At 46.3% G+C, this 68,608-nt stretch overlaps 14 protein-coding genes across 14 annotated transcripts; 8 read left to right on the top strand and 6 right to left on the bottom strand.

The window, feature by feature from the left end:
* Window positions 1–3,751: 3,751 nt before the first annotated feature.
* On the top strand, window positions 3,752–5,062 carry BJY04DRAFT_202833 (uncharacterized protein). The gene is made up of 2 exons (XM_073713268.1): window positions 3,752–4,473; window positions 4,596–5,062. The coding sequence occupies exons 1-2, from the start codon at window positions 3,757–3,759 to the stop codon at window positions 5,049–5,051; spliced, it is 1,173 nt and encodes a 390-aa protein (XP_073564833.1). The 5' UTR covers window positions 3,752–3,756; the 3' UTR covers window positions 5,052–5,062.
* A 13,749-nt stretch (window positions 5,063–18,811) lies between these two features.
* On the top strand, window positions 18,812–19,905 carry BJY04DRAFT_233123 (carbon-nitrogen hydrolase family protein; the record flags this gene model as incomplete). Its single annotated transcript, XM_073719893.1, has 3 exons — window positions 18,812–18,981; window positions 19,050–19,227; window positions 19,291–19,905. 3 exons carry the CDS (start codon window positions 18,812–18,814, stop codon window positions 19,903–19,905), a joined length of 963 nt encoding a protein of 320 aa, XP_073564832.1.
* A 53-nt stretch (window positions 19,906–19,958) lies between these two features.
* On the bottom strand, window positions 19,959–22,220 carry BJY04DRAFT_233122 (transcription factor domain-containing protein; the record flags this gene model as incomplete). Its single annotated transcript, XM_073719892.1, has 8 exons — window positions 19,959–20,363; window positions 20,416–20,563; window positions 20,612–20,767; window positions 20,813–21,022; window positions 21,073–21,205; window positions 21,251–21,957; window positions 22,014–22,096; window positions 22,152–22,220. 8 exons carry the CDS (start codon window positions 22,218–22,220, stop codon window positions 19,959–19,961), a joined length of 1,911 nt encoding a protein of 636 aa, XP_073564831.1.
* A 154-nt stretch (window positions 22,221–22,374) lies between these two features.
* On the bottom strand, window positions 22,375–23,921 carry BJY04DRAFT_233120 (general substrate transporter; the record flags this gene model as incomplete). Its single annotated transcript, XM_073719891.1, has 2 exons — window positions 22,375–23,843; window positions 23,892–23,921. The coding sequence occupies 2 exons, from the start codon at window positions 23,919–23,921 to the stop codon at window positions 22,404–22,406; spliced, it is 1,470 nt and encodes a 489-aa protein (XP_073564830.1). The 3' UTR covers window positions 22,375–22,403.
* Window positions 23,922–24,421: 500 nt separating this feature from the next.
* BJY04DRAFT_202827 (major facilitator superfamily domain-containing protein) lies at window positions 24,422–27,014 on the top strand. The gene is made up of 6 exons (XM_073713267.1): window positions 24,422–25,281; window positions 25,338–25,556; window positions 25,605–25,860; window positions 25,928–26,191; window positions 26,256–26,588; window positions 26,653–27,014. The coding sequence occupies exons 1-6, from the start codon at window positions 25,148–25,150 to the stop codon at window positions 26,923–26,925; spliced, it is 1,479 nt and encodes a 492-aa protein (XP_073564829.1). The 5' UTR covers window positions 24,422–25,147; the 3' UTR covers window positions 26,926–27,014.
* A 2,850-nt stretch (window positions 27,015–29,864) lies between these two features.
* On the bottom strand, window positions 29,865–31,804 carry BJY04DRAFT_233118 (major facilitator superfamily domain-containing protein; the record flags this gene model as incomplete). The annotated part of the gene is made up of 6 exons (XM_073719890.1): window positions 29,865–30,543; window positions 30,609–30,989; window positions 31,055–31,261; window positions 31,326–31,449; window positions 31,507–31,640; window positions 31,707–31,804. The coding sequence occupies 6 exons, from the start codon at window positions 31,802–31,804 to the stop codon at window positions 29,865–29,867; spliced, it is 1,623 nt and encodes a 540-aa protein (XP_073564828.1).
* A 429-nt stretch (window positions 31,805–32,233) lies between these two features.
* Window positions 32,234–33,745, bottom strand: BJY04DRAFT_172038 (serine hydrolase FSH). The gene is made up of 5 exons (XM_073709250.1): window positions 33,291–33,745; window positions 33,206–33,233; window positions 33,131–33,149; window positions 33,000–33,071; window positions 32,234–32,941 (listed from the first exon to the last, which is right to left on the bottom strand). Exons 1-5 carry the CDS (start codon window positions 33,302–33,304, stop codon window positions 32,430–32,432), a joined length of 645 nt encoding a protein of 214 aa, XP_073564827.1. The 5' UTR covers window positions 33,305–33,745; the 3' UTR covers window positions 32,234–32,429.
* A 375-nt stretch (window positions 33,746–34,120) lies between these two features.
* On the top strand, window positions 34,121–42,963 carry BJY04DRAFT_233116 (type I polyketide synthase). The gene is made up of 14 exons (XM_073719889.1): window positions 34,121–34,737; window positions 34,802–35,150; window positions 35,217–35,301; window positions 35,361–35,517; window positions 35,577–36,080; window positions 36,139–36,259; window positions 36,319–37,508; window positions 37,577–38,902; window positions 38,972–39,304; window positions 39,375–39,436; window positions 39,499–39,581; window positions 39,639–41,383; window positions 41,436–41,756; window positions 41,811–42,963. Exons 1-14 carry the CDS (start codon window positions 34,126–34,128, stop codon window positions 42,648–42,650), a joined length of 7,728 nt encoding a protein of 2,575 aa, XP_073564826.1. The 5' UTR covers window positions 34,121–34,125; the 3' UTR covers window positions 42,651–42,963.
* A 1,817-nt stretch (window positions 42,964–44,780) lies between these two features.
* On the top strand, window positions 44,781–47,580 carry BJY04DRAFT_211628 (uncharacterized protein; the record flags this gene model as incomplete). The annotated part of the gene is made up of 5 exons (XM_073714434.1): window positions 44,781–44,876; window positions 44,958–45,448; window positions 45,502–46,503; window positions 46,758–46,986; window positions 47,035–47,580. 5 exons carry the CDS (start codon window positions 44,781–44,783, stop codon window positions 47,578–47,580), a joined length of 2,364 nt encoding a protein of 787 aa, XP_073564825.1.
* A 1,879-nt stretch (window positions 47,581–49,459) lies between these two features.
* Window positions 49,460–50,043, bottom strand: BJY04DRAFT_233112 (uncharacterized protein; the record flags this gene model as incomplete). Its single annotated transcript, XM_073719888.1, has 1 exon — window positions 49,460–50,043. Exon 1 carries the CDS (start codon window positions 49,982–49,984, stop codon window positions 49,460–49,462), a length of 525 nt encoding a protein of 174 aa, XP_073564824.1. The 5' UTR covers window positions 49,985–50,043.
* Window positions 50,044–53,107: 3,064 nt separating this feature from the next.
* Window positions 53,108–56,680, top strand: BJY04DRAFT_224450 (ankyrin repeat-containing domain protein; the record flags this gene model as incomplete). Its single annotated transcript, XM_073717973.1, has 4 exons — window positions 53,108–53,223; window positions 53,272–53,507; window positions 53,575–53,742; window positions 53,793–56,680. 4 exons carry the CDS (start codon window positions 53,108–53,110, stop codon window positions 56,678–56,680), a joined length of 3,408 nt encoding a protein of 1,135 aa, XP_073564823.1.
* Window positions 56,681–58,034: 1,354 nt separating this feature from the next.
* Window positions 58,035–62,063, top strand: BJY04DRAFT_233110 (uncharacterized protein; the record flags this gene model as incomplete). Its single annotated transcript, XM_073719887.1, has 8 exons — window positions 58,035–58,947; window positions 59,010–59,183; window positions 59,259–60,093; window positions 60,151–61,143; window positions 61,258–61,405; window positions 61,493–61,631; window positions 61,691–61,764; window positions 61,977–62,063. 8 exons carry the CDS (start codon window positions 58,035–58,037, stop codon window positions 62,061–62,063), a joined length of 3,363 nt encoding a protein of 1,120 aa, XP_073564822.1.
* A 2,456-nt stretch (window positions 62,064–64,519) lies between these two features.
* Window positions 64,520–67,194, bottom strand: BJY04DRAFT_224448 (fungal specific transcription factor domain-containing protein; the record flags this gene model as incomplete). Its single annotated transcript, XM_073717972.1, has 6 exons — window positions 64,520–64,579; window positions 64,633–64,670; window positions 65,318–65,821; window positions 65,881–66,167; window positions 66,231–67,046; window positions 67,097–67,194. 6 exons carry the CDS (start codon window positions 67,192–67,194, stop codon window positions 64,520–64,522), a joined length of 1,803 nt encoding a protein of 600 aa, XP_073564821.1.
* Window positions 67,195–67,422: 228 nt separating this feature from the next.
* On the top strand, window positions 67,423–68,338 carry BJY04DRAFT_233109 (putative short-chain dehydrogenases/reductase; the record flags this gene model as incomplete). The annotated part of the gene is made up of 2 exons (XM_073719886.1): window positions 67,423–67,858; window positions 67,923–68,338. The coding sequence occupies 2 exons, from the start codon at window positions 67,423–67,425 to the stop codon at window positions 68,336–68,338; spliced, it is 852 nt and encodes a 283-aa protein (XP_073564820.1).
* Window positions 68,339–68,608: the final 270 nt, after the last annotated feature.

The raw sequence follows: 68,608 nt of genomic DNA, 5'->3' as shown, positions 1-68,608 counted from the left end.
AAGTATATAATCCTTGCCATTTTTTTTCTATTATACTAATAGCCGGTAATCAGACTAAATATTTCTATTCTACTACTCTTTAACCAACCTAGGACTAACCCAGGCATTATAGTAACTCCATATTCTTTCTTAACCTTATATTAGATATGGGCTAAAGATATACTATATTTCCATAGCTTGGTGTCTATATAATTATATGGCTCAGGATCATTATCAAACTCGGATTCAGACTCGGATTCAGACTCAGATTCAGACTTAGATTTAGACTCGGATTCAGACTTAGATTTAAACTCGGATTCAGACTCGGATTTAGACTCGGACCCAGACTCGGATTTAGACTCGGATTCAGACTCGGATTCAGACTTAGATTCAGACTCGGATTCAGACTTGGATTCAGACTTAGATTTAGACTTAGATTCAGACTCGGATTTAGACTCGGATTCAGACTCGGATTCAGACTTAGATTCAGACTCGGATTTAGACTCGGATTCAGACTCGGATTTAGACTTAGATTTAGACTCGGATTTAGACTCAGATTTAGACTCAGATTCAGACGCGGATTCAGACGCGGATTTAGATTTAGTCTCTAGTCCAGACCCAGTTCCAAGGCCTTGCTGAACCCCCTCTAAACTTTAATAGTACTTAATAAATTGTTTAGAATTAATATTCCAAGAATCTGGCCAGTTAAATCTTTTAACTAAACGTCTAAGTACAGCTTGTACTTGCTAAAAGGGCTATAAGGTCTTGGAGGTATTATAAGAAGTAACAGCATTTTAAATCTAAAGACAGAATAAAAAAAGCAACTCCAAGTTAATCAACCCGTCTGCATAGTATTTGTTATTAAGAATATTCTTATTCTTAATCTGCTTATTCAATGTTCTGAGCTGTTTAATAATTAAACGGGTTTGATCTTCTGTTATGCTCTATAAAAGTAATACAATTAATAGAGTTGCCGCATTATATTACTTAGTATATAGAGATATTTTACTATAATATATACATACTAACTTACATTGCCTGGCCCTTAAGCTTTATAAGGATCTTGCTTTTATCTTAACTGGGCCACTACTAAAATCACCTTTATAGAATCCGCTTTTTGGAAAATGCCAGACAGGATAAACTAAACATAGACTACAGGTTTCAAATACAGTGATTCTCGAAATCGGTCTGACCTCTCAACACTTGTCAATTGTTTGTTGGCCCCACCGCCAAGAACTTAGCGTAATTTCTTTCATTGAGCGGATCGCCTTAAAATGAGGGCGGCCGTAATATTCTTTGTATGAAGAACATATGAAGAACTTAAAAACTTATGTGGTATTTTAATTTTATGTCCATCTACTCGAATTTTTGATTGATCCTAGTATGAATACAAGATGCCGAACAACTTGCTCCAAAGACTCGTGCGATGATCCACACTTGCAGGTGGCAGACTGACAGAAGTAAGAACTATATCCATCCTTGCGTAGTCAACGAGCTTCACTGTCCCGAACAATAATCAATATACCTTCCTCGTGGATTATCTCACATGTTGAACTCAGCCTTCGGATTAATGACGGACCATGCTTAGAGCCGCGTTCCATCTCGAGGTCACCTCGCTCCAAAAACCATCAAATCAAGAGTAGGTTAGTCCAACATTGGCCCGCCAGGACCTGACTTCTGATTCTGTTCAACTGGGATCGAGCATCAGCTTGGTGATGAGGTGTCAGTCGTATTGTTAGTGATAGAAGACGACAGATATCCAACGATAGTTCCCCTTCCCCGCCTTTACCCCGCATTCCAAGGACAAGACCCATGTCGTGTCTTTTCACCAGACTCAACTCTCTGAATTCAACCTCAGAATTCCTCCATTCTCCTTCACTACCACATCTCCTACCGGCTTTGAAAACTATCTTTTTTTGTATATAGAAAAACTTCCACCCACGATGCATAGAGCTCCAAAGAGGCTCAATAGTGTCAAATGCCTTACTTGCGGATCGATTGTGCACGATTCAACCGATTGCCCATGGAAAGGCAAAGAGCATTTGAGATGTTTTAAATGTCATTTCATACTCTTACTGTAAAGCAATAATGCTAAAATTGACAGGCAACCAATACGGTCATTGGAGTGAAAATTGCAAACGACCAAGGGGTTGCTTTGAATGTATGGAGATCATCTGAGTCGAGATCGTTTTTATGCCTTAATAACCTGATATACAGGCGGTAGCTTCGGACATTGGATAGGAAGATGCAGGTACCCTCAAGGGTGCTACAACTGTAAGTAAAATTGAAACATTAAAAGGCAGGCAACAAATAATCAATAACCTTTTAGGCGGCCAATATGACCATTTCAGTCCAGATTGTCCCTGGCATTTCGAATACGAAGATGATCATAGTCCCTATCCGAATATCATGCCAGACGCCGTCTTTCCTGGATTGGGACATCAGAAGCAATCCAGCCCGGTAGCGCCTGCCAACCGGGCCGGTATGAGGGACGACACAATCAATTCAGATTCTGGGAAGAGGATGATAGAATTGCGACTTGGCCGAGAAGAAGAGCGTACTGGTCAAAAGGTCATGTCTCATGGCTTTCATGATGAGGCGCAAAGAACAACAGTTGACCTAATAGGTGACTATTCGGATTCCTATAAAAACAAAGTCTGGCAAGATTCAACCGCGGCATTATCCGCGAAGTTGGGTAAGCAAATGATGGCACAAATTCCCGAGGACCAGAAAGACATGCCAGTAGTGAACGCACTCAGAAATTCCTCAGCTCGCCATGAAAATATGCCTCAAACTCGACAAGCTGAAAGGGCCCTTGAAAGCCGTGCTCAACGAAATAAGCTGGAATTGAATTGGCGGCACTCGATTGTTGACCTTCTCATCTTACTCGACGTGGATCCAGGAATCAAAATACGCTCTAGATTAGCGGAACTCCTCAACGTCGATGGCCCAGCGGATTCCGCCCAGCACAATATTTCTCTTCACCGGGCAGTCCTTCAGGAATTGGCACGGAACAACGGAGACCTATCAACGGGAACGAGAAGTGAACTAGCTAGCCTTGAGAAATTGCCAAGTAAAAAAGAAATATACAGCGACGGGAGCGAGAGCGAAGTTGAAAGCATCTTCTCAGATGACTCAATAGCTTCTTCGCAGTCCTCTTCCAGCCAGACCGCAAACCCCGCTCTGGAGTTGACACATCTACTCCTCAAAAACGATACTTTGAGTCCGCTTCTCGAAATTGCGCTAGCGAAGTACAATATCAGGAAAATAAAGAAAAAGCTTGTTAAGTTACTTTCTGAATATGGGCGTGGTCTAGAGCGGGAAGCATCCGTGGACGCCCAAAGGGTTGTCGCGGAATTTGTTCAACAAGCGGCTCGACAAATCACGATACTACTGGCTAGGGCAATGGCTTCAGAATCAAAGAACACTTTTGTCTCAAATCGCAAAGAGCTAAGTAAGCTCCTTGAGACACGGTCAAACCATCGAGAAACAATGTCTGTTTCGGTGTCAAACAACGCCAATAGCCCAGAAGAGCAATTGTCCGACAGTGAGGAAGACCAATCAGAAGAATCAGAGTCTCAGAGCGAACTTTCGCTAGAGATGCTCCGGAGGGTTGAACATTTCATGGTCGAATCCGAGGCGTTTACCACTTTAGTAGCCAACATACGAAAATGGCTAGGACTCTGTGACAAGGATATCAATGACATCACGCGGAACAAACAGGATATAATTTCTCTAGAATCTTCCGAGGCAAGCATATATTTACCGGTCGCGGAGATGTCACCGCAGCATCCGAGGCTTGACGCGGCACAAAAGGAGGCACACTCAAGCTTTGTGCGTCGTGTTTTATATAACCTTACCGTGTTTGAACCCATATTCTGGCCCAGGGCTCCCGAAGGATTTACACGCATCACATGGAAGAGTCCTCTCGGAAAGCTTCTACATATTGACGTCCGAGAACGCGAGGAGGGTGCAGCAAAGCGATTGCAGGCAAAATTCAGGGCATCTGCTCGACAGAGGACATTAGGTCCCTCTTCTTCTTCTGTTTCTTCTTCTTCTTCGTCCTCTAGGGCTTTGCAGACCATCTCAAACAGCGCATTTGCTACGACCCCACGAGCACCTCCAGCTGCCCATCTCATGGTCGGTTCATCTAAACAGTCTACTGTCCCTTTCTACACCAGTAGAGGACACAGTCTGTCTAACTCAACCTTGTCACCACCCGTACCGCACAATATCCGTCAAGCAGAACAAAAATATCTACTTATCTGTTTCAGTACCAGTAAATCGGAGATTTTTAGGCAGATTAATGTGACGGCATTCGGGAATGATCAAATACTTTTCGCCGAACTTCACCTCGCCTATCAAGATATCAGAAGAGAGGAGTCGTGGCTCATCAACATACCGCTGTTACGATCTCAGAAAGCGCCTTCTTGGCTGTCCTGGTGCTTGGGTGACTTGCATCTTTACAAACCGAAAAAGATAAACTTTGTGTCTGTAAGTAACATGATTCTCCTGCCAGGTGACAGCTCCCATCATATGCGTTAGATTTCTTGCCCATTTGAGTTTTGGGACGCCGTAACACACCGAAGGCGACTACTCTGATGCTTCTCTTCCAGTTCCATCTAATGCCGCTTGGTCGAATTCCTACACCGCTCAACATAAAAGCCCCATCTATACCGCCAGAGCAAGAAGTTCACATGAAGAATTGGCACTATTCTCCGTGTCCCAGTGAGATCGAGGAGTGGAATATAAGCGAAGCCTTTGCGACAAAGCTTCTTGAACCAGGACACGCTTTCCTAGACGCAGTGTGGTTGGAACTCTTTCCCAAAAAATTGCATTCATCTGTTATCTACGGGCCTGGTAAAAATTCCACTTTATGGGGTATTCACATCGTCGAGGGCCTGAATAAGGCTGCGGTCGTGTGGATTGCTATCTTGGTGACGCTCTCAAGCGGCTCGGTAGGGCTGATATATTCAGTTGCTTCACATGACGTTTCCGCAGCCTTCGCAATAGCAGCGTGGCTTGCAACTTCTGCCGCTCTTTTTGTTTCCTATTTTCAATTAAAAGGATGATTTGGAGAATTACTGGTATGTCAAGTCGTTCGCGTCGCTCTTCTTGCGCTGGAGCTATTGCGGAGTTGAATCTGCGTGTTTGTCTTGAAATTTCAGTCCAGCGACCTTCATCTACATTATTTTTGAATCACATGGCTCTAAGAGGTCAACTACCCAATCAAAGGCAGCACAATGCCGCCTTCAACAAGATATTCTTCACGGTGATACCTTAGCTCCCCTCGAGGAACCAGCCCTATATCAGAATATCCAAGCTTGGCAAGGAGCCTTCCCCTCTCCCGGCTCAACAAACTCTAGCCGGCAGGTCTTCATAGATCATTCTCCGTGCACACAGGTAGCCTTCTGTGAAGCTTGTGTTACTACTGCACTCGGTGCGAAATAGGGGCGACGGCTTGGCGTGGTTTGAGAATAGATCAACAAATATCTTCTGGAGGCATGCAGTTTGGAACAGGGTAGGCTTGGCGTAGCGATGCGTTCTTGGTGGCGGTGCTGCTGGAAACCGGAGAGATGATTTGAATTTCGCTGCCTACTGGGCTTCATCGCGTCATTGGTCATCTGGGCAGTTCGTCGACCATATGACAGTACACAGTTTCACAAAATAATAAAATTTGCATACGGAGTACTTACAGGGCAATAAAGTAAATGCTGAAAATAGCTTAATAAACTACTCATGCCAAGCTCTTGGTGGTGGGGCCGGCAAAACAATCAACATGTGTTTAGGGGTCAGACCGATTTCGAGAATCACTGTAGAATCTTGGAAAATTGAACTTCTTGTGATAGAACATAACTAGCTATAATACCTTTTGTAATTTCTGCATGGCTGTGGCTATGAAACGGATCTGTTTCTCAGCGTTCACGAGTAAGTTCCGAAGCTATCTTGATTTCTTCCTTTAAAATTAAACAGCCTTTAATAACTACTTATTTTTATCCTAGAGGCAATTATATAACTACTAAAGCTGTTTAAGTTTAGCTTAAAGACGTATAATATCAGCTCTAATCTCGCGAGTATTATTTTTAAGAGCCGGTTTATAACTAACAGCCTAGACCTGCTTGTCACCAAGCGTATTACAGATCTTAATATAATTATTTATAAAAAGGTTATTAAGATTCTTTTAAAATAAAGTACTGAGCTTATTATTAAAATTCCACCTATATAGGTCGCTGGCGTTAGGAATCAATCGCACCTCAGAAGGAGGTATAATAAGTAAGAGGGTGTTCTCTTTACAGGGTTTTTTAGTAAAAGGTATGGGCGCTATACCTTGAAAACAGTACTTACTTAGATACTTAGATAATAATAGGCAACAAGTAGCACGTTCTGCCGCCCGTTTCTTATTAGCGGGAGTTAATATTTGGGGATTTAGAGCGTGGTTGTCTATAGCAAGAAAAAAATCATATATATAGCTTAAGATCCTAGTTAAGAAAGCGGATTTTATTCGGACGTAAATGTGAACCACCCAAAATGCAGCTTTTGGAGCTTAAAAAATAGTACTTACGGGCGGGTAGACAAGCCCTAATACCCTTTCTTTATTTCTGGTCGCTACTCACTGCTGTAGGAAAATATTTTAATCGAAAAAAAGGGAAAAAAATATTACCAAAAATATTATGGCTGAAGATATATAACTAGACAGTTCCTACGGGATCCGGGTAAGTATAAAGCTAGTTTTCACTTTGATTCCTACTACTCGAAAGGTTTTAAAACATAGATAGACTATTTCTTTCTCTAGCTATAATAAAGTCAAGACAGGGAAATAATAAGAGAAATATCCTATTTCCCTTTTAAGGATAACTTAAATCCCCAAGACAGCAGAGCTATTCTAGGCCCAAAGCATATATCTAAAAAACACTCTACTACTTCTAGTTAGCGCTTAGCCTAGTTACTATTAGACTATACTTATAAAATCTAAATATTTTAATAAATAACAGCAATTTAGCCTTAATAAAAATAATATTTACAGTTATAATAGGTTGCCTCGCCTGTAGCACGGCAGTAATATATCTAGTCCTGATATAGTAGTAGAAATTAAACTCGAGCCCTTTAATAAGAGAGCGAACAGGATAGCATATACCCCTTTTTATATAAAAAATAACTTTAGTTATCCTGTGGCTAACTCTATTCGGGATTTTTAGAAAAAACTATATTAGAGTAAAGCTAGAAGCTAATAAAAATAAGTTTAAATAGATAAAGAGGGCAGTATAGGTTATTTTTGTAAATCTCTTACTCTAGCTTTTAACTAGGCTGTGGAAGGGACTAAGGTTTCGACAGATTAGAAAAGCTACTATAATAGAGCAAGTATAAGTTAATTATCTGCTGTCGCACTGTTCTATTATATATTATTATCGTGCATTCGTTCTTAAATAAGTAGACTATGAGAAAGGGGTTTCTTATAGGCTTGGTTGAATTAGCGTATTCAAGACTCGGGAACCTAATAAGGAAATAAGGGCTGTTTTTAAGGATTGTAGAAATAGTGTAGATTAATACTAAGGTTCAGAATCTTGCTCCACGAGGATTCTAAAATTAATATATACTTAGTTAGCCCGCGGCTAAGTTAGTACTAGCAGGACATTCGCGTGTCCTTATAATTACCCTTCCCCCTTGCAGGCCTTAGTCCCTAAGGCTAGGGGTTTTTATTATCTAATCTAGATATATACTTAGCAAGTGCTAGTAAAAACCCTATATAACTAGCAAAATCTCTTCGCGGAGGGAAAAGCTACTACAGAAAAAGAAAAGGCCTTCTCGCGGGTAACTTACTACTATATAATAGTATATAAAGTTATTTTTTTAATACTCTCCTATCTCTCGCGGATAGTATAATTATATAAATATTCCTCGCGAGCAGCCTTTATAACTAGTATAGCTCTGCGAAGTATTTATAAAATAAAATAAGTAAAATCTATATAGGATTAGTAGCTCCTAACTAGTAGAACTTTATTTTAAGTAAGAGTCTTATTAAATATTTAAGTAAAGCGCGAAGTAAGTACTTAGGTGAAGTACTACTTTATAAAGTACTTAAAAAAGTATTACTTTCTTTAAGCACTTTTAATAGGCAACCGCGTGGGTAAAATTAAAATTTACCTTACTTTTAGAAGAAATAATACTTATATAAGACCTTTTCCTCTCCTAACTTATCTCTTCTCTTCTTTCTTTCTCTATCCCCGCGTACTATACTAATAGTAGGTACACGGTTCTATAGTTTACTAATCTATTATTAATTCCTTGCTTTATATTACTTATTTTCTTTTACAAGTATTATTTCTATTACTCACGAGTAATACCTTACTTGTTTCCTAGTAATTACCTTACTTCTGCGATTACCTTGCCTATTTCTTAGTAATTACCTTGCTTCTGCGATCACCTCGCCTGTTTCTCAGCGATCACCTTGCCTATTTCTCCGCGATCACCTCGCCTGTTTCTTAGCAATCACCTCGCCTGTTTCTCAGCGATCACCTCGCCTGTTTCTCAGTAATCACCTCGCCTGTTTCTTAGCGATCACCTCGCCTGTTTCTTAGCAATCACCTCGCTTCTGCGATCACCTCGCTTCTGCGATCACCTTGCTTATTTCTTACTTTATAAAGGTATTAGCTAACCTTAAGTAGTCCACGAATATAATAATAGCTGCTCCTACTCTCGCCTTCCCTATTTTTAATATCTTCCCTACTATTTAACAAGGGCTAAATATTTTAAATAGCTTATTAACTCTTAAGCGTGGCTATTTAATAATATAGCTGCGGGCTAATATTATTAACTACCTTCTTCCCTAGATTATAACACGCGGGATGCTTATAATTATTATAATAAATATTTATTACTAGCCCGTAGTTTAAGTAAGTACTTTATTAGGTTTTATAAAGCTTTATAAAAAGATTTTTAATAAGTAAAGCTAATTTTTAACTAGCTACTTGCTAATTTTTTTATTATAATTTTTTCTAGCCCCGCGGGCCTATTTCTAAGAGCTGCCTAGGACACGCTATTTTTAGTAGCTATGTTTATTAATAACTAGGCTATAACTTAGCTTATTAATTATCCTAGTATATAAAATAACTAGTTATAAGTTATATTACCTAGTTTAATACTTGCTACTATAATTATATTACTAGGTCTAGCTTCTTAGATAGGACTTAAGCCCTTATCTTTTTAGGAGCGCGCGTGGATCTTTACCCTAGTATATTAATATATCTGCTTTTATAATAAATTATTTATTAACTAGCTTATTAAATAGTATTAAACTTATAAGGCTATTTTTATTACCTGTACTAGCCGTAAACCATTACTTAGAAATAAGTATATAAAATATGTTTTGTTATTCGCGGGTATTATAAGGCATAAGCCTGTATTCGCGGAATATATTTCTAGTAAGATTAGGTAGAAGTATAATAACTACCTTTATTATAGTATTCCCTACTTACTTATATAATCAGAACTAGGTATTAGTCTAACTTTACCTAAGTATTATATAAGCTTATTAGTATATTTTTAATTAAGAATAGTTTAATAAAAAAAGCCTTACTTTTATAGATAAAGCTTTATTATTAGATTCGGGTACCTTATATACTATGCCTCTTACTAAAATATATAACAGGCTTATAATACTTCCTAAGCTTATAATAATACTAGCCGCTAACCTGCTAGCATAATTATATATTATAATAATATCTTGCCCTACTTATACTTTTTATTTTTAGGTATTTATTTATAGAGTTTATTTTAAGCTAGGTATATATATATCCTTAGTAGCCTAGTTTTTATTCTTCTATAATATTATTACTATTAAATTTAAAGGTTTTTCTACTACTTTAACTTCTTTTATAAATCTCTTAAATATTTATAAATATTTTAAGTAGCTTATAAGCTCTTATATAATATTATTCTTACCTAGCTTATACTTTTTTTATTTAACTTAGTATAGCTATCTATAACTATTCTTATTTCTTTCCCTTATAAGGATAGCTTTAAATATATAGCAACTACTATTTACCTTTATAAAATATATAGGAAACTATTTTATAAAATTAACTCTTTCTATTTCCTAATACTCGCAAAGTATTAAAATATAAAAGATATTATAAATATCTAGCCTTACAGGCAAGTCTAAATAGTATATATTTTATCTAACACATTTAATAACTTATTAAGCTTTATAAAATAATATATTTAGCTTGCGAGATAATTACGCTAAAAACTAGTTCTTTGTACTAACCTATATATACTCGCTAATCTTAAAGGTCTTAGTAATATACTTCTTATTATAGTATTTCTTTTAATACTCGCGGGTTTTTTCTAAAGCCTTAATAATATCTTCGCGGATCCCTTATAACTAAGCTATATAATTTATAATACCTTTTTTTATAATATCCTAGATATCTAGTTAGGTATCTAGCGTAAGTACACGAGAGTACTTACTTATTTTTATATAAAATAAAGTAATACCTATTAATACCTGCTTTAAATTATTATATATAAACTCCGCGAGTAGCAAGAAATTAACCTAGTTATCCTAGTTAAAGTTAATATAACTTTACAGGTACTATTCTAAGATATTATTTAAGTATTCTATCTAGTTATTTATTTACAGATAGTACGTGGTATTTAATAACTACTTAATCTTAAAATAATATATTAAGTTAAACTAGAACCCTAGTATAAAGACTAATCCGCGGTTTATTATAATATTTATAAGTATTTTATATAAGTAAATTACCTTATAGAGTATTATCTCTGCGAGCTATACTTCCTTAATTATCTTATAAATAAGGATAAAATAAGCTATCTTACTTAAATAATTAATAATAATAAAAATCGCGTTATATAACTACTAGTTAGGATCCGTGATCCCTATACTAGCTAGTAGATTAGTAATAAAATCTATACTAATCTATTCTTATATCTTTATAAGAACTAGTAAGGGTTATAGTAAGCCCTACTACTTACTATACTTAATCCTCGTGCCTAAGTATACCGCGTAATTCTAATAATATTTCTTAATAAACTTATATATATATAACTACTAGAATTACTAATAAATAAGCTCTTAGGTTTTTTTTAAGATAAAATATCCTACTAAAAAATTATTATAAAGCTTTGCGAGTATTTTAAGGCGTAAGAAATACTAGTCTAGAATATATATCTTTCTTTTATAATAAAATATATTACCCTTATCTAACTAGAGGCTTAGCTCTAATCTACTCTTTTTAAATATAATATACTTAGTATTAGGATTTGCTAGGCCTTTACAGAAATCTTATATAATAAAATTATTTTTTAGTAGTATTAGAAGCTTCTTAAGTAACTTAATAAAAGAATCCTCGCGAAATAGTTTTTTACTATATAAGATATACTAGGCTATTACCTGCGTAGTCTAATACTACCTAATATTAGATTTATTAACTATTATAATCCTTGCGACTAGTCCCTCGCCTAATTTTTATAATATAAGTATTTATTTTAAAGCTAGTACTATAACTATAGCTTACTTTATAAATAAGCTAAGCTAATTTTATAGCTTACTAAGGGCACGCTTTTAGTACTTTAGCTTATCCTTATAATAAGTAAATTTTATATAATCTACCCTATATAACAGGCTATCTGCTAGGTTAAGCTTACCCGCGTGATAGACTATTCTAAATCTAAATCCTACTAAGAACTAGGACTAATAAATTTATATTCACGAGAGAGCTTTAGTCCGCGACTAAAAGTTCTATAATATTTTATAATTTATAATAACTTTTATTTCCTTATAACTACTCTCTAGATAGTACTACTATTCGCGGAATAATTTTATAATAGCTAGAAGTTCTTGCTTGCTAATATTATAATTATACTTAGTAATAATTATTTTTTTAAAAAAAAATATTACTAGGTATTATATATTATTTTTTTATAGCTAGGTTAATATACTATAAACTACCCGGCTAGAAATATTACTTTTTAACTATATAAGAAGGAACTTATTCTAATAAGTTAGCTTTACTATCTTATAAAAAGCTTTCTTAATCTTCTAAAATAATTCGCGAGCTTTATTTATTATAATATCCTTAGGACTCTTAATAAACCACGGGGTATTTTACTTACTAAGCTTTTTTAACAAGTTTATAAGTAAAGCTATAAAATAAGAATACTTTTTTATAAAATAGTAGTACTAATTTGCGAAGCTAATAAATATAAAAATATTACAAGCAGTCCTAGGTATAAGCTATTTTATAATAATACTTACCTACAAGGGTTCTATCTTAATACTCTCTAACGTGATCACGTACCTAAGAAAGTTAATCTTAATTATTATAAAGTTATATTTACTTTACTTATAGTATAGACTTACTTTATATAATTTATTAAGGACTTTTTTTACTTATTAATAATATTCCTCTAGCATCTGCAAGAATATAATTATATTATCTAGATATATAATAATATACATGTCTAGGATATTACAGAATACCTAGTTTATAAATTCTTAAAATACTATAAAAGTATTTGTTAAACTAAATAATATTATATAATATTTATATAACTTATATTTTATCTAGAAAGCTATCTTCTACTTATACCTATAAGTAATATAAATCTAATTAAATATATGATAAAGATTAAATTAACTAAACTATTTAGCCCTGCTAAGTTTCCTAATTATTTTATTTATTAATAGTAATAGATACTAGTTCTTAATAATAATAATATTTAGCTTATAATAGTCCGCGTATATATAAATATTATTATTTTTCTTTAGCACGTAAAGTAATAGTACTTTTGCAGGTAACTTAGATAATTAGATCTACCCCTTCGCGAGTATTATTAAAATATACTCGCAAATAGCTAGTACTTTATAAGGGGAGTAATTATATAAGGGCTAAATAATAATTTCTTACTTTTTTCTAGTTTAATCTATAAGTTAACTCCTTTATAATATAAAGGTAATTCCTCTAATTTGTGGTCTAAAAAAATATCTACAAATTTATAATATTACTTAAGAATATTTTTTACTAATAATTTATTTATTTAGATTATATTAACCTAGAGAACTTATATCTATAATAGATTATAAGTAGTACCTATTTCTTTTATAGTAATTATAAAGATATTTAAGAGAGAATTATTATAAAAGTTTAGGATCCTATCCGCCTAGCAGGTCTCTAGGTTATAGAGTTTTATTTAAATAATACTTAAAAAAGGCTCTAAGATATCTAGTAAAAATATAGCTAGCTTATAAAAAACTTTCTAGACTTTATAAAAATTTTTAAGCTTTATCTTAGCCTTTACTACTTTTTTATTTTAGAGTTCCTAGTTATTTACTATTAATATATAAACTTATTATAGTAATATTTTCTAGCCTGCTTACTTTACTAGTATTACAGGTATAATATTTATTATACTACTATTATTTACTAATACTCGCGTAATATAAATAATATTATTACTAAGCTTAACTAAGGCAGGAAGCTACTTCTACTCCGCAAATAGCTTAGTACTAGTAGGTAAGATCTTAAGTTTCCTTACTAAGATATTAACCGCGGCTATTTCTAGCAAAGGAGCTTAGCAAAAATACTTAGTAAAAAAAATATTAAAATATTTTTATAAAGAACTAATTACGGCTACCTCTAGTAAAGGAGCTTAGTAAAAGTACTTACTTAAGGCCTTCTTAGACCCTTAGTTTTTTATATAAGTATAGATAGTAAGGTCTTCTTATATAAAAAATTAATTTTCTTTCTATACAAGGTAATCCCTTGCCTAGTACCTACTCTTATAGTACTTATAGCAGGTATTTTAATTCTTAAACCTTTTTTTACGGGATCTTACCTAGTTAGCAAGTAGTTTAAAATATTTATTTTATAAACCTTAGTTCCTAGCAAGATTACTAGGTAACCCTTATAAATACCCTCCTAGAAAGTAGGAACTATTATATTTATAGCTATTATTTTATCCCCTTGCAGGGCTAGGGCTACTATTATTTAATTTTCGCGAGCTATTATTAATACTAGCACAAATTAGAGGTCAAAACTTAATAGCTATATTTATAAAATTTTATTATTTATATAATATCTCTAGCTATTTATAGAGTTGCTATCAAGTCTTATAAGATAATAATTTATAAAATATATAAAGCTAAATTAGCTTAGGGTCTTTCGCGTCCTTATTTAATTCGCTAATTATTTTATTAAACTACTTAAGATACGCGAATTTAGTTTTTTTATTAAGCTTTATACAAGCGCGGAGAATAATAAATTATAATTCTTAAAGTTTATTTTATAGGTTTTCTAGTTACTCCTTAAAAAAGTTATACAAACTATCTTAACCTTTTTTATAATATTCGCGCGAGCTTTTATCTCCTTATAAAATAATAAGTATACTATCTAGATAAAGTACTATATAGTCTACCTTATCTTCTTTATTAAACTAGTTTATTTTTATAAGTATATTTATCTAGTCGCGGAATATCTAGTAATTAATATAATTAGTAATTAAGTAAAATATATTTTTTAATAATAGGTAGACTCTAGGTAAATATTTTTTTATAAGGCTCTTATAAATTATTTTAGATAATTAACAGGTATATTTATAAGACTTAAGTATATTAAGCTTAGTAAGCTATTTATAAGTAACAAGCTTATACTTAAGTATTATAATATATTATTTCTTAATAGTTAGTAGTTCCTTGCTAGTTATTCGTAACTTAAAAATAAGAGTCTTGCTAGGTATAGGCCCCTTTACTAGAGAAATACTCGCGGTAAAACTATTCTACTTTACAAGGGGTACTTAACTTATTCCCTCGGGAGTCTAAGCTAACTATAAGAATCTTCTTAATTTTTCTAATATTATGAATAGGCTAATTCGCGGGGGTTAAGCGTTAAAATTATAAAAAAAGAGTTTCTTATAGGCTTGGTTAAATTAGCATATTTAAGACTTAGGAACCTAATAAAGAAATAAGAGCTATTTTTAAGGATTGCGGAAATAGTATAAATTAATACTAAGGTTTAGAATCTCGCTCTACAAGGATTCTAAAGTTAGTATATACTTAGTTAGCCCGCGGCTGAGTCAGCACTGGCAGGACATTCGCGTGTCCTTACATAGACTAGATAAGTACGAAGTCGAGTAGCTCGGATATTAAAATATCCTAAATAGCCCTTACTACTAGTGGTACTCCGTACAGTATAGTATCCCACCAGCAACCTGCCCCAGACCAAGCAAGGAGGTTCCATTTTTATTATTTTTAATAACTTGGATTACCAAAAAGGTTAGCAGAGTAGTCTTACCTTGCACGAGAAGAACACAAGCTATACTACGCTAATAAATAATTTTAGGCCTAGGGGCGAGGAGCCTTATCGCGCTGCCTGTTTAAGTACTCCGGGACACGTGATATCACAATCAATTATTAAAGCCTACTAAGATAAAGGATTTAAGATAATAAGTTTTAAGAGAGTAACTAGACTAGCGTAATCTACCTATAACCTTTTATACTACTACACAGCTATTAATTATTCTACTTTTTTCCTTAAGCTTTATTATTCTAGCTCTCTTTTTTTTCCCCGAGGGGACCTGAAGTAGTGGATATCTTCAAGATAAAATAGTAGCTCCTTTATTAACTCGTACTTTTCCGCACACGCTAAGTAGCAATAATAAAAATTATTAGATAATTCCTAGTAACACAAGTAGGATTAAATATAGTTATACTATCTTGCTATCTCTAGATATTACTCCATACAGCAGGTTAGCGTCAAACTTTAATCGCCTAGATAAAATAGGTAATATCCGGGTTTAACTAGGCAATTCCGAAATATAATAGGATCACAACAAAGTAACTGACTAGGACTGGTAAGATGATTTATATAATATTAAATCTATTTACTTAACACGTTAAACTATTCTCTGTATTTAAAACAAAACTCTGCAAAACCATTATTACCATATTAGGAGAGATTCTTTTGAATACAACAATAGAAGTACAGCCACTAATAATAGGGATAAAGTCTAATAAATTAGTATTAATCCTGTTACTCGCGTTGATATTTACCTACTTAGTAATTAGTATATTACATAGATACTTATTATTAAGTAACTATAATTACGGGCGAAACGCAACTTGCTAATATTAAGTATAGATTATTTTAAGAGCCTAAATAACCTGGCAGCCAGTTTAACTGCGCAAGGATATTTTTATTAGTAAGAAGCAGGCCAGAATATCCCTCTCCAGCATAGCACGTCGGCGGTAATAGAAGATTATCTCTTTATAAATACTTCTAGTTTAACTATATTTCTGCAGTTTTCGTTACCTCTTAAGCTCCTTAACATACAACTAATTCTTTTAACTCTGTAATTAACAGCGTTGCAACTAAAGGTTATATACCTTTTTAAGGTTAGTAGCCTAGTTAATATCGGCTCTAAAAGACTAGATTTCTTTATTAATACTTTAGATAGCTAGCTGTTCCTGAAATTTAAACTCTGCTTTTACAGGTAGGGATTACTATAGGCTAGGTTACGGTGTATACCTATACTACGCTGGTTCTGGATATACTCGTGGCGAGATATTATATCTAGGAAGGTAGCGGGCCTGTTTACTTCACACACAGGGTAAATATATAACCTAATAAAGATTTGTAGTTCCCTATATATAGCATGCTTTATTCGCGTAGTCTTAGAGTATTTCCTATCTAAAGTAGGTTAATAAGAGAGAAATTATCCTTAGGCGCTCGACTCCCTTACTAGCTTTATTAAGAGTAAAACGCCAAACACCGCGGATATTAATATTCCGCTCAAATCCGCTCTAATATCTAAGGGCCGCGAGTTCTTTTCTAAATCTATTAGCTCCTTTTACTCTACTAGTAGAGTTTTTATAATTAAGCTCCCTGGCTAGTCTAAACACAGGTGTGTCTCTAAGGTCTTCTCAAAGATAGATCCTAATAGGTTGCTCTTTTAAACAAGTCAGGTTAGCAGAGTCTACAGCGTCTAGGATCTTAGTATATAATATATAATCGCGGAAGGCATGGTCAGCCACAAAAAGCGGGAGAATAAAAAAAATCAGGTTAAGGAAGAGTAGGACTTCCTCTTTATAAACCTTATAGAAGGCATGAATTAGAAGCTCCTAGGGCTTCAGCTTCTAGTGTCCCTTTATATATTCTCGTTTGTATATTAAAACTAGCATTAGAAGACGATTAACAAGCTATATCATAAGACAAAAATACTAGAAATCTTTATGTTAAAAATACCTAGGCTCTTATACTAGCTAATACTAACCTTGTAGCAGGCTGCTATGGCACTAGCGCGTAGATTAGCGTCCTTATCTAGCTAGATATTCTTGCGCGCGATTACTCGACAGGCAGTTAACTTATATACCTCTCTAGTTCGAGCTAATATAAAGTAGTACAGCAGTATTAACATAATATACTAGACTCTAGTCCTATCTAGATACCGGCTATAATACTCCTTGAAATCACAGCACCATAATTATATAAGGAGGATTACTAACGTATTTAGGGATATATTATTTCTAGGTATTATAGCATTCGGTAAATCAAGCTTTTTCTTCAAGTCCAAGATAATATACTATAAGCCTGTCAGTAAAGTAGTAATATAAAGTAAGATATACTTCTCTTCTAGTAGTAGCCACGTCGTCTAGTATAATTATATATCGCTCTCAGGCTAGAGCCGTATTAAGATCCCGGCAAAAGTTTTCGATAATATCCGGAACGGGTCTATCCTTAATACGACCTTTAATACTTCTTGCGAAATATTCAAGGATTCCTTTGTACGTTTTAATATTTAGCAGAGAACAGGCCCACGGGTGCTTCTCAAGAAATCTTTAAAGAGCATAAGCAGGACGCCGTTGCATACCAAGCAGACTTACTTATTAAATATATTAAAAGCCCGCTAATATTTTCCTAAAGTGCTCGGAAGAACTGCTCGGTTTATAATATTATTATTAATTCTATCTAGATTAATTATAATATCAAAATTCGCGAGCGGATTGTTTGCTAGAACTTGCGCCATATTTATAGACTAGGAGAACAAAAGATCATACAGGCGGTATTCGAACCTTTTAAGTATATATCTGCTTTCTTGTGTCAGCCTGTTCTTACCAAGGCCAAAATGGGCTTTCTAAGGGGTTAGGTGCAGAATATTCAGGCGCCTGTATCCTTCGCCTGAAGGCGCCTGAACGTGGGCGCCAAAGCGGCGGGCGATAAGTGTAGGCGTAGGTGAGCACCACCATAATCCAGCTGTTGTATGTTTTTTTGCCAGCATAGCGAGTACACTGCGACCGCGTGGAGCATCTGTAGCTTTGCTGTGTTCTTGTTTACCGAGTTTCATGGTTGGCGAAAGCGCATCTGGAATACAAGCCGTGGATACCCAGGTTTTTTTACCACGAGCAGAAGCTAAAAGCTAATCCGACTCAACAATATCGGCTATGAGACGTCTTCTCAAGGTGGAATGAGATAAGTGACCAATTCCTCATACAAAGACGTACGTGAAGGCGTCGACCGGGAAGTGCTGGGCCGAGATAAGCGGGATAGGGCACTGACTCCCCGGACCGGACCCGCACATGGGGCATGGGCATGATCAACAATGGTCCCAGCAGACGCCGGAAACACACTTGGGCATAGTATGAGGACCGGAAACTGCCAGCCCGGCCATGGATGGGACAAGTGCTTCGAATTGTTATAAATCCCTAGGGCTTGCACAGTTTCTTAGGGAGTACACCACCACCTTCCCTGCATTTCATCCCATCCCGTCACGTAGCATCAAACAGCTGCATCTACAATACCCGTCCACTATCCTCGCAATGGCCACCTCAACACCAAAGACCATCCGCGTCGCCGCCGTCCAAGCCGAGCCCGAATGGAACAACCTCCAAAAAGGCGTTGACAAGACCATCAAGCTGATCGCCGAAGCCGGACAGAATGGCGCCAGTGTCATGGGCTTTCCCGAGGTCTGGATCCCGGGGTATCCCTGGTATGTGAAATCTTCTACAAATAGATGGGAAGGGTGGATGGATGACACTTGCTGACACTCCGCACAAGGAGCATCTGGAACCAGTCTGTCGTGGAGAACAAGGAGTTCATGGAAGAGTACTTCAACAACTCGCTCGAGCGCGAGTCCGAGGAGATGAACCGGCTCCGGGCTGCTGTTAAGGAGGCGGGAGTTTTTGTTGTCTTGGGGTATAGCGAGAGGTATCGCGGGTCGCTTTACATTTCGCAGGTAAGTGAACCGATCGATGAGAATATTGATTGCACAACAAAAGCACTGAACAATGACCGGCAGTCCTTCATCGACGAGAACGGCGATATTGTCCACCACCGCCGCAAGGTCAAGCCCACGCACGTCGAGCGCGGCTTCTGGGGCGACGGGCAAGCCGAGTCGCTGCAGACCGTTGTCAAGAGTTCGTTCGGAAACATTGGCGGGTTGAACTGCTGGGAGCACACGCAGACGCTGCTGCGATACTACGAATACGCCCAGGACGTCGACATCCACATTGCCAGCTGGCCGTTGATTTTCGATCCCCACCCTGACATGGGGTACCATATCTCAAACGAGGCGTGTGGACGCTTGACACAGGTAATGGCGTTTGAGGGCGCGTGCTTCACTGTTATCTGCTCGCAGGTCATGTCCGAGGAGAACCGTGCACGGAACAACGTCGAGCAGTGGTCGTTTACCAAGGGGCCGGGAGGTGGGTTCTCGATGATCTATGACCCCATGGGCCAGCCCTTGGTTGAAGCGCCGGACGCGAGTCAGGAGGTGATTTTGTATGCCGATGTTGATCTTGCGGATAAGTGGCGTGCGAAGCGGAGCTTGGATGTTGTCGGCCACTATTCAAGGCCCGATCTGCTCAGCTTGAAGGTTACGAAGGAGGCGGCGAGTCAGGTTCACTTTGCTTGAATTAGATGTACCAATGATGCGTTGAACGTTCCGAGAGTGTTGATGGCATTATATTAGTAGTCATGGGAAAACCCCACTGGCCATAGATGTTGATCGAATATCAACGACCCCTCGGGGAATGGTTCAGTATTTTCAAGGTCCATCAGCCAGTCCAGCACTCCGTCGTCAGGTTCGGGAAGCGTAGTGTGGTTTGGAGTGTTATGCACATCTGGTGGAGGAGTTTCCGCATCTCCTATCCGTGATAAGCTAGGATACCAGTCTTCTGCCAGGATTTGAAGCGACCTGATGGCTCGTAGGCTCCATGTCCAAGCTTGAGACATCTCATGCAGACACATTATATTGTACTTGAGCAGTCGTGCAGCGGCGGGCGCAATGGTCGAGTCCTGGGACGTGGCTGCGAGAAGCTGGATGATGGAAGCCGTCCCAACGGCATGTATAGTCGAAATGGGAATCCGCCGCTACACATGATTAATAAATCTCGCAGAATCCAGATGGGGTCCATGGTCTCACCAACGAGTAATGTGCTCGGTACGCCCTCATGATGGCAGTGACCTGGCCTGCTGCATCCCAGCAGATCTTCTTATATCCTTCCGAGAACTCTTCATTACTCCTAAGGAACGGCCGGTGGAGAAGAATAACGATCACGAGATATTGCAGGCTGGCAGACATTATTAGCTGACAAATGAAGTCGAACCGGCAGACTTACTGTAGCGAATAGATATGCGCTGGCAGTGGAGTCTTGGGAGAAGGGGGTATTCTCAAGAACCCAGGGAGATCATTATGGAACCGGCTAACTTCCACGTAGGTTGCGGTGGCCAAAGCCTCTTTTGCGGAGAGGGCCAAGCTGCTGTTGGGTGCATATCTGTCCTACGTTAGACGTGACACTTTCTCGTCAAGCACCACTTACATCTCCTCCAACGCATGCGAAGCCATCTGAAAAATCTCGGTGGCCGCGTTAAAGTTGGATAGACAGCGAGAGACAGATATTCTGATATTTGAGTTAGAGCTACCGTCAGACCAGGAATCATACTCCATTTCCTGAAGAAGAGATGGCTTGGTGACGTTTATGTCTCGCTGGGCTATCATCCCCGGTCGTCCAAGCGCCATGACGAAGAGTCTATTGCTAAGTTAGAGCGGGATTAACACAGACGTGAGGGAGTCAGATACTTGTCAAGCAGATAGCATCCCCACCAAGTGATTTTCCTTATCTCCGCCTCGTCTTGGGTGATTTTGCCCTGCTGGACCCACTGCGTGCAGTCGTGATTGAGGCCCAGATTGTAGGCTATCCGAATCGCCATTCCTGTTGCTGTTAGAAAGCCCCTAGCCTTTGGAAAGGGGTTCATACCGACGTATGTCCACCCAAGAGCCTCCCTGTTGATCGACATCTCCCGCAGCGCTAGAATGCCCAGCGAGGCAACGGTCGACGTTGTAGGAGTTTCCAACTCAAAGTGCAAGATAGCCTTTGCCTGCTCAGCGAGGGCATTTCCGGCTGTATCAAGCTCATCAGGTGAGTCGCGTAATTCCTCTCTGTCCGAGTACCGCGCAGCGAGGGCGAGAATGCATTGTAGAAGAAGCGGCGTGCAATAGGTGGTATAAATTCCACCCTCAAGTCCTTCGCAGAATATTCTCCGATGGATGAGATACTGCCAGGAGTTTTGCCACCTCCAGAAATGGTCCAGCAACTCGGCCTGCTCGTCGGGTGCTAAGCCAGAGGAGATGTCGTGGTATTCATGTTCCGGATCTGTGGAATCGTCCGAACCAGCCGCCCTGGGGTGGTACTGCGGCCGGCGCAGCAGGTTGAAATAACTGGGGGCACCAAAATAGCGGAGATAGCCATCCTCTGCAATATCTAGGTGGCCGTACAGCTGGGTGAGGTCGTGGATGAGTTCAGAGGTCTCGGGAGAATGCACAGGCGGCTGCGGGACCTGCGTTGCACGTTTGACAAGCCGCGCCTCACTCGCAGTAGCTTGCACGGGGCGGAACTGGTTGAGCTCGCGCTCGAGGATTCCGATGCGTGAGAGGAGGGCCTCGACGTATCTCTTGCTCGGGGGCCTGTGTAATGTAAGCGTTTGCCATAAGACTCTTTTGCGAAGGTGGAGAGGTCGCACTTCCGGCGGTCAGCTTGATGGTCATAAGAGCATTCATAAGCCTTCTCCCGGCATCTCGAGCAGACAGGGAGTTCGCCGTCGCACTGAATTGTACCTCTCAGCAACGGTGGACCGGGCGGGAGGAAGGTGGAGACTTACTCGTGCTTTCTTCGAGCGACAGGCTGTACAGGCGAGAGGGACACGTCTACGGCTCATTGATCCGGACATTGAAAGAGCTATGAGATTGTTGAGAATGGGGAATGGATTCTAAGGAGAAAATGAAGGGAGGAAGGGAGTGAAGGGCTGGTGCAGTATCTCGTCGATCAGCACCTGATTGGTTAACTCGTTATCGCTAACTAATTCGACATGAGATAAGACTAGGTATTATCTACTTCCATCAGTCACTAGGTTCTATTGCTTCTCACTCTCGCCGGCGTGCAAAGCCGGAGGTGACGAACCATTCACAGCCAACTCGGTCGCGACGGTATCTCCAAAGCGAGCAGCAATCTCCTCCAGAGCAAGCCCCTTGGTCTCAGGGAAGCAAACGGCAAAAATAACAATGTTTAGACTTGACACAACCACCATCACCAGATAGAACTTCCACCCGACATTAGCAAACCCAGTAGGAGCAGCTACCAGCAGGATAAGGGATCCCAGGAAGAGGCCCGAGCATGAGAGCGCAAACCCCTTGGCACGAAGATGGGTAGGCCAGATCTCTGATGCAAAGACATATGTTGAGGCATCCACGCACGACCCATACATTGCCAGGTGGAGGTACAGAAAGAAGACAGCAGCCGAGTTGCCGGCCTTGTTAGACGTTCCTTGGAATAGAGCAAGGCAGATACACTCGCCTACTAAGGCGACAACGCAGCCCGCGAGGCCGGTGGTCATTAGCCATTTCCTTCCAACACGATCCAAGAGGAAGGCATTGAGCACGTTGGCGAAGAGACCTTCGGTAATCCATCCTGCCGATAGGAGGAGGGTATTAGCTGGGCCGTACCCCAGGCTGGCGTACAATGTAGGGCCGTAATTGTTGATGACCAGCGTTCCCGTAAATTGACCCGCGAACATGGTGAGGAACCCAATCCATGCCCGTTTTCGATAATGGGGGACAGTCGCTAGTGATTTCCAAGACGCCGGCAGCGTGCTCTCAAGCGCCAGTTGGGACACGATTTGGTCGAATTCATGCTGCGCAAATTCGTTGTTCGGGTCCGTGGACTCGCGGTGGATGCGAGTGAGGACGTTGTTGGCCTCTTGGACTCGCCCGTTTTTGACCAACCACCGGGGGGACTCTGGAATGAGCAAGATTCCACAGCCTAGGATGAGGGCCGGGGCGATCTGAATGGCCAACGGCACCCGCCATTGCGCTGCATTGTGGGAGACGAAAAAGAAGCCGTACCCAATCCAGCTTGACAGCGCGTAGCCAAGTAAGATGCTGACCCCATGCAGTCCCACAAGGAGGCCCCGATGGCCAGGGGGTGATACTTCGCTCTGCCATAGCGGAACTAGCATGAGGAGACCTCCAATCCCGAGCCCTGTCATGAAACGAGCGACCAGGAACATGGCGATATGGACTGACCCTGCCTGCAGCGCCCCCCCGATTACCGTAACCACAGTATAAGCAAAGATTGCTTTACAGCGCCCATACTTGTCCGCTGCCCACGATGAGATCAGAGTCCCAAATAGCCCGCCGGCTTGAAAGAGCCCATTCATCGCACCCTCTAGCGCATTGGCATCGTTTGCGGTATCGAGTCCGAAGTAGGCTGTGAAGGATGGTTGGCCGAGGGTTGAACCGATAATGCTCGCGCAGTACCCGTAGGTAATACTGCCAAAGGTGGCAAAGGCAATGATCTGTAGAAGTATCAGTATAGATTCAGATGAATTTTCAGATCTCCTTACAAAGATATTGTATATGCTGAGCGGCGCCATTTCATCAAATTTGTCAATAATGACCATCTCCATGTCTAGGGGCGACCGCATCCCCTACTTATAACTCTAGCCAGGGGGTAATGTTGAAGCCATCGCTCACTCAATAACGATAGGAAACTCATGAGCCGAATTAAAGTTTCTGTAGCTGGAGCTGGACAGAAAGATCATCCTTATCAGTCTGGGGTTGGAAGGATCGTCGCGGGGATAGGTCGATAGGCAACTGCTGGCCCGGGCAGTCCTTATCACCATCAATGTGGTTTGATTATTCTTAGCTACACCAGGTTTAGGAGTCATGTTTCGCTATCCCTCCAGAAAAGCCACTACCCGAGATATGCTGCGGATGGGGCTAACTCCTAATATCCCGGCCAGTAGCCGCTTAACACACCTGGCCACCATGCCGTTCACTTTTATTCGCTCTGCGGGCCCCAGAATTACACTGTGTGGTTATATTTAAACCCTATGCGGTCGTGGCAACCTTTTGGACCGCATACCCAGGCAAAGTCTGACAGTTCAGTCTTCGTTCTCGCGGGTCCGGTTTATCCTGGATCTCGTCTTCTTTCATTCTCTCGTTCACCTCGCTCGTTAACCCGAATTTGAAAATGCTCTATGTCTGATTGGCAGTGTATCACGACACGGAAAATTACCTCTCGAGCAGATCTGAGTACTGGCTGAAAGCCAGACAGGTGATGGTGGAGATTCGACATCTCTGAAGACCGGCTGAGGGCGCACTTGTTGCAAAGAAGGGAGCACCTGCCCAGTGTTGGTTAGGAGGATATTCTTGGTTGTTTCCAAGAACTGACCTCCCCTCGTGAACAGCATCTCGTTCGTTCTTGAGGCCCCGATAGCCCCGCATCGGATGCGTAGACGCAGGACATGCCACACAGTAGGTGAGCGGCTTAAACCGAAAAGTGCAGATTAAGGCTGTCGCTCCATTGGCTGCAGACCGTAGGGTTGCCTTTGATGGTTGCAGCGCAGCGAAGGATCGCGGCTTATATTACAGGCCATCCAGTGCCATTGGACCATTACCCCAACTTCATTATCTGCCCAGCCAACCGTCACTGTTCTAAGCTCTAGACTCAAGGAAGATCCCTGATAAGCTTCTTGGCATGGAAGCGTCCTTGTGTACATATTGCTCGCCACTGCCTAATGTGCTCTGCCACTGAGAATATTTCGAATCTTCTCCTCAGCAAGCCATTCCTGTCCAAGCGAGATTGCCTTGCTTCATCATGGCTGATAAACAACCTATCGACACAAAAGAGCCCTATCAGGACGAGACATTCAAAGACGTCGCAGGTGACAATGATCTCCAATCACTCACTAAGGACGAAGACAAGCGCTTGTTGCGCCGAATAGATCTCTAGTAAGTGGTGTCTTCGGGTACAATATGTTACGGCGTCGCTCATGACTCAAATGCAGCCTGCTTCCACTCATGGCGGTCTCGTACATGTTCCAGTTTCTAGACAAATCAGCCATGAGCTTCACTGCAATTCTCGGCCTGGAAGAAGACCTCGACCTGCACGGCAACGACTACTCCTGGGCAAGCAGCGTCTACTATTTCGGGTACCTTGCTGCGTCCTATGTAGCGGCCGTTATGCTCGTTCGGTTTCCTGTCGGGAAGATGATTTCTACATCAATGTGCGTTTCTCATAGTCACTCACAGACCCAAGCTTATATGTGATCTAGCATCGTCTGGGGCGTCGTCTTGATGTTGATGGCGACGGCATTCAACGACAAGGGTCTGATCGCAGTTCGATTCTTCCTGGGCGCAACAGAAGCAGCCATTGCCCCGGGTCTCAGCATCGTGGTTTCGATGTGGTATAAGCGATCGGAACAGCCATTCCGCCACGGCATCTGGTTTCAAGGGATCACTATCGCGGGCATATTTGGCGGCTTGCTCGCGTATGGTATTGGACATGTGGATAGTATAGCGCCGTGGAAGGTAACTACACGCCTGCATATTCCTTTTTTTTGTGGCTCTCGCACAAAGCCATCGCTAACCTACCCAGGCTGTCTTTCTCATCTTCGGCGCCATCACTATCGCATGGGCCTTTGTCCTTTTCTACTGGCTCCCAGATACACCAATGAACGCGAGATTTCTCAGTGAGGACGACCGTCGCAAGGCCATTATCCGGGTCCAGGAGAACATGACCGGGATCAAGAACAACGACTTCAAGATGTACCAAGTGGTTGAGGCACTCCTCGACGTAAAATGCTGGGCCCTCGTTCTTATACAACTTGCCAGCTCGATTCCCAACGGCGGTGTTTCCAACGTACGCATCACCAGACACCTATACCTCTCATTGAATAACAATACTAACAATGACACTATGCCAGTTCGGCTCCATAATCGTCGAAGGCTTCGGCTTCAGCACCCTGAACACCCTCCTCGTGCAAATCATCGTCTATGTCATGCAAGGCGTGTTAGTCCACCTCTCAACAGCCGGGTGTTCCTGGTTCAACAACAGCCGGACGTGGTGGATGGCATGGAACGCAGCGCTGTCCATCGTGGGCGCTGCAATGGCGCGCCAAATCTCACCGGATAATGTCTGGGCCCGGTTCATGGGCTACTGTCTTGCAAATGCGTACAGTGTGAATTTCCCACTTACGCTGGCGATGTCCACGGGGAATGTGGGCGGGTATACGAAGAGGGTTACGGTTAATGCTATGGTGCGTACATTATTCCGATCTCCAGACAAAAATGCCCTCAAACTAAACCAATATTTCTGGTTAGATCTTCATCGGCTACTGCGCTGGCAACATCGTTGGTCCACACCTCATGTTCGACGACGAGGCGCCGTCTTATCCGTCGGGATTCCTGGCTATGCTCATCTGCTTTGCGGTCTCGTTTGTGGTATCTCTTGCGCTGAGGTACTATCTTATTTGGGAGAATCGGCGAAGGGATCGTCTGGGTAACGTGAATGCCGACACCGCGGTGGAGGATCTTGACGCTGCTGTTCTTGACAAGACGGATATGGAAATCACTCAGTTTAGATATGTTTATTAGGTTGGGGCGTGCTGGTATCATGAGGAACATTTTGCAGACGGGGTTTATTGACGCTAGAGTAGTGGAATTGATACATTGATGTTTTGCCGTGTATGTTGCTTCTTTACAGTAGGAGTAGTAGCAAGCCTGCTCACGAAGGGGCCATGAGAGGCTTTTTGGTTACAGGAAGAAACACATTCAATTTTATTGTTGGGCTTTCATCCGCTCGCTGACCTATATATCTTGTGAGGCTCTTCAGTTAGCATGATCTATAACAGACGTGTATGGCTTGGAAGATTCGGCGTGCACTACTATAATTGTTATACGTCTATGTATTTTCTTTTTACTCCCATCTCCTATTCTATTGGTTATTATTGATGACGCCTAGGTCTGTAGAGACACCGAGTGTAGAATATCAAACAAAAAGCCTGCAGAGATATCGTGAAGAACAATCTATCTGGACTGGGTTCGGTACACTTAATATATAGTGCTAATAGAACTAACTGTCAAGAAAGATTTGTCATTATTCCACTACCCACTGCTCGCAGCCCTCAGACCTCCCATACTTTGAGCATGGACTCGTCTTTCTGACCAATGTCCAATCGAAAGCTGCCAGTTTTCCGTAAACTGAGTACCACAAAAGTCCACGCGGTCTGGATGTGTACATCATAGGCTGGGCTGCAGCGCTGCCGATCGAGCGAGCGGCCGCAATGGTCATGCTGAAAAGCCCACTGGGCTCTCTTCACAATAGTCCGAACCAAACTCCTACAGCTGCTGGGCTGACGGATGCTTAGCTTTCCCTGCCTTGTTATCTGATGCATAAGCGACTATGCGGAGTCGCAGAAGAATGACACATGGCAAAGGTACTTTGCTGCTACTACCGCTGCCTTTGCGAATGACCTACCATATGCCATCGAGCGAGATTTATGTCCGTGGTGGACCGGCCATATCGTATAATACTTCCTGCAAAGGTTGATTTTCTTGCGGCACATCGTGTCTTGTATCTAGATACATAGGGCATTCCGCTCGGAATGGACAGTTCCATCCCGGAGAGCTTGATTCTACTAGAAATATCCAATGGCGAACAACTGCTTTTTATTCGTGACCTTGAATCTCTGCATTCGCACGGGTACACAGGAAAACCCCGCCTGTTGCAGGGGAAAGCCTGTATCGAGAATCATTATTGAACTGAGGAGCGCCATAGAAGCACTTTAGACATTGCATGCAGCAGCAGCCCTAGCCATCAAGGTCACAGTATACATCGAAGCATTTATAACTTGAGGGAGGAACTATCTTTGGGGTATCTCCTTGAATGACCGTGAAGGATGTACCACCGCAGTTTGGCCTGTGATGAGGTGTTAATAGGCTAGAGACAACATGGACTAAAACGCGCTTCTTTGATTTAGACTTACAACGTGTAGAAAAGACAGGCAGAGGTTTCTAGATTGTCTTCCGAGTACTTCAGTGAGTTTGCGGCGTAGTTCCTGATATACTCCTCAGCATTCGTTCCTTCTTTAGAGACATCAAGCCCCTAAGCAGGTGTCATACCAGTTATCAGGCAGTTGCTTGCACTCGCTATCAGGGCCTGTAAAATTTTCGTGTCTTTGTTGGTAGTTTTCACCCTCGTAAAGCGTGAACTATACCAATTATGATCAGCGCACTACCTCAATATTATAAAAAGTGAAGATGTATCTTTCGTCTTACCGCTACATCTGGATCAGCAAGACTGACAGTGCCATATAGGCTAACTGCAGCGAGAATGATCTTGGGCAAAATCATGTCACAAAGATGTGGAAAGAATTACTCGCCTCACAATGGCTTAATACACTGAACTCCTCGCCTTGGAGAAAGGTAAGCTAAACTTATACTCGAGTCGCTACTTACATATTGCAATAGGTTTACTCATTATGACGAGGTCGAACAATATCTCATTTTCCCATCTATTTCACAATGAATACATCATATTAACCATGCCTTTACTGGCTGTATGACAGGATAGACCCTGGAGAGCTTAGGTCTATGACACTGGAGTATGACACGTATATCCCGAACAGCCCTATTAGATCCTCTGGGATTCTTCTCCGGGGATTAGCGGGAAAGTCATCGTATGTCATAATGATAGGTGAGCCCGCGTACTGCAATTCGAAGCACAAGGCGGACTACCCCCTTAAATAGGAGCCATCATCTTGCTAGAAAATATGCTGCAATGTAGTATCGGTGTATCGCAACCTAGCTACCGGGAAATGATTGTGTCCACCCAGCCTCTGCACGTGTTGGAATGCTACATTGCTAGCAGCCGACAATTGTTTCCTTTCTTTTCTTTTTTTTTTTCCCTGCTGCTCCTATAGAATACAGGGTTGAAACGATTGGGAGGGTTAACTTTAGAGTGTTGATGCTTTGTAGGTAGAAGTAAAATTTATATTTTCAATGATTTCCTTCTATCTTCTTGCAGGATTAATCCCGGTGCCCGAGCATAATCAGTATGATACGAGTCTTCACCAGTTAAGGATCTTCAAGGAAGGTCAACCATCAGGAAAAGGCTGGGATCTTATCTCTCCTTTGTGTCAGGGCCTCCCAATTCCGCAGTAGGGTTGATACCACCATAGGTTTCTCAAGTACGAGGATGATTCCACCAGCTTGTTGGTAGCCCCAGTGCACCTCGCAGACCATCTTACCTATACCTTGCGTTTTATGGGCCTTGTGATACCAATCTCAACAACTATATTCCCGGCAGGATTACGATTATACGCGTCTTATGCCAATCAGAAATGGGGTGAATTGAAGGAATCGAAATCAACCAATCTACATATTTATATGTCCCCCGCCCCCATTCTCCAGAGAGACCAACCACCACTCTCCTGTAGCTAGAGGGCAATGATTTCCGGCCTCCTACACACCTTCGCAGATTTATTCAATTATCGCATTATGGCCACAACTCAGATCTCGCGCTGGAGGTCAAGTTATGACTTCGTAAGCCGCAGATTCACACGCCTCCACACAAGCGCAACACCAAGAAACTGCACAACGGCAAAGGCCCCAGCAAGCTTCATCTGCAAGCCATACGCCGCAGCGTACACCTCTCGAGTCTTCACCTCCTCATCACTCGTGAGGGTCGCAATTGCCTGCGCAGACACCAGGATTCTGTCCACAGCCTCCGGAGAAAGAAACAAAGATAGATGCTCTAGCACATACTCATGCTGAATCGACGTAGCAGCCGCAATACCCAGCGCAGCACCCAGCATCCGCACCTGTAACCCCGTCCCAATAGACACAGACTGATCCTCTATCCTGGACACAATCGGAAACATCATGTAGAAAGCGGCCAGGGCACCCCCGCTCCCGAGCCCCGCGAGAACAAGATAGCCGAATTGGCCGGGCCAGAGGTATACCTCTGGAGTTAGCTCTGAGAGGAGGAAGAGGCCGATGACTTGCAGAATTATGCTGCCGAGGGCGACGTAGACGAAAGGAATCTGGCGGCCTAGTAGTGCGGAGCAGAGAATTAGACCGAGCGGGTTTGTGACTGCAAATGCGAGCAGTCGTACGCCGGCTTCGACGGGGGTGCAGTTGTTGACGATTTGGAAGCGTTGTGGGATTTCGACGACGCAGATGGTCACGACGAAGCCGCTGGCGAAGGATCCGCTGCACAGAAGTTAACCTTACCGGCCCGGAAGCGGGAGTATGGAGCAAGAAGCAGGTTGACCTACATGGCAGCCCCAAGAAACATTCTGTTCCTGGCCAGTCGCCACGGTAGCATTGGTTCCAACGACCAGGCCTGGTGACTGAGGAACCATTCCCACAAGGGGAAGAGTATCCAGCTAACACCCGAGACGACAAGCATACCGATAACCAAGCCCGACTGCCACGAGGAGCCATAGTTGCCCTCCTGAAGGGCGGCTATTGAAAGGGACGAAGCGGCCAGTAGAATGGTGGCACCGGGGAAATCGATACGGTGGATCATCAGCGTAACCTTGGTCCAGAACTGTTGAGCAAGCGGGGTGTGTTCTGTGGCCGGAGGAGGGGGGTTGGGGAATCCACTTGGGATGGCGAAGAATACTAGCAGGCATGCAACTACGCCTGGAGGTACACTACGCGAGCGGTTGTTAGTTAAATGGTGATAAGCCCACGGTACGTCAAAGAGATTAAGACATACTTGCAGAGGAAAACCCATCTCCAATTCCGGTGCTCTGCAATGGCACCTCCAAACAACGGACCAAGCACGAGGCCCAGGGCAAAGACTCCGCCACCGAAGGCGCTAGCTGCAGCATATCGTTCCTTCGCTACAATCCTCACGATTGAGAATAGACTCAGGCTATATACCCCAGACCCACCGATGCCCTGGAACGCGCGACATATGATTCTAATACGCAGCACTCAGCAAACGACAGCAGAAGTTAGAACGAACAAAATTGGGCCATAGTTACAGTTGGTTGACGTTGCGGACAGCGCCGCATCCTGCAGAAAACAAGGTAAAGAGTGTTATGGCGGCGATCAGGCAAAACCTAACACCAAATATGTCACTGGCCTTTGACCAGATTAAGAGAAAGCCTTAAAGTTATTTCGTTAGCTTCAACTCGCCGGAGTACGCCCTGTTCAGTACCGTACCTGCGTAGGTGAGAAGATAGGAGGATATGATCCAAGAACCCTGTCCGAATCCCAAGAGGTCATCCGTAATGGCGATTAGGGAGGTGCTGACGATAGTTGTCTCGAGGGAGGTTAAAAACAGAGGTATTGCTAGGCTGCCATACGAAAACACGCGTCAGAAAGCCACGTTAATCGAGAAACCCTTGGACCATGGCTCGCACCCTAATCCTCCCAAGTACAGGCGAGCGCCCTGTAATCCAGAGTCCCAATTTGGCTCCTCTGTTTCATCATCTGCTAGCTGTGGCCCAGCTTTGGCCATTATGTGAAGCGAATATGGTGTCGAACAGAGCGAGGGATTACGACTGGGCTTTTTGGACGTCGGGAGAGATGAGTAAAAAAAAGAAGAGCGTAATTCGAGGTATGACGCTGGATTCTGGAGGCAAGGGGGAGCTAGATCGGGATTCATATGATCAAGGCGGTCCCATGGCATTAACTTCTAATGCTTACCTGCAAACCCCTTGCAGCAATAATTTCATAGAACCCCCAAGATAGCAAAGTTGCCAAGTTTCTAAGAACCACTAGGCACATGAAAGGGTTAATGGAATGCCAGTCCAAGGTCCTGTCAGCCAGCCACAGAGAGGTGATCTACACTGGCATTTCGCAGATCATCTCTTTCTACAAACGCTTTCCAGGACAATTAAAATCTGGGCGATAGTCCTGTAGCAATTGGCGACCCCATAACGTCACGACATGCACCTATCGGACAAACAGTGCTCCTACAAACGGACACACTCAAGGCCGATAGGTCAGGTTTGCTAACAAGGCTTTCTATGAAAAACAAACCGATTCGATTCCTAATATCGTGTCCGCTCTGTGTGGACACCAGGGTGTCCACGACCTGCGATCCAGCGTACACAGCTCCAGATCAGAAGACATGCGAAAGACTACAAGCCTTTTGCCAACACAACCGCCCTCCGCATGACATTTGCCATTGCCATGGTATCCGCTGCAGATGTTGGGATTTCATGTCCCTTTGCATGAACATACGCAGATCTGTTCGTGGAGTTACAAAACCGTTCGCCCAACGCCCCGCCGTCAAGATCGGTGTCCGAAGAGCCCCATATGTGCACGGTAGGGATCTCTATCGCTCTTTCGACCTGTTCAGGTTCGAGAATCTCCATATGTCCCTGCCTCAGGGCGTTAATATCATAGGGGCCTCTGGGGTTGCAGAAGAAGACGGCAAGTTTGAACGGTGGGGTGGCATCACTGGCGGCGCATCGATAGTGGTCAACTAGGATAGACAGAGCCAGCCCGGAGCCGAAACTGAATCCGATGACGCCGTCATAGGGACCTTCCTGCTCTAGGTAGCGCCGAAGGTCCTGATAGACTTCAAGGCACGATGATGCCTGGAACATGTCGCCGTACGCAAAGGTCTCTCCATTGGACTCTTCAGTGGCTGGGTTCGCGTTAGTCTTACAATCGCTCGACAGGAGGGTTCATGGACGAAATCGTACCTGGCTCCCAGGGGACGGTCCCCTCAACAAAGTCGTATGTATGGTTATCGCCGAGCTCGTATCGCAGAGCAGCTTTGAGAGGAGCACCGGTCAGTCAATTGTACGCGTATTAGAGGATAGTGCATCTATACCGGTCTGCTGCTCGAAAACCTGGGAACTGGTAAGATAGATACATCAAATCGAAACAGGAGAAAAGAATACCATACCCGAGAATTGCTTCCAACACCGTGCAAGCTACGCAGTCCGTTCAGCTGGGTTACTTTACATGCCTTCAGAGCGAAAGCGACGTACCAGAGAAAATGCATTTGGACTTGTGTTGCAAGGACTAGTGCAATCAGTTCACTGTCAAGGTGATGTTAGGCTGAATATCTCAAGCCACGGCTATGTGCCTTGACATGAGACCGTCATATATGGAGTCATGGACAGGCGCACGCCCGATTTGTTAGCTTTGCGACGAAAAACTTTCCGCCGACTGTCGGGAAGGTCAGGCTGCGCGATTTTCCTCCGTTCGAATGCTCCGTACTCCGCAGATCAAGGCTTTCGGTGAGCATCTAGTTACGGGGTGGGTTGTCCATCAAGCCACACTCGGCAAGGGTGAACTCTACCATCGAGCGCCATGATCGATATCACACGGCAATTGGGATGTGATTGTGATCTCATCTCGCAGAATGGGTTCAGACACTGAAGGCTTCCTGTATATCGCCTTCTTACATCCTATTTAGTAGTCAAGCTATAGCCAATGGTAGCTCAAACCTCGCCACCCCAGTAGCCTAGCATTGTCACAATTCGTAAATATGGAATGTTCAAGTACCCAAAGAATTGCGTCACCTGAGCGATGTAGCATAAGCCACATTTGGCCCTAGGGCGTGCATCGTTTATTGCTCGCCAATCACTAGTACCACCTTTATGCCGTTTTACGCCTGACAACGCAACGTGATAAGATGCATTGAATCCTGCGACTGCCGTAACTTCTCAATACTGGCTCTACGCGAATCAGGAGAGACCAAGTTGTCGATCAAGAGCACATACTAGTTTTGGCCGACGAGAAAGATCTGATTTAAGACAGTGTGCAAACCACTGTCTCCCCGTCTCTTACAGACCACAGCTCACATTGTGGGTAGGACGTATGGCAGCAGTCATGACCACACAGCCACCGGAACCACTCGCCATCATTGGGCTGTCGCTCAATCTACCAGGCGGTGCTACAACAGCAGAAACCTTTTGGGATTTGATTCTCAAAGGAAGACCTACATCCAAAGAGGTTCCGAAAGACAGATACGACATCGATGCATGGCACCACCCCGACGCCAACCAATTCGATCGTCTCTCCCATAAATGCGCAAACTTCCTAGAGCAAGATCTAAGCCGGTTCGATGCAGCATTCTTCTCAATCAGCGGAGCTGAGGTCGAGGCCATGGATCCCCAGCAGCGACTCCTCTTGGAGACCTCATACCGTGCCTTCGAGAATGCCGGCCTGTCAATAGATTCCCTCTCTGGCTCCAGGACTGCCGTCTACACGGGGTCCTTTGGGCACGATTATCAGGGCCTCCAGGGAAACGACATCATGACCTTGCCGAAGTTTCACGCTACTGGTACCTCTTCGAACATGTTGGCAAATCGCGTGAGCTGGTTCTTCAATCTGGAGGGGCCCAGCGCAAATGTCGACACCGCGTGCTCGAGCAGCTTGATGGCTATTCATCTCGTTTGTCAGTCTATTTGGAGTAAGGAATCGTCAATGGTGCGCAGCTCTCCCTCAATCTATATAGACTGGAGTTTGCCCAAGTAAACTAATACCACTATAGGGGCTGGCCCTCGGTTGCAACACCATCCTGTCCCTAGAAACTGGACTAGCGCTAGATAATCTGGGTCTCCTATCCAAAGACGGACGATCCTACAGTTTCGACGAGCGGGCAAACGGGTACGCCCGTGGAGAAGGCGTTGCCGGACTGGTCATCCGACCTCTCAAAGATGCCATCGCCAATGGAGATACTGTCCGGGCCATCATCCGCTCATCGGGGTCTAACCAAGACGGAAGAACCCCAGGGGTCATGCAGCCGAGTCAGTCCCGTCAGGAGCAGCTCATCCGGGACACCTATGCAAAGGCTGGATTGGATTTGGGGGTGACTCGATATGTGGAAGCACACGGGACAGGTGAGCCACACTCGTGGTTGAATTAAGTCAGATCATTGCCAATCGGAATACTCAACATGCATGCAGGGACCGCGGTCGGGGACCCTATCGAAGCCCGAGCTATTGGGAACCTCTTTCGCCAGACCCGCAGCTCAAATGACCCTTTATACCTGTGAGTGATCGCCATTGGCGGACAATCTCTTTCGCCGCTATCTATCTAACCATGTGTAGGGGGTCAGTCAAGTCTACAGTGGGCCACCTAGAGGGTGCGAGTGGTGTTGCTGGAGCTATCAAGGCGATCCTGGCAGTGGAAAAGGGGATAATACCGCCGAATACGGACCTCCAGAACCTAAACCCAAGAATTGATCAGGAGTTTTACAACATCAAGGTTCGTTCAAGGAAATATAATATGCCCTAACGTACGTTGCACGGAATTAACCGAACCAGGTCCCCCGTGAGGCTACGCCGTGGCCAGAGACCGCCGTCCGACGCGCATCCGTCAGCTCCTTTGGTTTTGGCGGAACCAACGTGCATATAGTGCTCGATAATGCGCCATCTAGCAATGCGCCCTGCAGTGAGGCTATCTGTCTAGACGCAGCCAGGTCGGCCACGGCAGCCTTGACGAATGGTGGTGGCCATTTGTCCCAACGGCCAGTGCAGGAAGTTCAAGATGACGCAAAGATCCTGGTATGGTCAACATCCGACAAGGATGGCGCAGTGCGGGTCAAGGAAGCATGGGGAGAATACTTCGCGTCTGACAGAGTTCCGCCAAAAGATCGTGCTGAATATCTTACCGACCTGGCTTATACCCTGTCTATGCGTCGCTCATTCTTGGAATGGAGGACATTCGCCATTGTCCAGCCAGGCGACGCTTGGGGTGGGATCGTCGAGAACATGTCAAACCCCATGCGATCGATACCATCACCGAATGTAGCTTATGTCTTCACTGGTGTAAGTAAGCTTACTGGCTCTTTGATCCTGCATCGTTATCTTTGCTGATCACTAGCAGCAAGGTGCCCAGTGGTATGGGATGGGCCGCGAGCTTTTCAAGACGTATCCCGTTTTCTTGAACAGTATTCGCGAAGCCGCAGCCTATCTCTGCACCCTAGGGTGCAGCTGGGATCTTTTAGGTGAGACTCACATAATTAAGAGAGACAGCGGCTCTGTCGGCTAACATGTGCTGTGCTAGAGGAGCTCTGCAAACCTGAAACCGAATCGCGTGTTACTATGACCGAGTTTAGCCAGACAACATGCACCGCCGTGCAAGTTGCCCTCGTCGATCTCCTTCGAGATCTCAACGTTATGCCGAAAATGGTTGTCGGGCATTCATCCGGGGAGATTGCGGCAGCCTATGCCTGCGGCGCCATCTCTCGGCAGTCTGCCTGGAAGATCGCCTTCCTTCGAGGGCAATGGAGTAGCAAGCTGGAACAAGCCAGCTCTATCCGAGGGTCCATGCTGGCCGTTGCATTGCCCCAGAAGGAGGCGCAGGGGTATCTGGAAAGAGTGGGCGGCAGAGACATCAACATCAGTGTTCCCCTGACTGTTGCTTGTGTGAATAGTCCCAGGAGCGTCACCATCTCGGGCGAAGAGGCCCAGATAGACTCGCTCAAGGCCTTGCTGGACGCCGAAAAGATCTTCTGCCGGAAGCTCCGCGTCAAGGTTGCGTATCATTCGGCCCAAATGCAAGGAATTGCCTCGCAGTATCTGGAGGCCATGGGGGCGCTCGAGCGGCCGATTAAGCCACTGGCACCGCGCGAAAGGCCCCAGATGGCATCCTCCGTGACTGGTGGCTGGATTGAGCCCGAGGAGCTGGCACAGGGTGAGTACTGGGTAAGAAACATGGTTTCACCAGTTCGCTTTTCTGATGCTGTCACGATCATTTGCTCGGGCGTCGAATCCCCAACGAAAAAGCTAGATGGGAGCCACAGGAGGCGTCTGAAAATGCACAATGTGATTGAGATTGGACCCCATTCAGCGCTCCAGGGACCGGTTCAAGAAATCCTACACGCTATGAATGCGAGTTCCATTACGTATTCCTCTACCGTCATCCGCAACGTGTCCGCGATTTCTAGCTTACTGACAGTCGTTGGGAACCTGTATTCTGCTGGTTATCCTGTGGCAATTGCAAAGGCAAACCGGCTCGATACAGCCGATGCAAATGCCAACCACACAATGCAATCCTTGAACGACCTTCCGGAATACCCGTTCAACCACAGCAAGTCATACTGGCACGAAAGCCGAATCAGCAGAAACCAACGGAGACCAGTTGCGCATAAGAATGAACTGCTGGGAACACCGGATCCTAACTGGAATCCCAATGAGCCACGCTGGAGGCATATCATTAGAGACACACTGATGCCATGGGTCGGCGATCATAGAGTATGGATCAGCTTTCCTACTCCCGCTTTTTATCGTGTTCAATGCAACTAATGGACTTTGTTGATTAGATCAACGGCAGCATCCTATACCCTGCCACCGGGATGATAGCAATGCCCATCGAAGCGGCAAGGCAACTGTCGAGGCCCGGGAGGAAGATATCTGGCTTCAATATCCAGAAAATACGTTTCGTGTCAGCGCTTAAGATAACCGAGGGAGAGCCTGTCGAGACCGACTTCCACATGCGACCCTTGGAAAACCTTAACGCCAAAGACTCTGACTCGTTCGACTTCACTCTTTACTCTTATGTTGGTTCCGGATGGCTCAAAAATTGCACAGGAACAATCCGGGTGGAGTACGCCCCTGAAGTCCACGACACCGTCAATGGTACGCGAGTGGAGGAGACGTTGCTCAAGACGCGGATTGCGTCCCTGACAAGGTGCCGCTCGGATTGTTCCCACATTCTCGACATCAAACACCTCTATCCTGCTTTGGAGGAAAGCGGGTATATGTATGGCGATGCATTTCAACGAATTGTCGGCCTATCCTCCAACCCCCAGGATGGCAATACTGTGCTCGCGACAATTACAAACTACGAATGCACGTCAGACATAACAATCCATCCTGCTCCTCTGGATTCCATTATCCAAACCGCCCTCTGTGTTGCAACTGAGTATGGCTCCAAGCGTATCCCACTGCACGTACCAACATTCATCGAAAGACTATGGATCGCCGCGGAAGAACACCCTTCCGCATCGGAGGCATTCACGGTTGTTACATCGGCCAGGTTTGACTTGGTCAGAGGGATGTCAGGCTCCATGACAGCATTCAATCCCACCGGTACTATTCCAGTCATCATTCTGGACGGGCTACAATGCACCATGGTTAGAGACGGTGAGTCCTCCCGCCCGCAAGAGTCGGCCGCTTCGCAGCTCTGCTCGAAGATCGAATGGCACCCGGACATTCGATTGCTGCGCAACGAGCAGCTGCAGGCCCTTTTCCACAAGCCCTGTTCCAGCTCGCGAATGCATCGTTTCCTGCAGCTTCAATTCGTAGTCATGGCTCGAGTCTTCGAGGCCCTGTGCGCATTATCCAAGCAAGGGTTAAAGCCCGAGAAGCCCTACGTCGAAAACTACCTGGACTGGGCGAGAACCCAACAGAACCGTCTGGAGCGTGGTGAATCCGCCCTGTCTCAGGAGCCCTGGAGAAGCCGCCTGGATGACCAGGAGTATATCTATAACCTTGAAAATGAGCTTCTTGAGGACGAACAGATGGCAGGGGTGGCAAAGTTTCCGGTCACTGTGTGTCGTAACCTCGTGGATCTCCTGAGTAACGCTCTTGAGCCCTTGCAATTTTTCTTTTCTAGTGACTTAATAGTGGGGCATTATGAGCAGGTGGTAAGTTGAGTCGATCATGTCTACATCCACAACTTCGGCGCTAACACTCGCATCGTGGAAATCGTCTAGTTGGCGCTATCGAATATGTCAAGCTACCTGGAGTCTTTCTTAAAGTTGGCAAGTCATACGAAGCCTGACTTGAGGGTCTTGGAGATTGGAGCAGGCACTGGTGCGTTCACGGAGACGTGCATAAGAGCTATCGGCGCTGCAGCAGAGGATGGTAGCGGTGCGAGATATTCCCAGTGGGACTACACTGATATATCTCGCTCCTTCTTTGGCAAGGCAGCAGAAAGGTTTGGACAGGAAGGGGCGCGGATGGTGTTCAAACAGCTGGATATAGAAAAGGATCCGCGGGAGCAGGGGTTCGAGACTGGGGCATATGATATTGTTATTGCTGGATGGGTATGAAACATTCACTCCTTTGCCTCATAATATCCGCTTCCAACTTATCATGTCTGACTCTTTTGCATAGGTTTTGCACGCTACAGCCAGCCTTGAGAACAGTCTGACCAATGCACGCAAATTACTGAAGCCGTGAGTGATACCTTTCCTGTTACTACATCCTAGGTTAAGACTGACTTATGTGTGTGTTGCAGAGGAGGCAAGCTCGTGTTCGCCGAACTGACCAACGTCATGGCCTCTGCAGCGACGTTCGGGCTCATGGAAGGCTGGTGGTTAAGTAAGTTTGCCCTCCACAGGGCTTGCAGAGAACAAGTCATGCTGACTGAGTATTGAGGCTCTGAATCATATCGAAAACATGGCCCGTGTGTCGATCGGTTTCGGTGGCACGAGCTTCTACTGCAAACAGGGTTTTCCGGTTGCGATGCCGCTCTTCCCGACTTTGATGACCCTACAGTGCAGGAGAACGACATCATAATCTCGACTGCCGTGGAGGACCCGCCATGCCCGACAAATGCCGGTCGTATTGAGATAGTGTTCGATGATACCGTTCCGCTACAAAGCCAGTTTGCCCAGTCGCTCCAATCGGAGCTGCAGGCCATCGAAGCGGTTCCTGTCGAATGTGTATCACTAGAAGGTGCCAGTACATCATCGGATCGGGTGCTGCGCATTTTTCTTCTGGAACTGAACGCTGCATTCTTGTATGAGGTCGACAGAGTAGGCTTTGAGCACCTGCAGCAATTGTTCGTCTCGCGGGCCAAAACGCTCTGGGTAACCTACACCTCTCAATCGGCTGTAAAGCCAAAGCTCCATCTTGTGGATGGTCTGTTCCGAGCGCTGCGGGCAGAGTATGAGAGGCAGGACTGGTATACCCTGGCCCTGGAAGGCGAAGCGATTGTTGCCTCGGTCTTGGAAATGGTCAACTTCATACGATACCCTCCTGCTAGCGGTCTTGATGCAGAATATGTTGTGCGGGAAGGAACCTTTATAACACCCCGTCTTGTGGACAACAGCGCTCTCAATACCGCGGTCTCCGCGCAGCTAGTGGAGCAATATGAATCCAAGACCGAATTCGGCTGCGGTATCCCTGTGACCCTCGATGAAGGCGGCTCTAGCCTATTGAATGGATTGAAGTTTGTTGAGATGGACGCAGTCGGCACCCTCGGGGACCGGGACGTCGAGGTACAAATCATGCATGTCGGGCTGAATTTCCTCAACGTACTCGTCGCCTTGGGCCAAGTGCCCCCAATTACCTTTGGGCAAGAGGCCACAGGGGTCGTTACGCGGGTTGGTCGAGGCTGTACACAATTCCAAGAGGGCGATCGAGTCGTGGGCTTCCTTCCTCGCAGTTTCAGCAGCCGGGCTGTGTTTACCGAGGGAGGTTATCCTGTGACGAAGTTCCCACCGGATTGCCCCTCTGCGACGGCGGCAGCGATACCCATCAACTTTGTCACCGCTTACTTTGGGCTTAAAGAGTGCGCGCGAATTCAACCCGGGGATGCGGTGCTGATCCATTCCGGAGCTGGCGGCACTGGCCAAGCGGCAATCCAGCTTGCGCACTATTTCGGAGCCACGGTGTATACCACAGTCGGATCAGAAGAGAAGAAACAGTTTATTATGGAGCACTTTCAGATCCCTGAAGAGCGCATCTACTCTAGTCGCACAACCGCATTTGCCGATGCCATCAAGCACGTTACCGGCGGCAGAGGCGTCGACATTGTCCTAAACTCCCTTGCCGGTGAAGCGCTCCTAAAATCCTGGGAGTGTCTTGCTCTGCAGGGCCGATTCGTGGAATTGGGAAAGAAGGATATGATTGCCAACAGCAATCTCCCCATGCACAGGTTCCTGACCAATGTCTCCTTTTCCGGTTTCGACCTGCAGGTGGTCCTGGCTCAGAGTCCAGCCCGCTGCCAGGCCATCTTGCAGACAATCATGAATTTGCTAGCGGAGGGCAAGATCCATGCGCCAAAGCCAGTAACGATTTACGGAATCGGAGAACTAGAGAAGGCGATGCGGGTGATGCAGTCGGGCAAGACCCGTGGGAAGCTCGTGATTGAAATGCGGCCCAGAGACCGAGTAACAGTAAGAACATGCCCAGTATTTCGCATTCAGTGAACTAATTTGGCAACCCCAGGCTCTGTTGCGGTCGAAACCCAATTCATCCTTTGCGCGAGATGCAACCTATGTCGTGGCAGGAGGATCAGGTGGACTCGGCCAGAGTATCATCAACTGGCTTGTGAGTCGCGGCGCCCGACACCTTCTGCTGCTTTCGCGGTCTGGAGCCAGTGATCCCGAGATGCAAGCTTTCCTGTTGACCCTGCGAGGTCTCGGTGTCACCGTCGCCACCCCGGCATGCGACATCACCGACCTGAGCGCACTGCAGGCAGCGGTGCATGAAGCGCAGGCTCAATTGCCGCCAATCAAGGGTTGTATCCAAGCAGCAATGGTCCTTGACGTACGCCATTCCTTTGTCTCCAGTCAAAGTTATTGGGCTAACTCGCGAGATTAGGACACTACCTTCGAAAGCATGTCATACGAGGCCTGGCAAGCCGCAGTCCGGCCCAAGGCGCAGGGGTCCTGGAATCTCCACAACGCGCTGCCCCGAGGCCTTGATTTCTTCGTTATGTTCGCTTCCATCTGTGGCCTCATCGGAAACCCCGGGCAGACCAACTATGCGGCCGGGAATACCTTCCAGGATGCGCTCGCCCACCACCGCAACAGCATCAATGAACACGGCACCTCGCTGGACCTTGGCATATTCGTATTCACCGGCCGAGTGGCTCGGGATCCTAAGCTCCTTGCCAAGGCCCTTGAATTATTTCCCCAGGAACCAGTCACTGAGAGACAATTCCATGCCATCCTGGACTGCTACTGCAGCCCTAGTGCCTGCCGCGAGATGCAACTCGTCTGTCAGCCCTGCGTCGGTATGCGGGCCCGGGAGGGCGCCGTAGCAGCTCCCTTCTGGCTACAGAATCCAATCGTAGGCAATCTTCTCAAGTCGCAGGTGACAAATCCCGGCAGCCGGTCGCAGCGGGGCCACGGGATGGGGATCAATCTCACTACCGCTCTTGCGGAAGCAAATTCCTTGGAGGAGGCGGCTGCGTCGGTCGCAAAGGCGCTTACGGCCAAATTATCGAGCACATTGAGTATTGAGGAGAGCGATCTTGTCGCAACCAAACCCCTCTACCAGTACGGAGTCGACTCGCTGGTGGCCGTGGAGCTGCGCAACTGGTTTGCGAAGGAGGTGCAGGCGGACATTGCGACCTTTGACATTATCGGCCGCGCAACGATTGCTTCGCTGGCTTTGGAGGCTGCGAGCAGGAGTAGGCTTGCAAAGGGGTGGTCGTGAGATTTTATATGTTTTATATATATAAATTGTCATCTACGCACCAGGTGGAACTGATCACAAGCCAAGCTTGTTCTCGTCTAGTCACCCTTTGTAACGCGTCAGCCACCTTTCCCTAAGTACCCTTCTCCATCCGTGTCAGATCTATCAAAATGTAGCTTTACGGGGAACCCGGTCTAGCATGATGTTAGACGGCAAGGAAAAGCAGTACAGGTATCATGCGGCCCCTCCTCTCAAGCAAAGCCGATCCAGGTGTATCTTCAGCGTACATTTTCAGCTTCATCTGCTCACTTGCGATTTCTCCTTCTCTCCTGACCTTAATTGTCCGAAATGCATCGCGAGTCTATGGGATCTCGCTACTACTAAGCGGCTTGACCTGCGACCTAGTATTTTTCTGGCGTTGAGGCCCCACGCAGTCCGGATTTTGCAAATTGCTTCATGGGTCACTTGGAACCCCTCTAGCTTTTCCATCAGATATAGGATGACTTTTGTCAAATTCCGCCTAGTCCGCTATGTCAGCCCAGTAAGATCTTTATCACCTTTACAAGGTTCCTAGTAATCGCCTTAGCCAATGCTGGAGAACTTATTTCAATGCCTGAGGATGAAGCCGGTGGCGTACTTGGTGTATCTGGACCTTGGGGCGCTGGTATTGATATATCCGAGCTCACCAGCTGGTTCGCAAACCTGCTTGGTAAAAGGCCTATATCTAACTAGCCAGATACCGCGGTCTTGGAAAACTTCAGAATGACTCACTGTGCAAAGGCTTGCTCGCCCATTGGTTGTTTGGCCGTCGAATGACAAACATCGACGTTCTATACAAGGCGAGCAGGGACCCCATTTAAGACTCAGCCTTAACTGCTCTTACTAGTGTTGGAGCAAGCCATTATCTCAACCTGAATCTACTCTAAATCCATAGTCTTTTGCCTTGCTGACGATTTACACGCACCGGGCGCCAAGCAGCCGACTATAGACGATAGTTAAGAATCAGGACGTGAAGGTTAGCAACCGAACCTGAATTATCCTCTACCAGAGTGCTATTATGGAAGGCAAAGGATGAATTAGTGATGGAGCTGTGAAAAATGAGGATCAGTGGGTTCCAACCGGCCAATCCTTTCGATATGTAGCACCATACCCAAGTAGCAGACAAACGCCTGCCAGTAGTGTGAGGTGAGCTATAGATCATCTGGCATGTGCGCTGTCGTACATGGGCAGAGCAACTGGCGATTGAAGGGGAAAGTTAAACAGTTTCCAGGTCTTGCGCGGATCATAGGAGCAAATTCATTCTAGAGTAGCCGGGCGCGTTCTTGGAACTGGACGAGAACCCAGTTCTGGAGGGCCTGTCTGCAACCCTAGAAATATACATTTTTCAAGCGCTTTGTAGGGTGTATATAACATTGAATAGCCTTCTTCTCTGACTGGTGTTCGATTTCACAGAGTCTGTGATTAGCAGGCTTTCGTTTGTAAAGTAGAGCCTTGCCACGTCAGCCTACAGTATCCCGGTGGTGTATGATAGGGATACACGACAGGGGATTTGAATCAAGGCTGCACCTTGCTCTGGCACAGCTCTTGTGTAATTCAGGTTTATTTGGAACAACGACAGGAGGATCGGTGGCAGGTAGGCATAGCGTTGCATTTCCCTCACACGGCAGTACAATCAAAAACGCGACCTTTTACACAATAACCTTGCAGGCCAAGGATTACATCATGGTGTTGCAGGTAGTGACAATTCCATCCGTAGCGCTTTTGACAGTTCTTAACCCTCTGCGATGGTGTTGCCAGACCTCAAAATAGAACCGGGTGGTTGTACAGGAACAACCTGCCACTTTGCGGCGAAATGACAACCAGCGATGCATTAACATTGTATGGGGAGATCGTTCATTCTCCTCGGCCAGAGTCCCCTCCTAGTGAGCTTGATAAGGTATCACGGCTTACTGAGGAGTAGGCAAGCATTGGTTTGCAATTGGCCGATATTGTGACAAGGCTGTTCCGTGCAACAACAACTCGCTGTTCGCAAGTCTCAGCCTCTGCAGTGGATGAGGAGATGGAGAGCCTTAACATGTCAGCGCGGCGCGTTTCTCTGGGAAAAAAAAAAACTCTCAAAATTATTATAGCGCGACGTCTCTGGGGAACAAAATGAGGAACAGTCATTCTACGGAAAATGTTCCACTCAATCCACTTGCGGACGGGGACGACACAGGCGATCACGAGAGGGCCCCCAGAAGGAGGTCTGTATGGCCAACTTTGAGCCCCTATTTACAATTTATGCGCCGAATGCGATACTCTAGAATCCGCGATGCTTACTCCACAAAGAGAAGACCGTTTGTTGCGCGCTTGCGAGCTGTCTTTGATATCAACAATATCCCCCTCCCGTTCATGAAAGCAACCTACGGGCGGGGAGAGGAATGGATTAAGGGTATTTTACTCTGCATGTGGGGAGCTGGGATTATCCTTTCCATCAACATCATCCTTACGGTCATTGCAGTGGGGATGGCATATACAAAGCCCGATATGACAGGAATTGAAATGTCCGTGGTCTATAGGACAAGGTGCTCTATTGCTACGAGGTGGAAGACGGGACTTCACGTCCTGATTAATGTTCTGAGCACCGGGTTATTAGCGACGAGTAGTTACGTTATGCAGTGTCTATGTGCCCCAACACGGGAGGATCTTGATAGGGCTCATTTGAAAGGGAGTTGGTTGGATGTTGGTACTTTGAGCATGAGAAACTTTACTAAGATGGATGCTAGAAGAAAATTGCTTTGGGTGACCTTGCTTCTGAGCTCACTGCCCATGCACATGCTGTCTGTCTAACATACCGTTTCGGATGGATCCATTTCTAATAGCGTCTATATAGGTTCAACTCCGCAGTTTTCTCATCTATTATTCAAGCAGACTTGGCACTGGCTGCTATTCCAGTTGACCTCGCCATTGACGAACCCCTGGTGGAAGTCAACACGGTGGCTGCAGAGGCTTTCTTTAACGCTACCGGGTTCCGCGCCGAGAGTATACAAGACGACATTCGCAATGGAACACTTCGCAATTTAAGCTTGAGTGACTGTTACCGCAGGTATAATACCGATATGCACGTGTTCAGTGAACGAGGTGCGCTATTACTCGTTGCCACGGATCGAAGATATGAGTATGAAGATCTTACGTTTTACGTTGATTCAAACGATACAACAGTCCCAGACTTGAACAGCATCTGGAGATATGAATACAATGGTTCGAGAAACCTTCCGTATAGTATGCAAGGAGATCTCGACCATTGGACTGGAGAACCCGTGCACTGGCATTACCCCGTCTGGGCAATAAACGACTCTGCAGGTGGTAGCCGTGAAGTGGATGGCATGCCAGACAACTGGCAGATAGACTCTGCCTTTTACTACCAACAGCGAGCACGGTACCAAAATGGGACCCTGTCAACGATGTCATGGGTTGACATCAACACGCTCTTCAAGTACATCTACATCTATAACCCGGATGAGCCACAGCTTCGAAACTACCTTGATACCTCTTCTATATGGAACAATAGAACTTGGGCGAAGAACCTGGGCGTGCGAGTGAACGTTTCGAGCGATGGATGGGAACCCTGGCGGCAGTGGCAAGATTCTGTCAGCGTTTCTCTCGGACCAAGAGTGTACCCGGCCTACTGTCTTCTCAAGGAAACGGAAAAAGACTGTGAGGTTTACTTCAATTTGACAATCTGCCTATCGGTTATTTTCAGCAACGTCATCAAACTGGTCTGCATGTACCAGGCCGCCAAGATCCGACGAAGAGAAGTCCTGTTGACTGTGGGAGATGCGGTGGCTTCATTCCTGGACTGCCCGGATGCTACCACCACACACAAATGCTTGATGTCATCAATGGATCTTCCAAAGGGACTAGGCGAGAGCACAAGCATCATCCAAGAGACAATCGCCTATAGTGCGACCATCCCGCTGGGCTTACTGCAAGCAGGGCAGCCCATAGCCGTGAGCGTCTCAGCAAAGATCGTGCCACGCAATACAAGATGGCACCATGCAGTGAGTTGGCGCCGGTGGACCGTAACGTTTACAATGTATGAACCGCCTGGTGTCCTTGAACCGTGAAGCTAGTTTGCTAACCCTTTAGCTTCCTGACCTGCCTTGGCGTTGTCATCTACCTATATAACTTGGGCCTCCGCCGTATCCAAGGGGGTGGTTATATCTCTTATCCACTCGGAGAAAATATTGGCATCGGTGTTCCAACAAGCCAAACACTTATTTTAGAGGGCAAGGCAGTGACAGCTGTTTCCCTTATCGTGATTTCGCCGCAGCTGGTCCTCTCAGTGCTGTACTACTTTTGCAACGGCATCTTGTCCGTCATGCTCATGGCTGCCGAATACAACAGCTTTGCCCTTCGCTGAAAGCCCCTGCGCGTATCCTCTCCCCGTGGTGCACAGCGCCCGACCTACTATCTTAGCATCCCATGGAGATATAGTATACCGCTTCTTGCCACATCTGCCACCCTGCACTGGCTGCTCTCTCAGAGCCTGTTTCTGGTCATTGTGTATATGGAGTGGCGGGAAGGCCACGAGACCAACATAATAAGAGGAGAGGGGGGCTCATTTTCTCTCTTCGCCATATTCCTGACACTTGTTATAGACACTGCAGCTATGTTGACTCTTATCGCGTTAGCTATGCGGCCGCTACGCTCACACATGCCCATGGCAGCGAGTTGCAGCGCTCCTATTGCAGCGGCTTGTCATCCTCCGGAGGATGATACCGAGACCTCATTGAAGCCTGTCATGTGGGGAGAAGTAGCCGCCGCTACGCATCCGGACGACGCATCTGATGGATCATCTAGTGAGCTACCGGACCATCTCAGTGGGAGTGGGAGGCAGGCAAGCTACGCGCACTGCTCTTTCACATCCAAAGCGACTGTTGCACCTAGTTTGGCCAAGTTCTATCGATGAATCTCTTCCTCGTCAGTTGATGTTGTTCACTAGCAGCCGAGAAAGCATCGTGGGCGACATCCCTACTGAAATCAAACTACACGACAGTTCAGTACGTGTTGATTGTTTCCTTATGCGGATTGTTTCTTGCCTCATTAGTCTAGATCTATCTCAACAGTGGGTAGTTACAATGAAGGATGTCTTTTCACACTGCCAAATCCTGGTGCACGAGGGTGAGGAAGTTCCTACCAGATGACCAGAGCTGGAGTTAGGGTTGGCGACATCTGACGCTCGTCGTAACCGCCACCTAATTTTACGACTGCCTCTTTATTTATCGTCTTGCTTTCACTTTCCATTTGATATTTCGTCTGTCCATAAATATCTGTTTCTGAGATGTTAACCACTTGCCAGCCACTTCTTTCCCCTTTATACCCTTAAACGATTTGACCAGCTCTGGGCGCTCTTTGCGTCGTCAGCCAACCTTCCATCTTTTCTAGATGTGCTACAAGCTTTGTAGGTACGGTTGCGGCTACGTAGACAAGAGCAAGCCTTGCCCTATCTCATGCTGTCATATCGTGTGTAGTAGAATGAAATGGAGGACCTGCCTCCTACTCCAAACTGCAGCTTAGATGATCGATCAGTACGCGGGCCTCGGCAGCTCCGACGGCCTACTGCAAAGCAACACGCCGTGGCCACGTTGCGCGGGCATGGATCATCAACTCCTTCGATCTCCTGGCCGTCCACGCGCACTACCAACACGGGAAACTCTCCTCACTGCTCGATGCCGACGTCTTCGCCCACGCGGCGCAAAACATGTACAACCAGATTGGACTTTGTAGGACAATGGACAGGGAAGGCATTTTTGGCACGGCATAGAAATGTCTTCATCCCATCAAGGTAAACTTTGTGGCTATCCTTCGGACGTTATAACTACCCGTACTGCATCGCCTACTGTGCTTATCCAGGTCAACCAGGAGTAGCTCTTCATCCATAACTACTTCGCTCTCCATACTCGACCACAGTTATCCAGCTGACCAAAGTAGGTCATGGGGGAAATTGAAATTGTATGTCTCGTCTCCACAGTGCTCTGAAAGGAGATGATCACTAATCAGTAGATGCCCTTTGTGATCTGTTATAATAACACCTAGGGCCCCTTGTATATTGCCACGAAGAAGATTATTGTTCTGATTCGTCCAGAAGAGTGGGTAGCTGCCATATAAAATTATTAGATCCAAACCAACTCCAAGGGTTCTTCTTGCCTGATTCGCCCACTCGGCTAAGTTTAGGGAATTCCTGCACTCGGAGAGCGTAAATGTTCGCCGTCTCAGTTTAATCCTCAAGCTATATTCGCTGCGTTTTTGCTTGCCAGCTGCCACCACACGTCTGTGCCCATTGTTCCTGGCTCAGCTGGAAAGCAAGCAGCGGCAGCAGACCCTCGTGAAGGGCCTCTGACCGTTATAATCGCGGCTCTGAGGAGGGATAATCTGACGACTGCCAACCTGGAGTGAAATATCACGACTGTAAAACCTGACATTTATTATATCGTGACGATGGCTAGTATTTCAGATTTCTTTTTTTTACCTCAGAGAAGGAGCGTTTGCACCAGAATTCACTTGTTCTTGAAATGGTACATACATATATGCTCTACATCGACTTGAAGGTGGCCTTTGGGGGTGAGAAAAGTAAAGAGCCCAGGAAGCAGGGGCTACCTCTACTCAGAATTCTACCCAAACCTTAATCGCAGCTCGAGAGTGGTCATGCAATGGTGAAGTCCCTACTAAGTGATCAAAATGCTCCACCAGTAGCAGGTAAAAGCAATTGATTGCTTCGCCTCAGACTTTTATATGACTGTTCAGCAGCGTCAGGGGTCGAATGACGCTTTTCCCGAGTTCCCAGCCCCCTAACAACTCATAGAAACACTCCTCGCGCCATTGTTCAAATAAAAGGTCCCATCCCCCTTATTCGCCGTCGCAAAACACTTATAATTCGCATACAGCCCACTCAAAGGGTCACCCTTCAGCTCAAACGAGTCCAACACCCAATGGACAGTCGCATGGCCATGGCAGTCGGCGTTCTCCCAGAACTTGAACTTGCACCTATCGTTCCACCAATCATCTGACGATTTGCCGACTGCGCCAGGGCGCGCACCGTACGTCCAGCCGTCGAAGTTCTTGCACTGCCCTTCCCAGACCCAGCCTGATTGTGGCTCGGGACGCCAGCTGTCGCTGCAGGAGCCTGAGCCGTAGAGGTCGAGCCAAATGCCGGAGCCGCGTTTTTCGAGGATGGAGGCGGAGGAGGTATTGTTGGTGGAGGGGGTGGAGAGGTCGACTGTGGTTGCGCTGTCGGTGGGGATTTCGGGGGTTGGGCTGGTGAGAGTGGGGGTAGCTAGGAGGCCAAGAGAGAGGAATAGGTTCTTGAGGTGCATCTTGTCAACGCTTTTTATGAGAGATTTTGAAGGGTACGGTAGTTAACCAGTGATGTAGATCGTGGACAACTGATTAAACTATCCGGGCTCTACGGGTAACCCATCTGCATTTATACCTAATTGTTCGCCGGATACCACTAGTAGATATATGGTAAGGCCCCCCGAAGCTCATCGATGCTCTGACCAGATATCAGTAATCAAAAGCCCCTCAAGCCCATCGGTCCACTAACACTTGGTGAGTAATCAGAAATCCAACTAGAAATCTATGGACCAGAAGACAATGCTCTTCAAACGTGTTGAAACTCGTTGGGGCGCTGTTTCAAGAAGTTTCACTTCAGCTGCGGTGCTTGTCAGAGAGGCACTAGGGCTATCTGTACTTCAAGAAACATCCATCGTGCAGTCCTCACCCAGTAAGCGAACCTAGTAATCTGGTAACAAGAAATGCTCTCTAGATCTGGGTTCCACACGAAGTACAGTTTAGTCCAGCGCACAGAGGGACATCTTTCCTCTGGAAAGCTAGAGTATAGAACCCTAACTCTGATCTAATAACACTACCTGAATCTTGCTATTTACGCGAGTATCTGCTAATCCTGAACCTTTTCTTCTCTCTCGCACGCATCACAACTACAACTCACGACTGGCGCGGGTCGCCATACTAGGAATCGACATATACTTATGTATTGTACCTTAATCTTACTAGCAACGAAGGCTTGAGTTGCAACTAGTTCCCTTTTTACATATTATGATACCTTACATCATTTTACTAACAAGCTATGGTTCTCTTTACCAAGGAGTTCTTGGAGTTCCCTAGCAAGGCTCTCATCTAACGCACTTATCAAGGTGCCGAAAAACGTAGTCCTTTACTTACCTAGCTGCTTCAATTCGCGAGCAGACTTCCCAGAGGTCTGATCACGCGTCAAGAAGCACAGGGTTCCCCAACAGAGAATGAAAAATGCTTAATGCTTCTCGTTGATAGGTAGAAGGGCATCCCGACAAGGGAACTCTCGGGTCTTGAATATTCAACTCGGGTGAATAGCAATCTCGAGTTGTCCTTCTGGATACCTTCTCATGGGTATTTATCGCAGGGTGGCAGAAATGCACCTCCAACAGCAGTATCGTTGAAGGATATGTACTCAGCCTGGGGTTATCACGCTGACATCGTATCTAATTCGCAAACTTTGCTAGGGTGTGAATAGGAGTTGTGGAATTCGGAGATACTGCAGCCTAGTAAGAAAGCTGAATATACCTTAATATGTCTCCTTTGAGTCTAGAGATATAGGGCAGAAAACTGTTAACCAAGGTTAGCACGTATTGCTGCTAAGGTGGGAGGTTCGTACAGGAGCTAGAGCCTAGGGTGAGTGACTATGATAGGGAACATCAGTCGCACCCTGATAACTATGATGATGCAGATATACATCCCAGAAAGTCTACATCCTTGGTATAGTCCGCGGATAGAACTTATGGCTTCTGGCTTGGGATGTTACGGTTGCTGATAAGAATGCGGAGAAAAAGTCACACGCAGCAGCAACATCGCGATAAAAGAAAACTAGGAAGAGTACTAAAACAATACAACCGAAAACACCCCATCCGCAACAGCCCAATTCTATGGGAGGCCATGATAGGCAGACTACCACCAACAGGAATCTTGACAAAATACTCTACTCTAGCTCGCTTTCAATGATGCTTAAATTGGCTTCGAGGACAGGGGTTCGAGTACATTGGGTGCCGGAATCACCTTAGGTACTGCAGGGCTGTCGGATGGCGACGCCTTCTATGCTGAAGCAAGTGATCCCGTCTGCCAAAAGCCTGGCGACATCCTTCAATCTCGCAGACGTACGCGTCAGGCCGGATATGAATGGACTTGAGGTGGCGGAGCAGGTCCTGTTCGCGCCGAAACATAGTCGTATTCTGGCAGTCTTGCCATTTGCATTGGAAGAAGACAGGACCTGGTGAAGGGTGGTCGATATCTCTACTGGAGTATTAGATCTCTGTAAGATGGGCCGTGTGGTGTGGCAAGGGAACAAACTCACCGATATTGGGGGTGGCTGGTTTCATGAACTCTCTGAAATTCAGCTACATTGCCAACCCACACGCTCGCAGTAGTACTAGCGTGAAAGCCCGGTATTGGAGTCGGCGTGGTGTAGTGTGAGTTCCTACTCGGAAAGGCAGGGGGGACTGTGTCCTGCTGATCATTGAGACTGGTGTGCTGGTTCTGAACCGTCATCATTGCCGGTTCGACCACAGGATGATGCATCATAGAAGGATTGTCCACAGACGTAGATTGTGAGTGGGTGCCCGGGGCATCTAGCATCAGGGAAGCTATGGCGCTGGATGGAGCCCCTGAAAATTCGGTATCAAAGGCCTGATCGATAGCAAAAGGATCAACAATAGCAGGATGTGAGAAATAGGCGTGCACGGTCGTGAAAGCTGGGGTGGACTGTGCCGCTGAAGTTGCCTGCGCTTGCATACTTATGGACGTATAGCACACACTACTACCTTCAGGCCACACTGGCGAAGACATAACGATGTAGTGAATATAAAATCTCCGTCTAAAGGAGACAAGAGAAGACGAAATCAGTAAGGCATATAATGAGCTGGATATGCTTTCCAAGTGACTAGTATCCAGCTCAAAGAAAAGAAAATGTGAACCGTTATATAGGGTATCTTGACATAGAGCCATCACGACTTAAACTGCTTTGGAGACTCCACCGACGAGATCAAGTCCAAGATACAATGCAGGATTCTGCCTCCTCCAATCAGATCAACGCGTTGTAGGGCACTTGCTGGGAGGCGGGCGAGGATACGGCGGGTGAAAAAAGCAACGACAGCAGCGACAAACACATCGAATCTGGACTAGGGTGAGATGAACTGCTGCACGAGGATTATTCCTCGGCCAATAGGGGATCGTAATGTGTGCTGCACAAACTGACCCAAGCCCCAGCTCGACGCCTTCGCACAACCACAGGACGGTCAAAGATCCTGGCCTGAGCCCGACAATTTCGTGGTTGCTGAAGCCCTCCGGCCACCATAAAATTGAGGTCAGCCCCATTGTTTCCTCCGTTTCTCTTCGACCAAAGACCACTGCACTCCCTCTGCACCAACCGAACCAGACTTGCTAGAGCCATGGCGAACAACGAGTGGGAAATGCACAAAGATGAGATCAAGCTTCTGTATATCCTGCAGAACAAGAAGCTATCCGAACTCATTGAGCATATGTCCAACAAAGGGTTTCGTAAGACGTAAGTGCGTCCACCGGGCTGACATTACCCGTTGTTGACAGTCAGCAGTAAAGGGCAGTATGAACGCCAATTCGCGAAGTGGGGGTTTCGCAAGAACAGTACACTAGGGCGCAAGATCGATTTAGGATGGGTAGGCTGGAAAGTTGACAAGAGGAAACGACTTGAAGGGAAGGATAGCGAGTTGGTTGTTGACAATGGGGTCGTTTGGCCTCCCACAAAGCTTCGGAAAACATTACAAGGGAAGGGATTTGTCTCGACGTATGACAGGTTCTCAATGGCGGCGGGTGAGCCCTTTCAATCCCTTCAGCTCCATTCGGAGGCTGTTACTGACGATGTGGACGACGTGGGTAGTTCCTTCCCCGCCCACGCCGGAGGGCCTTCATGTTCGAACTCCCCGATCCTTCTCCCCTTCGTCGCAGCGTTTCTTTGACCCATTTCCCGCATCCATGTGTCTTATCTGGAGTCAATCGCTGCCATGGCTACGATTCTGTACATTTGTCCAGCCTGAGCCTGAGCAAGGTACGAGCGTTATGAACATGCAAAAGGATATTAATTGACTGTCGCGATAGACTCGGCCCTACTGGCGCCCATTGGCCAGCCGTCATGGGCTCTCGGAATGGGCTTACAGTCGAACGCTGTAAAGGCAAAAGTAATGCAACGCTTGAGATGGATCGTGCCATGGAGGAATCTTCCCCATCCACTCGATACCGATATCGACTCTCGGATCAGCGCGACGTTAAGCGTTCTCATGCCGGAACAGTTTAACGAGCAACATCAACAATTGAGTACGAGCCCAATATATCTCGAGTTGTACATCCTTTCCAACAACCTGCAATTGCACGACTCTGCCACGCGGTCCGAGGCCACTATACGCTCTCGAGATGAACGAGTGATCGAGATATTCAAGGGCCTTGGGCGGCATAACATGAAGCAGTTCACAGATCTTCTGCGAAGGGAAGAGCCCACTATTGAGGCAATAGCAGAGAAGCTTTTTACAAGCGCTGTCTGCTTATCTGATGTTTCTATAGTCAAAATGCTACTTGAGGCTGGCATGGATCCGGATCGCCTTATTGAGATTAGTTACCGTCCAGTCACGCCTCTCGCCTGGACCGCGCGTATTGAAGGCGATAAAAGCCTCAAGATAATGAAGGCGCTCCTGTCACATGGTGCCAGCATCAACAGGATTCATGAAGGAAAATCCGCCCTCTTTGCCGCAATTATGGGCAATAATGCGAACGGAATTCGCTTGCTGTTGGATCATGGCTGCATTGTCTCCTTGAATTGCCTCGCCGTAGCTGCGATGGAAGTCAACCTGGAGGTCTTTGAAGAGCTTCTGGGTTCATGTACGAATCTTCTTGGTCTTTATGCTGTGTGGAGCGATACAAGGATTTACCGGCACTCCGGACATCCTGAGACTAGGGACCATTCTAATTGTTATACCACCATACTAGGTGGTGCAGCAAAGTCTGGTAGGCTGGAAATCATTAACCTCATACTGACGACTTGCCCGACCATCGTCCACCCACAAAGCGTGGGAATTCTGAAACGATACAAACGATACTTTTCGCCTCTTACGATGGCTATCGGAATGAACCAGACCCACTGCATTGAGCCACTAATCCTAGCAGGAGTGGATATGGAAGTGGGCGATAACCAGTCTACGCTATTGGAGTACGCTCTGATGAATCACAACTTGAAAGCAGCTCAGATCCTGCTGGGGCATGGTGCTAGGATCAACCGGCCCCTCGCAAAGTGCAAGGTTTGGCCGTCAGCTCTTCATTGGGCTATATCATATGATCAGGACAAAGCGATCGACCAGCTAGGCCATGCGCCAGTCATTAACCATGCTCATTTGATAGCCCAGTTTATCGCATTAGGTGCGCGGCTTAATGATGAGTATGACGACGAACCTGGGGCTGTACTTGGAGCAGCGATACAGATGGGGGATCTTAGAATCATCGGTATGTTGCTTGATGCTGGGGCAACCGTTCTTGGGTCGAAACTCAATGCCATCAAATCTAAAGAAGTTGCAGAGTATCTCAACTATCGAGGTATTCTGCAACAAGTTCTGCAGACGGGCGGCGCGAAAATCCTCTGGAGTGCAATGTTCAGCGAAGACCTCGATTTGGCCCGGTGGCTTCTCCAGCCCAAGCTTCTTGATGCTGCGACAAAGAGCAACGAAATAGACTATCAGAAATTGATGTATGGAGCCGCCGCAACAGGGGATGTTTTTATCATCGAGAGCATTCTTGATTGCGGACCAGGAGTGACCGATGACTTGCTTACCGAAGCCCTATACCACATTGAGGACAAGCAATGCCCGACCCTCGGACTACAGCGCCTCCTTGAGGACTTTTGCGGAGACGCACCATCTGCAGTGGCGTTCACTAGTTTATCTAACAGAACAGACCTGCTACAACCCATGCTTGCGGCAGGTGTGAGCCCTCTCGGTGTACCATCAATGCCCAGGTATGGTTGGGAGCGACGTGATCCGGACGATCCAGACTCAGAAGTAAGGCTTAGCGCTTGTGTTTACATGCCGCAATCAGCCCTTGAGCTGGCTGTGGAAGGAGACAGCAAATCATGTCTAAAAATTCTTATTGAATCTTACGCCTGGACCCCAGCCTTGATTGGTCGCGCTCTAGCATTGGCAATCTACTATTATAAAAAGGGGCTGATAGAAGACCTATATGGACTCGACCTGGACGCAAATGCAGAAGTGTCAGTCTACACCTGCGGATGGCCAGGGTATGACGAAGAAAAAGTTGGTGAGAAGGAGATCATAACTTTAACCTCCCTCCAGGCAGCAGCTTCAACACAGGAGATCGACCTTGTGCAAAGACTGATCAATGACAAAGAAGCGGACGTCAACTATCCGGCAACGGGAGCCGGCAGTCGAACTGCGTTGCAGTACGCCGTTGAAAATGGAAATAAAGAATTGATGAAATTACTCCTTGACAACGATGCCAACGTAAATGCCCCTCCCGCATACTATGCAGGCGCAACGGCTCTGCAACTTGCCGCGATCAACGGGTACCTGGGCCTAGCTCAATATCTAATTAACCTTGATGCGAAGGTGAACGCCCCAGGCGCAAAGGAAGATGGCAGGACGGCGCTAGAAGGTGCGGCAGAGAAAGGACGTATTGATATGGTTCAATTGCTCCTTGAGGCAGGCGCGTCCATACGCGATGATGGTGGGGGGTTTCAGTGTCGAAAGGCCATTGCGCTGGCCAGCGGCCATGGTCACAATGCCGTGGCAAACCTGATCAAGCGCCACCATCCAGATTGGAACGAGCAGTCTGACTGTGAAGTCCGTCACGATTCGGGCGTCCAGGTCGCTGAAGATGAAGACGCCAGAGTCACCGAGGTTCGGAAGTGTCCTCGAATCTTTCAGGAGACCAGTGACGAGAGCAGATCTGATGAATGGCTGAGATTTATTGATTGGAACCCTCTCTGAGCCTTTGTTGAATTTGTGACTTGGATGCTTGGGGCGCTTTTGTCTCTTTATTCAGAAACGCCCTCCCGGCTTCAATCATGGCAGCTGGTCATTTTACGTCATTGGTTCCAGCACCTGACATAGGGGTCAATCTCCATCGGGCAAGTCGTACAGTGGACGTCTGAAGGTGATGATCTGGCGCTGGTGGGTGAGCATTTTAGAGTCATGTTACCACTAGACTGGCCTTATACGTCTGCTATTGTTTTAGATTATATTCAATTGGAAAAAATCCATGTTATGTCATTTATTTATAACTAAGGATTCTTTACATTTTACAGACTGATTACTTTCAAGACGATGGCTGAAAAGCTTCCCTGTGCTTTGGGAAAGTATCTATGAGAAAATATGAAGTTTTCTCAAGCTGACTCCTCCTCATGCGTAAGGTACTGCCATGGCAAACTATATCCTCAAATATTCCTTGGCTCAATATAGGCTTGGGTCGCCATGGTCAATACTTAGGCTCGGCTTAAAACTCCTTCTCCCTTCCTTTCGTAACTGATTCTCGAGGTGTTAGCGCGGCAGGCACCCAGATTTTAGCAATACTTCAACCATACGCCAGGTGGTAAGTAGTATAATGGCTGCCAACAGCGAGTCCTACCTTTTTAGTCTACGTGAGACTGAACGGGGTGAGGATATAGACTCGCCGCTTGCATTAGGGTTGTGGTTCCCGCCCTCCTTCTATCGCCGGGATATGCTATATCAGGTAGGAAATTGATGATGAACTTCTGCCATGATGATTGAATGATTAGGTCATTAATATCACCTTAATTGAAACATTACTCCTCTAGACAACATGCATGGAGACCTGTTTAGGATGTCCCAGATTATCGACCTAGGGATGACAATGCTAGTTGCAGTAACGCGGCTAGGCTTATCTTTAAGGCGACGTGACAGGTAGCTGGCCACTTCGTGCTAGCCAGAGCTGTTTTATATTGATCGCTGGGATTTCACTGCACTTGCGCAGGCTGATGAGCCAATCGGCGTCGTCGGTACGCATCCATCACTCCCACAAGAGTCCCATAGCTGCCAAGCTGGAGCCGATAGACTTGAGATCCACAGTTGCTGTAGGCTAACTAGGGCTTAATCCGCTATAGACCTGGTGTATTGTTGGTCCCGTTTCACAAATAAATAGATCTTCAGCGAGTCTTGACATCAACACGCGGTTTCCATTAGAATGGTTCACGTTGCTGCAGGTGAGGCTGAGAATTACCCCGCACCATAAATTCTGATCACAGCCTTATATTGCCATCATCACCATCCTCCTCATTCTCCTTCACGAAGCCCATGGTTTCTCAACCCCCTCCACGAGTCAAACATGACTGGCACTCCCAGGAATCTCATTCTCACCCATGATGACTACACGGTCGGCTGGGTATCCGCCCTAGAGGACGAGCTATCAGCCGCGATAGTCATGTTAGATGAACGACATCCGGGTCTGTGGGCAGCTGATCCGCAGGATTCGAATACCTACGTTCTCGGCCGAATCGGTGATCACAATATCGTGATGGCATGTCTACCATCAGGGGTAACGGGTAAGGTGTCCGCTGCCACCGTCGCGAAGGATATGGTCCGCAGCTTTCCCGCAATTCGATTTGGGCTCATGGTTGGCATTGGGGGTGGGGCGCCGTATTATGGTGCCCGCGGCGACGATAATGGCATGGGAGAAGAGGAGGTGGGGAACTCGGAGAGCTCGGACACGTCTGATGATGATGAAGAGGACATGGGCATACGAGATATCCGGCTGGGCGACGTGGTGGTTAGCGTTCCCTCGAAGTCTTGGGGCGCTGTCGTCCAGTATGACTTTGGGAAGTCGGTGCAGGGCGGAGGATTTATACATATTGGCGGGCAGCTAAACAAGCCTCCGAGCATTCTTTTAAGCGCGATTTCTCTTCTCCGGGCAGATCAGGATGGGCAAGGAAATCTTGACAAAATATTGGAGCAGGTAATGTTGGACCATCCAAGACTCGCACAGCGGAAGTTCCGATATCCCGGATCCCAGGAGGACTATCTCTTCAACTCAGAGTTCGCTCACATGGTAGGTAATACCAATTGCAAGGCTTGTCGTTGCGTCGAGGGCAATATTATGAAAAGGAAGAATCGGCCGGACAACTCGCCACGGTTACATTACGGAACCATCGGGTCAGCGGACCAGGTGATGAAAGACGCCCTTCTCAGGGACAAGTGGGCAGAAAAGGAAGGCATCATATGCTTTGAGATGGAAGCTGCTGGTTGGTTAGTTTCTACACCTAGACTCTATCTAGAAGGAAATGGGTATCTGACTCAGGATTAGGGCTCATGGACTCATTTCCCTGTGTCGTCATTCGAGGAATCAGTGATTATGCTGATTCGCATAAGAACAAGAAATGGCAAAAGTATGCTGCGCTAACAGCGGCATGCTATGCCAAACAGCTTCTCCAGGTTATACCAGGGCAAGGCGTTTTGCGGATGACGCCAATCAAGCAGCGTATGTAAAGGCGAGCTCCATAATCTACTTTTGAGTCTATCCGAACATAGATGTCAAAGTTGACGTAATTCAAAGTTGAGGAATCTATACGAGAAGTTCATTCAGTAGTGCAAAACACGAGCGCCGCACTCAATACCCGCCACCAAGAGGAGGAATCCCAGGCCATTCTCAGTTGGCTTGCTGCAAGAAACCATACTTCTCAGCAACATGACATTCTTGCCCAGAAACAAGAAGGCACTGGCGCCTGGTTCTTGGGATCCGAAGAATTTGCGTCCTGGGTTGAGCATCCTGATCAGATTCTGTACTGCCCCGGCGTTCCTGGCGCAGGTAAAACCATCATGGCGGCTGTTGTTGTGGATCACCTGCTTGGGCTGTATCAGACCGACAATCTAATTGCGATCGGATACTTCTATTGCAACTTTCAGCGACAGGATGAACAGAGGCCGGTTGATCTCATTGCCACCCTCTTACAGCAACTAAGCCTCGGGCGAGACTCTATACCTGGAGCTGTGAAGGACCTTTATAACCAACACAAGCCCCGACAAACCCGCCCTTCTCTCGAAGATCTCCGCAAGACTCTATACTCGGTTGCTTCGACCTATAGACGGACTTTCATTGTGATCGATGCACTGGATGAGTGCCAAACCGCTCCGGATGCTCGGGGATCATTTCTAAATGAGATAATCGATCTCCAAGCAAAGGGCAGGGCGAATATATTTACAACATCTAGATTTGATGCGAGTGTGGAGTCAATGTTTGTCAATGCCGTTCAGTTAGAGATCCGCGCCCATGATACGGATATCGAGAGGTATCTGCATGCAAAACTCCAGGATTGCTCATCTCTGATATCACGAGATGAATCCATCCAGGAACAGATCAGGAATACAGTTGCTAAAGCGGTAGATGGAATGTAAGTACCACCGCTGATATGCCGATGCGGTAACCACCTTAATAATTACCGTTACAGGTTCCTTCTCGCGCGCCTATATATCGAGACGTTAGCCTCCAAAACCACACCCAAGGCGATTAAAACCGCACTTCGAGAGCTGGAGTACATGCTCAATGGAGCATCTAGCAACGCGCAGTCAAAGACATTGGACCATGCCTACGAGCAGGCTATGCGGCGGGTTCAAAGTCAGGTTGAAGAGCATCGCAGTCTCGCTCAGCGAGTGCTGTCATGGATCTCCTGTGCCAGCGGTAATTTAACGTCAGCTGAGCTTCAGCACGCGATCGCGGTCGAGAACGGTGCATCCCAGCTTGATCCAGACAATATCACACCAGTCGACCTCATAGTTGTTGTATGCGCTGGACTGGTGGTTGTGGACAAGGAAAGTAATATTGTTCGTCTGATGCACTACACAACGCAGGAATATTTCGATCGGGAATCGACACGCTGGTTTCCGGATGTTCATGCGGATTTGACGAGGACCTGCGTGACATATTTGTCGTATGAATGCTTTGAATCTGGCAGCAGTGCATCGAGAAAGATCTTTAAAGACAGATTACAGTTGTATGCTCTGTATTCCTACGCGTCGCTCAATTGGGGATATCACGCTCGCAATTCGTCTTCGAAAGTCAGAAACCCGGTCATGGAGCTCCTTACAAGCACTACAAAGATTTCCGCCAGTAGCCAGGCATTGCTATATGACGAAGACGAATTATTCTTCGAAAGTGAAACTGGAATGACCGGTATTCACGTGGCAGCAGCTTTCGGACTTTTCCAGGAAACCTCAACCCTGCTTGACATGGGATACAACATTGATTCCAGGGATGTGCTTGACCGGGTTCCACTCTTTTGGGCGGTAAAAAACGGTCATGAGGCAGTCTCGGAGTTATTAATCAGGAGAGACGCCCATGTCGACTCTCAAGATTTCAATGGCAGCACTCCGCTCTTGGAAGCGGTCGAAAATGGACATGAGGCCATAGTAATGCTCCTGCTTGAGGCGAATGTGGACCTCGAGTGCCAAGATATCGTTGGATGGACTCCATTGGGGAGGGCAGCTAAGAGAGGGCATTCATCTATAGTAGCACTGCTGCTTGAGAGAAATGCGAAGGTTGATTCTAATTATCCTAGATATTCTCACTGTGCAATCATAGGGGCAGCCGAGAATGGGCATGAAGAAGTCATGAAGCTGCTTCTTGAACGAAATGCCAATGTGGAGTCAAGGAATAGAGTGGGCTACACCCCGCTCTTCCTGGCGGTTATGAAAGGGCACACAGAGGTGGTTAAGCTTCTGCTGCAGAAAGAAGCCAATATAGAGGCAAGGAAACATGATACTTACGAAACCCCACTCCTAATAGCCTCCCAGAAAGGAAATGAGGAGGTGGTCAAACTGTTACTGGAAAAAGGCGCGAATAAGGAGGCAAAGAACTATCTTGGCCAGACTTCACTCTCATTGTCAGCCGAAAAAGGGTACGACGCGGTGGTAAAGCTCCTGCTTGATAGTGGTGCCGATATTAAGACAAAGGATATACGAGTGCCGATATCAATACAAAGGGTGTACCAGGCCGTACACCTCTCTTAGTATTCGCCGCGTGTGGGTATCAGAAAGCTGTGAGGCTGCTGCTCGACAGAAACGCCGTTGCTCCCGTGGCCTCATTTAAATCGGTGAGGGATTCCGGGTATGAGCAGTTAGCAAGGCTCGGTAAACGGCGGATGCCGCTATAGAAAACATGGATGATTTTGGGTGCCGGGATGCTTCGTCGAACGGTGCAGGGTGGGAATAGGTACACAGGGAAGGGTACTTGTAAAGAGCATTAGCAATTCGATTGGCTCTGGAATCAGCATCATAGATTTATCTCACCCAGCTGTTGGACTGGCCACAAGGAAGTAATGCTGCAACAGGTCGCGGGGGAAGCCCGTTTATGAGGGCAAAGTAGCCCTTCTGGGTGGGTGGGAAGTCAATTCAGTAGGGCGGCGAGACGATTATTTAACTTGAAGCTGAAGGGCCCGTATCACTAGTGGCTTCTTGTATGGGCGAAAATCTGGATTGCCTACCCGGCTATCTAGCTAGGATAATGATATTTACTTCTCTAGACTGGCATGTAAAGGATTCTATTTAAAACCTCGACCTGGCCTAGTCATTTTCGAATCGGCTCTTGGCGTCCTTTGCTCAGAGTGTACTATATACACTATGAATCGCTTGGCTTGAGCACGAGCGTCTAAGCGCAGTAATGGAAGCTCTATAACGATTCAGTCAGCCTTGATTTCTTTGTGGTAATGTAGCTTTAAAGGTATATATGCCTACATGCAGGTACCCCACCACTGGAAGTGATGTCTTTAGTTTGTAAGAGGGCTGTCCAGGTGATGATCCTTCTTTGCTGGATGTTGAGAGACCACTCTGTGTACTCCATAACAAAGGTTTTGTGCTGGGGTGCGATCAGGTTGCCATTGACGGTGGTGTCGAGGGCTTGTCCTTGGTGAAAGGTGGTGTTTTGGGGGCCGATACACAGGGAATAGCATGGTGATTATAGTGGTGAATGGGGATGTCAAGGCTGGTATGGATGGTTCTAGAGAGACAAATACCGTTTGTATCCTGAAAGGACGCAAGTACCCTGATTGAAAGTGCATCCTATAAAGTCTTAGAGAAAGCCGAGTGTGTAAATCAGACAACGAAAGCCGGATCGAGCCCAGATGAGTTACGGCTGTGCTAATCGGCCTTTGAATCTGACATGCTGGTATGAGCTCCCTTTTTCTCAAAGACCCTACGGAAGAGCTCGGAGATGATGACAAAAAGAGCTTTCTACATTGTGTGCTAGAGACATTCCTACAGGATGATATAAATTCGCAGCAATCCGTTCAAGACATAGCAGAACTTATCCTCCGCACAGCTACTGGGCTATTTCAAAGAAGGACATTCCAGACAACGATAAAAACACGCAGCAGAAGTTTATATCCGTTTTCGAGGTTTTCAGAACATGTATCTCCGATGTGGTAAGCAGTTTTTTTCTCCTGGTATAATCGACATCTGCTTGGTGTGCTAAAAGTATCGACAGCGTCATTTGGAAACATTACTATTCAAAGAGTTCGAGAGGTGCCTCGAGAGCGCGAAGGAAAGCAATCCTGTAGATAAGCGCCGATCCTGGTTAGGGAAACTGAGTTGGAATTTATTCTCGAAGTCCCAAGAAGCCCAAAGGTCCAACAGAGAACAAGATCGTGGTGACAAACAGGTGCGCGATACTCCGGCATCAGCAGGAATGACCCTTTGGGGTCATGTAGGCCAAGGACTTACCAAAACCAGGACGACGATGATACATTTAGCGATATCCTTCCCGAAATCAAGAGTTTGCGAGAAATAAAGGACATCTATGATGAGTTGAACATACTCAAGGGACTGGCAGAAGATCAAGAGCACGTCTGGGAGCAGTTCTGGGGTCAGGAGGAGCTTGAACAACACACCTTCGAATATGACACGCCATCTGAGATTATTAAAAAGATCGAGAAGATGATCAAACAGGCCAAAACTGTTTTAGACGACCTCAACAGCCTCCTTGATCTTAAACAGAAGCAGGCTAATATCAGCGAAGCAAGAAACGCTCGATACCAAAGTGATACCATAATGGTCTTCACGGTTATCACTATTCTCTTCGTCAGTATCACATAATATATCCATGCTTTGTGTTGTTTCTTACTGTGACTAACTGTACGGCCTATTCTTATAGCTTCCTGCAACTTTTCTGACCGGCCTATTCGCTTTGAACATTTCTAATTTTCCACACGAGGTTTCAGAAGTCGCTCATGAAGGATCGTGGATATTTCCAATCATCAGTAAGAAGTTCCGCTTGAGTCTATGTCTCATCCGTTACTCCTCGTGACTAATGCACGTTTCGTTAGCCTTGGTGTCTCTTGGAACATCCGGGATCTTCTCGTTAATTGCATTTAACACGAAGTGGTTCAAGAAATCCAGCTGGGAACGAAAGGGGAGTCAGAAGCTAGAAACCACAATCCTGGCAAGTAGAATACGCGGAGAAGAATGGCCTGAGGAGGAAGAAGCACGAGAGCTATGGACAGAGTCATGGCGCCCAAAAATGGTATTGAATACAAGGAAAGGGCGCGGACTCGGAAGGGCTAGGGACAGACTGGCATAGATCTCAGGCAAATGACTGACAGGTATTTCTTGAACGAGTAGATCAAATGACAATGGCGGCTTTCTGTATGCGTTCAGAAGTATATTCAATTTCTGACAGCAGGTGGTAGATCCATGTCGAGAGCTTCAGTCTTGTTGTGATTACAACCATATACCATAAACACTACACATGTACAGCACTCCCACTGTGACGAGAATCCCGCACATCAGTCTCTATTCTATTGCTGTCTGGAGTTCTATACTCTATATCTAAATGCCCTGCATGCCGGCGCTACTGGTGTCTTTCACGGGATTTTCGCTCGCACCTCGCTGCCTCTCTGTCAGTGGTGATTAAGGGGCCATATCATACGATGGTAACGCACAATGGCCCCGACCTTAGGGTCTATTGCATCTTCCTCGGCTATGGGAGTTATACCACGATCGGGAAGGAGGGACCATAGACACCCTTCGCACCTTCCTATTAAAGAGAGGTACGGGATTCAAATGGAAGGTAAGATGGATAGTCCGAGCTACATGGGGAAGGAGCGACCTTCGCACCTTCACTGTTGAAGAGCGATATGGAATGGGCCGGGGAACCATAGATGGGAAGGCACGACTGAGAGCCGAGCCCACTGGACCAAATGTCCCCGCTCTATCGCACTTTCCCTGTGAGAGCCATATTTCATCATAAAGTTACGCGATAGCTTCGGGCCTGGTTCATACAGGCGGGAGCAGACTAGGTATTACCTCTCCTACGCTATATTTACTAGTCCCCTCTTTTGCTATCACACTAGTACAATGTCGCTGGCATTCCCAAGACCTCCTCAAACCACTGATCATTGTCGAGATCCATCTCGTGTATCCATGCCATTTGATCCAGATCTAGGAAATGGGTGGGTGTTGGGTTCGATACTGTGTTTGAGCCTGAGCCTGAGCCTGAGCCTGAGCCTGAGCCTGAGCCTGATTGGCTTTGACTTTGGCTGAGGCTATTTTCAACTCTAGGGCTGATATTCCCACCGTGGCTTCCACCATCATTGTCTACCAGCCCACGCCCTCCCTGGCACGTACCTTCATCACCAGCAGCCATTCCGCGATCACTAAACTCCCACCTCTTCTCCCCCCAAACCCGACACCGCCCAACCAACCTGCCCAGAAACACTAGAAGATGGTCCTCACACCCCTGCACCTCTCTCTCCGCACTCCCCATCTCGAGTCTCATATGTAGACTATCCAAGGCCTCAAGAAGATGGACCTCTCGTCGTGCCAGATCGCGATCCCAATCTGGGTCTTGGAGGACAGAGAGGTACTTCAAAAGTGTGATTGTGAGGACCATGTGGGACCAGAAGTGAAAGGGGAGGGTAGGGAGTTTTTCTGGTGGGAGGGTGTAGAATGTGTCGAGCCAGGACTTTATAGAGGTTAGGGAGGACCAGAGGGTTGTGAGGCGGGGGAAGATTTCGTCAGAGGTGGGTTTGGCTGAAGAGAATGGGTGAGACGGGGGAGCTGAGCGGGTGATGGTGTAGCCGAGTTGGTTAATGTATAGTTTGACGTAGTGAGCGTGAAGGCTGAGGATGTCTGTTGGAACATCAGCAAAGAATTCGGACCATTGCTTTCAAGGTTACAAGACAACCTACCAATCTGTTGGGGGTCTGTAGGGAAGGAACACCGTATCTCGTCTAACTCTCGTTGCAAGGTCTTTAAATACAGCATCCGAGGAGCCGACGCTGCTCCCGCGCAAGCGTAATCCGTCTCATCTTGCTGTCGAGTCTGCTCCGCCCTCTGCTTCAACTGCTGCAATCGCACTTGCAAGACGAACACCGCATCCGCAGAGCACGCCTTTGTGATCTTGAGAGCTTGAAGCGCATCATCCATCTGCGGTGTCCATCGGAGTGCATCCTGACGACCAAGGTGAGATGAGACACTACAACGTATGCATCAGTCCTGCCACCAAGAACAAGAAGAGACACGGGCAGAAGATACGCACTTCGAGCTCAAAATAAAACAGGCCAACACCGCCCGCTGTTTCTCCAAGAAGCCATAGGAAGTCTCATCATTTGTCTCTAAACCATTATCACATCCGCCCTGGGTAATACTCATCATGAGCTGGGTGTCTAGCGAAGATGGCTTGAACAAACGCAGATCATACACGAGTGACATAGCGAGCATCATCAGGCGCGAGACGAGGTCCGCTCTGCCTAGAAAAGCGTCTGTACTCCATGCAAGATACACGAGAGTTCCGAGCAGAAGGTCGATGGAGGATTGCACTTGAAGCAGGGCGGCGTCGAAAAGGACGCGCTTTAGCCCTTCAACTTGAACCAGTCGTTCTTTGGTCGAGAATGTGGTGACGGTGTAGATGGCGTGAAGCAGGAAAGGTCTGTTTTGACGTAGATACTCGCTCGTCACACTTGGGGTGAGGTCGATGAAGGGGAAACACGGTAGCATGCGTGTTTTGAAGAAGGTAATGCGTTCTTCTACCTTTATCGTCGAGAAGAGAGACGACGGCAATATAAGATTTCCGTGGAGCGATTTCGAAACATTCTGTCCTTGACTAAAGTCCAAAGTGCCATTCGAAGAAGATGAAGTCGACGAGACATTATCTCCTGTGAAAGTTTGAAAGGACTGAGAGATATTCGCTGACGGACCAGAAGCTGCCGTATCGGTAGAAGGCCGCATAGCAGAGAGCAAGATCTCAATCTTACCCTCCAGCTGAGCGATCCGCGCCTCGGAATCCTCGGATCTCTGGACATCACGCCTTCGAACGGATTTCGACGGTTGACACCGTTTCTTAAGACGGAGACATCTAGAGACTCTCAGCCGATGTTGCAGAGACAGTAGCATAATCCAGCTGACCTATCGCAGTTAGTCTCACCATTCGAGCGCACGCACCGGCATTTGGCCTTATAGCACAGAACACATGCTTGACCGTAGGTACTAGCCTGTCGCTGCATTTTGACAGCTCAAAGCCCGTTGGTGATGATGACTCCTGATGGTGGATGAGAGAGGAGGATGGAGAGATGGATTTAACAAACGAACTCCAACGGACTTCACCCGCAACACTCCGACGGATTTCACTCCGAACTCCGCTCCTAGTAGTATACTCCCGTTATAACTAGAAACAACATCTCAACCACAACAACCACCATAATCTCCCAACCCAATGAACAAACACCCCCAAAATGCCTCCCAGAACAGTTCTAATAACCGGCTGCACAACTAACTCCCTCGGCTCCGAAATGGCCAAAGCCTACCACAGCCACGGCTACACCGTCATCGCAACCCTCCGCAACAAATCCAAGTCCGGCTCCCTGTCCGAAACGAAAGGAATCCACATCCTCGAGCTAGAAGTCACATCCCCCGCCTCAATCCGCGCATGCGCGACAGCCGTGGCAGGTATCACCGGCGGATCGCTCGATATCCTCGTCAACAACGCCGGCGTGAACCATGTTATCCCGCTGCTTGATGTCGAAATTGAGGACGCGAAGAAGACGTACGATGTGAATGTTTGGGGGATGCTGTCTATGGCGCAGGCTTTTGCGCCGATGTTGATGAAGGCGAGGGGGACGATGTGTAATGTTAGTTCTGTGAGTGGGGAGATGGTTTTTGCTTGGGCTGGTGAGTTCAAAAATTACTTATCCCCTACCCTACACTTGGATATTGACAATAAGTGTGATCATAGGAATCTACTCCTCCTCCCGCGCTGCCCAAACCCGGCTCTCTGAAACCCTACGCCTCGAGCTCGCCCCCTTGGGCGTCCGCGTCGTAACCGTGATTCTCGGCGGTGTTGAAACGCAGGGAAACAACCCGGCGAATATTCCTGATCTTGAACTCCCCGGAAGTTCGCATTACCGGGAAATCATTGATATCATCGACAGGCATAAGAAGACGCAGGTGCATCAGAACAAGCAGAACATCGAAACCGCGGCGAGAAATATCGTGGGTGATGTGCTGAGTGGAAAAGGGTGGTTCATCCGTCGTGGAATGGCGTCGACAACGAGCTGGGTGTGTAATACTTTCTTGCCGTATGGGACTTTTACCTGGTTGATTAATCGGGAGAGTGGGATTGAGAGGATCACGATTGGGGGTAAGAGGTAGAGTACCTAGTTAGATAGCCTGAGATGTAATGTAACTATAGATGGGCCATTGCGATGAAAGCTACGTACACATCCAAGCAGACATATATTCCCCAGTAAACTCTTCACCCCGGTTAGCAATAGCAATAGCAATAGACTAACCATCCACTGCATCCGCCATCTGCCTCAACTCAAGACCGGCAGCCTGTCCACACATCCGTGAACCCGAGGACGCTGTTCGTTCCTGCCTAAGCCGCGAGGAAGCGACGGCTGACCGAGTATAAGCCCCCCA

This window comes from Aspergillus karnatakaensis (assembly GCF_047715665.1).
Source record: "Aspergillus karnatakaensis strain CBS 102800 unplaced genomic scaffold BJY04scaffold_91, whole genome shotgun sequence".
Lineage (NCBI taxonomy): Eukaryota > Fungi > Ascomycota > Eurotiomycetes > Eurotiales > Aspergillaceae > Aspergillus > Aspergillus karnatakaensis.
The sequence above is the reverse complement of the archived record's forward strand: the minus strand, read 5'-3'. Positions and strand labels throughout refer to the sequence as shown.

Excerpts from the sequence above, each read along its gene's own strand:
- BJY04DRAFT_172038 (XM_073709250.1), bottom strand. Across the intron at positions 32,942-32,999 it reads GACCGTCCCCTGGGAGCCAG|CCACTGAAGAGTCCAATGGA; the intron begins GTACGATTTCGT and ends ACGCGAACCCAG.
- BJY04DRAFT_202833 (XM_073713268.1), top strand. The coding sequence starts at position 3,757 with ATGTCACCGCAGCATCCGAGGCTTGACGCGGCACAAAAGGAGGCACAC. Across the intron at positions 4,474-4,595 it reads AAAAGATAAACTTTGTGTCT|TTCCATCTAATGCCGCTTGG; the intron begins GTAAGTAACATG and ends CTTCTCTTCCAG.
- BJY04DRAFT_233116 (XM_073719889.1), top strand. The coding sequence starts at position 34,126 with ATGGCAGCAGTCATGACCACACAGCCACCGGAACCACTCGCCATCATT. Across the intron at positions 39,305-39,374 it reads ATATTGTTATTGCTGGATGG|GTTTTGCACGCTACAGCCAG; the intron begins GTATGAAACATT and ends TCTTTTGCATAG. Across the intron at positions 39,437-39,498 it reads GCACGCAAATTACTGAAGCC|AGGAGGCAAGCTCGTGTTCG; the intron begins GTGAGTGATACC and ends TGTGTGTTGCAG.
- BJY04DRAFT_202827 (XM_073713267.1), top strand. The coding sequence starts at position 25,148 with ATGGCTGATAAACAACCTATCGACACAAAAGAGCCCTATCAGGACGAG. Across the intron at positions 25,861-25,927 it reads ATAGTATAGCGCCGTGGAAG|GCTGTCTTTCTCATCTTCGG; the intron begins GTAACTACACGC and ends TAACCTACCCAG. Across the intron at positions 26,192-26,255 it reads CCAACGGCGGTGTTTCCAAC|TTCGGCTCCATAATCGTCGA; the intron begins GTACGCATCACC and ends ACACTATGCCAG.